Here is a 72,089-nt window from a genome sequence, read left to right as displayed (position 1 = left end):
AGCTATAAAGGAACAATAACTTGCATTTTTTACCCCATAATTCTGATTTGGTGAGCCAAGACAACTATCTTCCAAACAAAGAAATAAGATAGGAAATGGAAGGAATAAGAATATAATTAGAATACAAAGAAGGCACTCACCATAAATAAAAAAAGCCCTGTGAGTATGCTGCATTCGTAAATTAAAAAGTTCAGTATAGACCATTAGAAAGCTGTATAGAAAAGTAACCAACATCTAGTCATCTACAACTACTCTCAGATATAGGTTACTTGTGTAAAAGCATATAACCACAATCTAAAAGTTAAATGAATAGATTAAAAAACAAATCACATAATGAAACATCATAACTAAAATCAATCTGACTTTGAAACAGACCACATAGGATTCCAACTTTCAGGATGAATTGCAGGAGCAGGAGCAGCAAAACACAAAAATATTAAATCAAAATCAGTATCTCATAATATTAACTGACTTGTGCTATACCAGATAAAAGAACTTACAATCACTGAACCAGCAATAATAAAACAACAATAATATATGAATTAATTCAGAAGAAAAGCATGCCGCATAGGTCTTTAGTAGTAGAAACTTCAATATAAATTAAAAACTATATAGCAAGGAACACCAGGCAAAAAGGGTAAACTACCCATAATCCAGAAAGGGTGTTAAGATTTTTACAGTTGTGAAAATGAGACAGTACCAAGCTCACATAACTGAGGAGCTCTAAAAAGTAGCCTTTGTAACTGTTCCAGTGTTATACTTTTATTAAGCTTCAAAGTCTTCAATGATTTGCACCTAGTAACAAGCTTCTCAAGTGCATCAAAATTTACATCATTGTGAAGGATGGAAAAGTTCAGTACTTCCAGCGATGTGAAGCTTTTCGGGAAGCAAGTCAACCAATTATCATTTTTAAATTTATAAAATTAAGAGCAGAAACACAACAGCAACTAAATTTACAATACATTGAATAATAAATTAAAATACAACAATAATAATTAAAAAATCAGAAGTGAAAACACAACAACAAATACATGGAACATTGAACAATACATTGAACAATGAACAGTGAACAACAACCTGAAGCAATTTCAGTAATTTAACAACAAATAAAATAAACAATGAACAACAACCAGCAACAAATATACACTGAAACGAACATTGAACAACAACGAACAACAATCAGCAATAATGAAACAGAAATTAGTCAAATTACATACCTAACTTGGAGGCTCCATATATGACTTGAATTAGTGGCTCGGTGGCTCGGTGTTGCGCTGTGTTGTGGATGGCCAGAAACGCAGCTGTACTGCTATGGGTGGCCAGAAACGGTGCTTCGGGTGGTGGCGTCTCAACGGCGGCGACGTGGTGCTGTGCTGCCGTGTCGAGTCGGTCGGTGGTGGCTTCATGTTGGCCTGATGTGCGACGGCATGGCTTCGTGTTGGCCTAATGTGCGACGGGCTGAAGGCTTCGCGGTGGTGCGTGGCTGGGTGGCTGGGTGCGCAGGTCGGCAGGTGTGGCTGGGTGCGCAGGTCGGTAGGTGTGGAGATTTGGAGAAGAGGGAGCGATGAATACTGACTAGGTTAGGGATTGGGGATTTGGGGGTTAGGGTAGACGCTCACACTCGCGCAGTTTCGTTTGGGGGGTGGGGGCCTGGGTCGCGCAGTTTCGTTTGGGGGGTAGGGGTGGGGTTAGTAATGTTTAGGGTTTTTTCCCTAACCGGTTCGGTTCGATTCGGTTAGGGTTTTCAGATTCAAAACCGAAAACCGAACCGAATCGCACAAAAAACATAAAATCAGTTTTTTTTGGTTTTTTTCGGTTATCGGTTAATTCAGTTTTCAGTTTTTTTGGTTCGATTCGTCGGTTTAGTTCGGTCCGGATCGGTTTTGAACACCCCTAGTTAGTCAACTACTGCATTGTGTCTTCGATATTGAAAACCTTTTTTTCTATTTGTTAATGTATGACCAGTTTTCTTTCTGCCTTTCTCAGTCTTATGACATTTTAATGACAACCTAAGCTTTTTTTATTATATACTTAAAATATGCTAATCGTCGGTGATTCATCTACGCATGTACTATATTTAGGAGGTGTGTCAATATGCATCTAGGGTTTTGTCAAGTAAATCAGATCATATCTCTCTCTTACATAGTAAAATTCAAAATAGTTTTTGTCCTAATTGACACTTCATTCCTTATACGACTTATATGGTTTCTTGCGATGAAGACATAAGCCTGCTATTGTCATGTCGATGAACCATGAATATTAATCACGGTTATCTATGTTTTGACCTAAACTAAGAACGTGTACCACCAATTTTATAAGGACTTAAATTTTCAGATACTTTTAATATGTTAATCTTCATTGGTTCACTTATTTCTACTATATATATACAAGAAGAGTGTGATAGTGATAAATATGTCAACCGACTCAGTCTTTATCTATCTAGCATAAAAAAGTCAATATAGTTTTATTCAATTGGTCACTTCATTGGTTCATTGATTTACATATTTCTACTATATATATATATATATATATATATATATATATATATATATATATATATATATATATAGAGCGTGATAGTGAATAAATATGTCAATCAACTCGGTCTTTATATATCTTTTGAATGTTCAAAGGCCAATATAGTTTTAATTCAATTGGTCACTTCATTCCATCTCCAGCTTATATGATTTCTTGTGAGGATATCAGTTTGCAAATAATATTTCCAAAACAGAGATTAAAACAATTTTGATGTTACAGTTATACCAACAAACATTTTTCTGCTACTTCTCTCGGGCATATAAAGTTAAAGTGTTTATCTATAATTTTCTCTGTGCAAACTTATTTATGATTTTCTCTATGCAAAGAACATATCTCTAAAAGGTGCTTAGACCTTTTTAATACCTAATACAAAAGAATTGTGCAAAATAGAAGCAAATAATTCAGAATTATCTATATCTATACAAATAATAAACATAATAAGTTGTAATTTGATTGTGCAATAAAATCTTTAGCTATATATGCATAAAGCATAAACTATAGGAGCATACATGTCCTAATAATTCTCAATATTTTAGAGATAGAAGATAGATACCACAATTAAACTTTGTAAACTTATAAATAAACATTTAGCTATATATGAATAAACTCATTAGCTATAAATAAACTATTTATCATGAAATATGGCATCCATTTAGACATATAGCATCGGGTGGTAACTATAGCAACATACATGTTCTAATTTTTAAACCTCACTAATAAATTAATGTATTTCATAGCCTATTGATGAGCGGATAATTTATACGCTTTTTGGCATTGTTTTCATATAGTTTTTAGTAAGTTTAAGCTACTTTTAGGGATGTTTTCATTAGTTTTTATGTTAAATTCACATTTCTGGACTTTACTATGAGTTTGTGTGTTTTTCTGTGATTTCAGGTAAATTCTGACTGAAATTGAGGGATTTGAGCAAAACTCTGAAAAAGGCTGACAAAAGGACTGCTGATGCTGTTGGATTCTGACCTCCCTGCACTCGAAATGGATTTTCTGGAGCTACAGAACTCTAAATGGCTGGCTCTCAACGGCGTTGGAAAGTAGACATCCAGGGCTTTCCAGCAATATATAATAGTCCATACTTTATTCGAAGAATGACGACGTAACTTGGCGTTAAACGCCAAGTTCATGCTGCTGTCTGGAGTTAAACGCCAGAAAAACGTCATGATCCGGAGTTGAACGCCCAAAACACGTCATAACTCAAAGTTCAACTCCAAGAGAAGCCTCAGCTCGTGGATTGATCAAGCTCAGCCCAAACATACACCAAGTGGGCCCCGGAAGTGGATTTATGCATCAATTACTTACTCATGTAAACCCTAATAGCTAGTCTAGTATATATAGGACATTTATCTATTGTATTAGACATCTTTTGACCACTTTAAGTCTTTAATCATTCGGTCACTTGATCATGGAGAGGGCTGGCCATTCGGCCATGCCTGAACCTCTTTTACTTATGTATTTTCAACGGTGGAGTTTCTACACACCATAGATTAAGGGTGTGGAGCTCTGCTGTACCTCAAGTATTAATAAAGTTCTATTTTCTTTCATTCAAATCTCTCTTAGTTTTATTCCAAGATATTCATTCGTACCCAAGAACATGATGAATGTGATGATTAAATAACCATCATTCTCATTCTCACTTATGAACGCGCGTGATTGACAACCACTTCCGTTCTACATGCAACAGAGCTTGAATGTGTATCTCTTAGATTCCCCAACAGAATCTTCGTGGTATAAGCTAGATAGATGGCGGCATTTATGAGGATCCGAAAAGTCTCACCTTGTCTGTGGTATTCCGAGTAGGATCCTGGGAATCCGGAAAGTCTAACCTTGTCTGTGGTATTCCGAGTAGGATTCCGGTAATGAATGACTGTGACGTGCTTCAAACTTGCAAGTGCTGGGCGTTAGTGACAGACGCAAAAGAATCAAGGAATTCTATTCCAGTAGGAGCGGGAACCAACCAGTGATTAGCCGTACTGTGACAGAGTGCGTGAGCATTAGTTTTCACTGCGAGGATGGGATGTAGCCATCAACCATGGGTGATGCCTCCAGACGATTAGCCGTGCGATTGACAACCGCATAGGATCATTTTCCCGAGAGGATTGAAAGTAGCCACCGCTGATGGTGAACCCCTATACACAGCTTGCCATGGAAAGGAGTAAGAAAGATTGAGTAGAAGCAGGAGAATAGCAGGCGTCCTTGAGCCATGCAGCACCTTCATATACTTAACTGAAATTCCTACCAATGAATCTGCATAAGTATTCTATCCCTTTTATTATTCCTTTTTATTTATTATTTATTCCAATAATCACAATTACCCTTTAATCTGTCTAACTGAGATCTACAAGGTGACCATAGCTTGCTTCATACCAACAATCTCTGTGGATTCGACCCTTACTCACGTAAGGTTTATTACTTGGACGACCCAGTACACTTGCTGGTTAGTTGAACGGAATTGTGAATGAACAAGAGACACAATAGTTTTTGTGTACATACCAAAGAGCCAATTAGAACATTGATCACAAATGATACAAGCATGATCACAATTTCGTCCACCAAGTTTTTGGCGCCGTTGCCGGGGATTGTTCGAGTATGGACAACTGACGGTTCATCTTGTTGCTCAGATTAGGTAATTTTCTTTTCAAAAATCTTTTTCAAAATTTTTTTCTTTTATTTTTCGTTTTTCTAAAACTTTGTTTTCGAAAAAAAATAATAAAAATCCAAAAAAATTAGAAAATCATAAAAATTAAAAAATATTTTGTGTTTGTTGTTTGAGTCTTGAGTCAATTTTTAAGTTTGGTGTCAATTGCATGCTTTAAAAAATTTTTCTTGCATTTTTCGAAAATCCCATGCATTCATAGTGTTCTTCATGATCTTCAAGTTGTTCTTGATAAGTCTTCTTGTTTGATCTTGATGTTTTCTTGTTTTGTGTCTTTTCTTGTTTTTCATGTGCATTTTTGCATTCATATTTTCCATGCATTAAAGATTTCTAAGTTTGGTGTCTTGCATGTTTCCTTTGCATCAAAAATTTTTCAAAATTATGTTCTTGATGTTCATCATGATCTTCAAAGTGTTCTTGGTGTTCATCTTGACATTCATAGCATTCTTGCATGCATTCATTGTTTTGATCCAAAAATTTCATGCATAAAGTATTTTTGTTGTTTTTCTCTCTCATCCTTAAAAATTCAAAAATCAAAAATATATCTTTTCCTTATTTCCCTCCAAATTTTCGAAATTATGGGTTGACTTGGTCAAAAATTTTCAAAATTAGTTGTTTCTTACAAGTCAAGTCAAAATTTCAATTTTAAAAATCTTATCTTTTCAAAATCTTTTTCAAAAATCATATCTTTTCCATTTTTTTCTTATTTTTCGAAAACTTCAAAAATATTTTTTCAAAATATTTTCAAAAATCTTTTTCTTATCTTTATATGTAATTTTCGAAAATTCACTAATAATTAATGTGATTGGTTCAAAAATTTGAAGTTTGTTACTTTCTTGTTAAGAAAGGTTCAATCTTTAAGTTCTAGAATCTTATCTTGTAGTTTCTTGTTAGTGAAGTAAATAATTTCAAAATTTTTGAATTAAATCTTTTTTATCTTTTATTTTGTCTTTTTCAAAAATTTTATCTTTTTCAAAATTTGATTTCAAAATATCTTATCTAACTTACTATCTTCTTATCTTTTTCAAATTTGATTTCAAATCTTTTTCAATCAACTAACTAACTTCTTGTTTGTTTCTTATCTTTTTTCAAAACCACCTAACTACTTTTCCCTCTCTAATTTTCGAAAATATCTCATCCCTTTTTCAAAAATTCTTTTTAATTAAATTAATTGTTTCATGTTTAATTTTAATTACATTTTATCTCTAATTTTCGAAAATTACTAACCTCTTTTTCAAAAATTAATTTCGAAAATTCCCTTCTCTTATCTTCTTCTATTTAATTATTTGATTACTAACACTTCTCTTCACCTCTCTTCATCCAAAAATCCGAACCTCCTTCTTCATTCTTCTACCCCCTTCTTTTTCTACTAACATAAAGGAATCTCTATACTGTGACATAGAGGATTCCTCTCTCTTTCCTTGTTTTCTTCTCTTTCATATGAGCAGGAACAAGGATAAAGGCACTCTTGTTGAAATTGATCCAGAACCTGAAAGGACTCTGAAGAGAAAATTAAGAGAAGCTAAATTACAACAATCCAGAAGAAACCTTCTAGAAATTTTCGAACAAGAGAAAGAGATGGCAGACGGAAATAATAATAATAATGCAAGGAGAATGCTTGGTGACTTCACAAAACCAACGTCCAAGTTTGATGGAAGAAGCATCTCCATTCCTGCCATTGGAGCCAATAACTTTGAGCTTAAGCCTCAACTAGTTGCTTTAATGCAACAAAACTGCAAGTTTTATGGACTTCCATCTGAAGATCTTTATCAGTTTTTAACTGAGTTCTTGCAGATCTGTGAGACTGTAAAGACGAATGGAGTTGATCCTGAAGTCTACAGACTCATGCTTTTCCCTTTTGCTGTAAGAGACAGAGCTAGAGTATGGTTGGATTCACAACCCAAGGATAGCCTGGACTCATGGGATAAGCTTGTCACTGCATTCTTGGATAAATTCTTTCCTCCTCAAAAGCTGAGCAAGCTGAGAGTGGATGTTCAAACCTTCAAACAAAAAGATGGTGAATCCCTCTATGAAGCTTGGGAAAGATATAAGCAGCTGACCAAAAGATGTCCATCTGACATGTTTTCAGAATGGACCATATTAGATATATTCTATTATGGTCTCTCTGAATTTTCGAAAATGTCATTGGACCATTCTGCAGGTGGATCTATTCACCTGAAGAAAACGCCTGAAGAGGCTCAAGAACTCATTGACATGGTTGCAAATAACCAGTTCATGTACACTTCTGAGAGGAATTCCGTGAATAATGGGGTACCTCAGAAGAAAGGAGTTCTTGAAATTGATGCTCTGAATGCCATATTGGCTCAGAACAAAGTGTTGACTCAACAGGTCAACATGATCTCTCAAAATCTGAATGGATTGCAACATGCATCCAACAGTACTAGAGAGGCAGCTTCTGAAGAAGCTTATGATCCTGAGAACCCTGCCATGGCAGAGGTTAATTACTTAGGTGAACCTTATGGAAACACCTATAACTCATCATGGAGAAATCACCCAAATTTCTCCTGGAAGGATCAACAAAAACCTCAACAAGGTTTTAACAATGGTGGACGTACTAGGCTGGGCAATAGCAAGCAATATCCATCATCTTCTCAGCAACAGACAGAGAATTCTGAACAAAATACTTCTAATTCAGCCAATATAGTCTCTGATCTGTCAAAAGCCACTTTCAGTTTCATGAATGAAACAAGATCCTCCATTAGAAATCTGGAGGCACAAGTAGGCCAGCTGAGTAAGAAAGTCATTGAAACTCCTCCCAGTATTCTCCCAAGCAATACAGAAGAGAATCCAAAAGGAGAGTGCAAGGCCATTGACATAGTCAATATGGCCGAATGCACAAGGGAGGAGGAGGACGAAAATCCTAGTGAGAAAGACCTCCTGGAACGTTCCTCAAGCAAGAAGGAGTTTCCTATTAAGGATCCAAAGGAATCTGAGGCTCATCTAGAGACCATAGAGATTCCATTAAACCTCCTTCTGCCATTCATGAGCTCTGAGGACTATTCTTCCTCTGAAGAGGATGAAGATGTGACTGGAGAGCAAGTTGCTCAATATTTAGGAGCTATCATGAAGCTGAATACCAAGCTGTTTGGTAATGAGACTTGGGAAAGTGAACCTCCCTTGCTCATTAGTGAACTAGATACTTGGATTCAGAGAACTCTACCTCAAAAGAAACAAGATCCTGGCAAGTTTCTAATACCTTGTACCATAGGCACCATGAGCTTTGAAAAAACTCTATGTGATCTGGGGTCAGGGATAAATCTTATGCCACTCTCTGTAATGGAGAAGCTGGGGATCATTGAGGTACAACCTGCCTTGTTCTCATTACAATTGGCAGACAAGTCCATGAGACAAGCTTATGGAATAGTAGAGGACGTGTTAGTGAAGGTTGAAGGCCTTTACATCCCTGCTGATTTCATAATCCTAGACACTAGGAAGGAAGATGATGAATGCATCATCCTAGGAAGACCTTTCCTAGACACAGCAGGAGCTGTGATAGATGTCAACAGAGGTGAGTTAGTCCTTCAATTGAATGGGGACTACCTTGTGTTTAAGGCACATGGCCATCCCTCTGTGACAAAAGAGAGTAAGCATGAAGAGCTTCTCTCAGTTCAGAGTCAAAAAGAGCCCACACAGTCAAACTCTAAGTTTGGTGTTGTGAGGCCACAACCAAACTTTAAGTTTGGTGTTCAAACCCCATATCCAAACTCTAAGTTTGGTGTTGGGACCACACTTAAATTGACCTGATCACCTTGTGGCTCCATGAGAGCCACTGTCAAGCTATTGACATTAAAGAAGCGCTTGTTGGGAGGCAACCCAATTTTATTTATCTAATTTTATTTTATTTTGTTTCTTTGTTATTTTTGTGTTTAATTAGGTACATGATCATGAGGAGTCACGAAAAAATCAAAAAAATTAAAAACAGTGTCAAAAACAGAAGAAAAAAAATTTTCCACCCTGGAGGTAGCGCAGACTGGCGTTCAACGCCAGTAAGATGCATCTGTCTGGCGTTCAATGCCAGAACAGAGCACCATTCTGGCGTTGAACGCCCAAAACAAGCAACAACCTGGCGTTAAACGCCAGGATGGTGCACGAAGAGGACAAGCTAGCGCTGAACGCCAGGAACAAGCATGAAACTGGCGTTCAACGCCAGAAACATGCATAACATGGGCGTTGAACGCCCAGAACATGCACCAATGGGCGTTTGAACGCCAGAATGATGCATAAAGGCATGTTACATGCCTATATGGTGAAGGAATGGTATTTGTTTTCACCTCAGGATCTGTGGACCCCACAAGATCCTCACCTCAGGATCTGTGGACCCCACAGGATCCCCACCTACCATATTCCCACCTTACCTTTTAATCCTAATCACACTCTCCTAATCCAAATCTCATTTCACTCTTCCTCATATCACACTTCCCAAAAACCTTCACCAATCACCTCAAATCCTCTTCCCAATTACCCCATTCACCATTCACATCAACCTCCTCTTCCCCATACACACCACCTACCCTCATAAAATTCAAATTCAATTACCCACCCATTCCCACCCAAAATGGCCGAACTCCCACCCTCCCTCTCCCTATAAATAACCTTCCATTCTTCTTCATTTTTCACACAACACAAACCCCTTCTTAACCCATATAGCCGAACCCACTTCTCTCCCTCTCTACCATATTCTCTTCTTCTTCTTCTACTCTTCTTTTCTTTCTTGCTCGAGGACGAGCAAATTTTAAGTTTGGTGTGGTAAAAGCATAAGCTTTTTTTGTTTTTCCATTAACAATGGCACCTAAGGCCGGAGTTTCCTCAAGAAAAGGGAAAGGGAAAGCAAAAGCTTCCACCTCCGAGTCATGGGAGATGGAAAGATTCATCTCCAAGAGCCATCAAGACCACTTCTATGATGTTGTGGCAGAGAAGAAGGTGATCCCTGAGGTCCCTTTCAAGCTCAAAAAGAATGAGTTTCCGGAAATCCGACATGAGATCCAAAGAAGAGGGTGGGAAGTCATAACCAACCCCATGCAACAAGTCGGAATATTGATGGTTCAAGAATTCTATGCCAATGCATGGATCACTAGGAACCATGACCAAGGTATGAACCCAAGCCCAAAGAATTATCTCACAATGGTTAGGGGGAAATACTTGGATTTTAGCCCGGAAAATGTGAGGTTGGCGTTTCATTTACCTATGATGCAAGGTGATGAACACCCCTACACTAGAAGGGTCAACTTTGATCAAAGGTTGGACCAAGTCCTTAGGGACATTTGTGTGGAAGGCGCCCAATGGAGAATAGACTCCAAAGGCAAGCCAGTCCAACTAAGAAGACTGGACCTCAAGCCTGTAGCTAGAGGATGGTTGGAATTCATCCAAAGATCCATCATCCCTACAAGCAACCGATCTGAAGTTACTGTGGATCGGGCCATCATGGTTCATAGCATCATGATTGGAGAGGAATTGGAAGTTCATGAAGTCATCTCCAATGAACTCTACAAAATAGCTGACAAGCCTTCACACATGGCACGGCTAGCCTTCCCCCACCTTATATGCCATCTATGTTACTCAGCTGGAGTTATCATAGAAGGAGATGTCTCCATTGAAGAAGACAAGCCCATCACCAAGAAAAGGATGGAGCAATCAAGAGAAGTTCCTCACGGCCCTCAAGGAGAACATGAGGAAGTTCATCATCAACAAATGCCTCAAGGAATGCACTTTCCTCCCAACAATTATTGGGAGCAACTCAACACCTCTTTGGAAGATTTGAGCCATAATGTGGAACAATTAAGGGTGGAACATCATGAGCACTCCATCATTCTCCAAGAAATAAGAGAAGATCAAAGAGCAATGAGGGAGGAGCAACAAAGGCAAGGAAGGGACATAGAAGAGTTGAAAAACATCACTGGTCCTTCAAGAAGAAGACGCCACTAAAAGGTGGATTCATTCCTTGTTCTTTATTCCTTTCTGTTTTCGGTTTTTTATTATTGTGTTTATCTATGTTTTGTGTCTTTTATTTCATGATCATTAGTGTGTAACCATGCCTTAAAGCTATGAATAAATTCCATTAATCCTTCACCTCTCTTAAAAGAAAAATGTTTTAATTCAAAAGAACAAGAAGTACATAGTTTTCGAAATTATTATTGAATTTAGTTTAATTATATTGATGTGGTGACAATACTTTTTGTTTTCTGAATGAATGCTTGAACAGTGCATATGTCTTTTGATCTTGTTGTTTATGAGTGTTAAAATTGTTGGTTCTTGAAAGAATGATGAACAAAGAGAAATGTTATTGATGATCTGAAAAACATCATGAATTTGATTCTTGAAGCAAGAAAAAGCAGCAAAAAAAAAAAAGGGCGAAAATTTTAAAAAGCAAGGATCCAAGGCTTTGAGCATTAATGGATAGGAGGGCCCAAGGAAATCAAATCCAGGCCTAAGCGGCTAAATCAAGCTGTCCCTAACCATGTGCTTGTGTCATGAAGGTCCAAGTGAAAAGCTTGAGACTGAATGGTTAAAGTCGTGATCCAAAGCAAAAGAGTGTGCTTAAGAGCTCTGGACACCACTAACTGGGGACTCTAGCAAAGCTGAGTCACAATCTGAAAAGGTTCACCCAGTTATGTGTCTGTGGCATTTATGTATCCGGTGGTAATACTGGAAAACAAAGTGCTTAGGGCCACAGCCAAGACTCATAAGTAGCTGTGTTCAAGAATCAACATGCTTAAATTAGGAAATTCAATAACACAATCCAAAATTCTAAGTTCCTAGAGATGCCAATCACTCTGAACTTCAAAGGAAAAAGTGAGATGCCAAAACTGTTCAGAAGCAAAAAGCTACAAGTCCCGCTCATGTAATTAAATTAATATTCATTGATATTTTGGACTTTATAGTATATTCTCTTCTTTCTATCCTATTTGATTTTCAGTTGCTTGGGGACAAGCAACAATTTAAGTTTGGTGTTGTGATGAGCGGATAATTTATACACTTTTTGGCATTGTTTTCATATAGTTTTTAGTAAGTTTAAGCTACTTTTAGGGATGTTTTCATTAGTTTTTATGTTAAATTCACATTTCTGGACTTTACTATGAGTTTGTGTGTTTTTCTGTGATTTCAGATAAATTCTGACTGAAATTGAGGGATTTGAGCAAAACTCTGAAAAAGGCTGACAAAAGGACTGCTGATGCTGTTGGATTCTGACCTCCCTGCACTCGAAATGGATTTTCTGGAGCTACAGAACTCTAAATGGCGCGCTCTCAATGGCGTTGGAAAGTAGACATCCAGGGCTTTCCAGCAATATATAATAGTCCATACTTTATTCGAAGAATGACGACGTAACTTGGCGTTAAACGCCAAGTTCATGCTGCTGTCTGGAGTTAAACGCCAGAAAAACGTCATGATCCGGAGTTGAACGCCCAAAACACGTCATAACTCAAAGTTCAACTCCAAGAGAAGCCTCAGCTCGTGGATTGATCAAGCTCAGCCCAAACATACACCAAGTGGGCCCCGGAAGTGGATTTATGCATCAATTACTTACTCATGTAAACCCTAATAGCTAGTCTAGTATATATAGGACATTTATCTATTGTATTAGACATCTTTTGACCACTTTAAGTCTTTAATCATTCGGTCACTTGATCATGGAGAGGGCTGGCCATTCGGCCATGCCTGAACCTCTTTTACTTATGTATTTTCAACGGTGGAGTTTCTACACACCATAGATTAAGGGTGTGGAGCTCTGCTGTACCTCAAGTATTACTGAAGTTCTATTTTCTTTCATTCAAATCTCTCTTAGTTTTATTCCAAGATATTCATTCGTATCCAAGAACATGATGAATGTGATGATTAAATAACCATCATTCTCATTCTCACTTATGAACGCGCGTGATTGACAACCACTTCCGTTCTACATGCAACAGAGCTTGAATGTGTATCTCTTAGATTCCCCAACAGAATCTTCGTGGTATAAGCTAGATAGATGGCGGCATTTATGAGGATCCGGAAAGTCTCACCTTGTCTGTGGTATTCCGAGTAGGATCCTGGGAATCCGGAAAGTCTAACCTTGTCTGTGGTATTCCGAGTAGGATTCCGGTAATGAATGACTGTGACGTGCTTCAAACTTGCAAGTGCTGGGCGTTAGTGACAGACGCAAAAGAATCAAGGGATTCTATTCCAGTAGGAGCGGAAACCAACCAGTGATTAGCCGTACTGTGACAGAGTGCGTGAGCATTAGTTTTCACTGCAAGGATGGGATGTAGCCATCAACCATGGGTGATGCCTCCAGACGATTAGCCGTGCGATTGACAACCGCATAGGATCATTTTCCCGAGAGGATTGAAAGTAGCCACCGCTGATGGTGAACCCCTATACACAGCTTGCCATGGAAAGGAGTAAGAAGGATTGAGTAGAAGCAGGAGAATAGCAGGCGTCCTTGAGCCATGCAGCACCTTCATATACTTAACTGAAATTCCTACCAATGAATCTGCATAAGTATTCTATCCCTTTTATTATTCCTTTTTATTTATTATTTATTCCAATAATCACAATTACCCTTTAATCTGTCTAACTGAGATCTACAAGGTGACCATAGCTTGCTTCATACCAACAATCTCTGTGGATTCGACCCTTACTCACGTAAGGTTTATTACTTGGACGACCCAGTACACTTGCTGGTTAGTTGAACGGAATTGTGAATGAACAAGAGACACAATAGTTTTTGTGTACATACCAAAGAGCCAATTAGAACATTGATCACAAATGATACAAGCATGATCACAATTTCGTCCACCACCTATTCAATTATATAGTTAATATTATTTAAATCTATTATTTTTATGATATGAATTACAAATTACTACTAAATCTGACTTTTTTTCTCTTTTGGATATAATATACGATGAGTTATCATATCTGTATAATATTTATAAAATAATCAATCTATTTTTAAATACTAAAGATATTTGTATGATATAATTCAATAATGTAGGTATACTACGGTAAAAGAAACAGTAGTTTATTGGAGGCTTTAATTTGGGGTCATATTTGTTAAGTTAGGAAATATAATTCGAGCTACAATATTTGATTTGATAAATTATTGATATAGTTTAAACTAAGGTATAAGCTACAATTCAGACTACTTTAGGCATCCATAAGCCAAGAAATACTAACCTAATTTCGTGGGCATATTCAAATTACTTTTCACCAAAATTACTCAAAGCTTATGCAAAACTTTTGGTGCATTTTCAAACATAAAATCCTCAAATCCGCACATTATCCCATTCATAAAAACTATTTTAGTTTATAGAGTTTGACCGAGGACATTAGTTAATGTATCAAAATCAGGATCGCAATTAATACAAATGACTCATGCAACATAATAGCCACCATCTATTGAGGTTAACAACATTAAGGTACTTAACATGATAATGATCTAGTCACATTTCTAATTATCAGTCTCTTGTTGAATTTCTAAATGATTTATTCATCTAAACATAACTTGTATTAAAATCCCCATATTCAACATACTAATACTACTATCAATTATCCTCTTCAATAATTTGGATCTTAGATCTTTTGCCCGACTTCCTGCTGAAATGGTTAGTTGATAGCTGCCATTTTTCCTCAATTTCATTCATAGATGGTGAGCCACCCTTTCCTCCATTGTTAGTTGGACTTTTTTGCTGGAGTCTTGCACTTTAGTGATGATATACACTCCTGAGGAGTGTCTTGAAGTTATAAAATCATAATTGTCATTCTCTAAGCGGTAGTTAGTAATGAAACATAACCAAAATTTCTCCAAATAAATTATTACAACGTACCAAAGAAGGTTGCATATCAGAATCAGTATTAAGGTTGACAACATTGCCCGACATATCAATAGAGTTGCTGCAACCATTTTTCTATAAAACAAAATAGAAATACCATTTTTCTATTTAGATTTTATAGTAAAGAAAATAGGTAAAATACTCTACCAGATCATGATATATATACTTTGAACAGGACTACATACAGTGTTATTAATGGTAGGAGTAGTGGACACTTCTTTAGGAGTGTTCTTTTCAATTATATCTTCATCATCGCATACCCTCATGACTTTATACACTGGATCATACTGACTAATATTACCGGACTTAACATTTAACTTGAAGAGCACTCTCTTATACATCATATTGTCAAAAGTTGGTGGATAGTCATCTTTTGTAGAGACCTACATTTTGGTGGATAATGGGAATAATATCCACGTTAAGGTTTTACCAACTTTACTTTATACAATAAATACTTCTAATATCCCCTAATATTGAACTCACCTTCTTCTCCATAACTTGTTCAGCGTGCTTGTCATACAACATCATTGTTTCCTTGTCCCACAGAAGCAACCTGATGCTTCCAGTGCCATCAAAAACCATTACCTCCACCTTGAATCTTGAAATGAATGCATACAGAACACACATATTCAGGATACATGCATAAACCCTTCATTAATTTAATATAAGAATGATAACAACAAAACTATATAAGAATGCATGAGTTTTATCAAATGGACTTATACAATATACCTTAGTGCAGCACATCTGTGTGTGTGTGACTGCACTTTCCACATTCATATCTATTGCCAACACGAGTATTAACTTTTTTTTGGACACTTCCTGCACGACTTGTAAAACTAATCATTATTGCTTAAATTGGTTGAAATAATAGTTCCAACCATCCAAGTGAGACCTTCTTGTATGATCATATATTTCCAAATAAATTTGAACTCTAAAAGAGTCTTTTGGTAATTATTGAATTTATTTTTAAGTCGATGACTAAATTTCTAATTACTTCTTTTTGATTCAGGATGTCCTCTATTATTTTCACTGAAGCATTACCTTGTGTTAGCTCTTCAACGCCTGACCCTGGACCATGTGGTGAAACCTGACTTATCCTCACAGAAGATGATGTTGCACCTCTGAGCAACCTTCCAGGGTAAAATAGTGTGATTAGTTAAAAGTTAAAACAGACATTATCAACTACAATACATTCCATTATTGTTGAGATTTCCAATTATTAAATGAAAATACAATCTTACTATTTTTTTCAAATTTCCAATTATTATTCTATGTTTCGAGTGTATTACAGCAAAATAACTTAATTGTTTCTAAACCCAACTATCTCTTTCAATCCAAGGTCGACGTGCAATTGGAAAACATTGAAATGACTCTACACAGATGACTTTCCGTTCCACCTTGTTGCTTTTATTAATTGTAACACGACTATAAGTGGTTCGACTCTATCCTCCTCAAGATGTGGTAGGATTTGATCAACCATGTGGTTAAACATTGCGCACTCGATTCGGTTGTTGCTGTGTTAGCAAACCATAATAGAAACTTATTAGTTGAAAGGAACACTGGAGTTTTTGTAAAACTACACAAAATATGATAGAACACGCACTCTAAATCCTCTAGGACAACAACCAATCGTTTTATCTCTTTCTTTTGCTTGTAATCAAATTCCTAGGATCTTCTTTTCCGGCAACTTCAGCTATCAGGTCTGCATATTTATAAAATGATGTTGAATGTTACCACTCTTTAGTTTTGGTTCAACTTTTTTTTGTAAAAGCATAAAGGATAGGGCTACCAGGTAAATGCAATAAACTTACCAAAAAGCTTGGTGCCATCCAATCTCTGCGCGTTGATAATATCCGGTATGGTTCTAAAACGAAAAGCTTCCAATGGAAAGGTAGGATTTTGAAATGGATTCACAATTTTCCTTTGAGAAAATATCAAAGTCCATCTACCGGGTATTACCCGCGATGCATTTTTTATCATAGAAAATAAAGTTGTACATGTTGTACAACTGAAACTGAACAATTTTTCCGCTCCACTTTTTATCCAAGGGTTTGGGTATTGACGCATGCATCCTGATACCCTTTGTATAATCCAACATGATAGTAATAAAAGATAAACCTCATTGACAAAAATAAATTATCAATAACCCATAAGGAGATTTAAAATAAGTAAATGTATTTACCTGACTATCTTGAATAATCAAGTCAATGCTAGCAAGCTCTTTCTCGTTAAACCTGCTAGGCTCTTCCCAAACCCTTATGGTATATACCTTGAAGTTCCAGGCAAGCTTCCTTGAATTCACATCATGCAAGTTGTCGAAGCTCTCAGACATGTCTAGTGTGTGTGTGTTTCTTTTTTTTTGGCTTTGCAACCCAACTCTTTTTTTAGGATGTCAAATGAAAATAATTAGGTTTGGTATATTTTACCTTTATATATTAAAAATTAAGATAACCGAATCATGTGTACTTTCATTTTTTTCAAATTTAAAATTATCTGGTTGTTTTGTAAAGAAACACATGTCTATCAAAGAACATCCCCACTTGTCAACCAATGAATCATAAACTGTTTTCCTATTATAAAGAGGAAGATGCTCCACATCCATGCAAAAAATACATCCAAATTATCCAAGCATTTTTTGCTAGATGCGCCTCCCCTACCCTCCCCCCCACTTGTTTGTGATACACGCGCTACATGTTAACGTAAACCTTCTCTCCTGCAACCTAAACCTTCTGCTCAACATAAACTTTCTGCTACTCTCCTAGTTCTTCTCTGCTCACATTTTTCTTTTTCGATTTGTATTGCATTCAATGTAATAAACTTTGTCGTTCTTCTCTGCTCACATCCATCTTCTTCATTTTCTTCTTCGATTTGCTCACATTTCATTTATATTCTTCTTGTTCTTTTTCATTTTCTTCTTCGATCTGCACATAGCATTTATCTTCTGAATCGAAATAATGAATGATTCAACTTCAAATAAGTTGAATGAGAGCGATTTGGATTATTCTTCTGAAATAAATCAAGCAGACGGGGTTTGGATTATTTTTTTAATCGAATTGAATGGAATGCAATTGCTAAATTGAATTGAATTGAATTGAATTGAATGAATGCAGGTGTTCTCAATTGAATTGAATTAAATTGAATTGAAAATCAAGTGTTTTGAATTTGATTTTATATAATTGATAATGTTCCGTTCATTTAGTACTATACAATTGTTTCACCATAATAACGTGTTTAATTCATTATGCAGAAAGCTGTTTGAATTTGAATTTATATAATGGATAATATTTCGTTTATTTAGTACTATACAATTATTTCACCATAATAATATGTTCGGTTCATTATGCAGAAAGCCGTTTGAATTTGAATTTACATAATGGATAATGTTTCATTCATTTAGTACTATACAATTGTTTCACCATAATAACGTATTCGGTTCATTATGTAGAAAGCTGTTTGAATTTGAATTTATATAATAGATAATGTTCCATTTTTTAGTACTATACAATGGTTTAACCATAATAACATGTTCGGTTCATTCTGCAGACCAGGTGTGTTGTGGATGAACAATTTGTCCCAAAAGTTGGAATGATTTTCAAGACACTAGAAGAAGCCAGAAAGTTCTATAAAAATTATTCCAAACTTGCCAGTTTTTCTACCAAAATAAGAAATACGACTCGAAAGGGAGACGGGATTAAGAATCAACTAATCGTATGCAGCAGAGATGGGAGGTGAAAATCCAAGAATCTCGAACTCTGAAGACAAATCCCTCAGCTGGCATAAATTGTCCAGCCAGGATCTACGTACACATATTGAAGGATGTCGGTCTTTGGAGAATTTCCAAAGTTGTTCTGAATCATTCACACCCCTGATGTTCAAACCGGGCAGAGATGTTCAAACAACACAGGGAGCTAAGCATGTTCGTGCATCGCACCATCGAAACCAACGAGGAAGCCGGAATTAGACCGAGCAAAACTTACCAATCATTTATAACAGCAGCCGGCAGTTACCGGGAACTAAGTTTTATAGAAAAAGATGTGAGAAATTACATCACAAGGGAAGTACGAAATGTTTCTAAACAAGATGATGCCAAAGAATTCAGAAAGTACCTATTAAGAATGAAAGAGAAGAACCGAAATTTCTTTTTTGAGCTCAACCTTGAAGGCGATCACTCCATCAAAAATGCATTCTGGGCCGACACAAGAAGCAGGGCTGCATGCGAGTATTTCGGAGACGTGGCTTCATTCGACACCACCTACAACACAAAAAGGTATTCGATTCACCCAAATTAAGTCTTTAAGTTCACTAAATCCACACATTTTGATTCATCACTTTTTGAGAGTGTCCATTTATGCAGGTATAATATGGTTTTTGGTTCTTTTGTGGGCATGAATCAGCACGGTCAGTCGACACTTCTCGGATGCGCCCTGATGAAAAACGAGGACATCCAATCATTCAAATGGCTATTCGAGTTGTGGCTCCGTTCCATGGGAGTGAAGACACCAAAAGGGATTCTCACAGAACAATGCGCATCAATGCAAAAGGCCATCGAGATGTGCATGCCAACAACAATTCACCGGTGGTGCATCTGGCATATCATGAAGAAGATCCCAAGCAAACTAAATGGCTTCAAGCAACACGAAGAAATCAAATAAGAGATGAGCCACGTCGTTTGGAACTCTTTCACAAAAGACGCATTTGACAGAAACTGGAACGATTTCGTCATAAAGTACGGCCTCGGATGCAACAAGTGGCTCTCAAGTAATTGAGATTTTAATTTGAATTATTTTCATGCCATTACTTTTTTATTAAAACATGCACAGATTTCGGTCTATCCCAGCTCATATTTTTGGTTCATTCTGCAGAGCTATACGAAGATTAGCATATATAGATTCTAGTTTACCTGGATCACCACTTCTGGGTCGGGATGAGAAACGCACAAAGGAGCGAGAGCATGCACGCATTTTTCAACAAGTTCATCACACATAACATCTCCTTGAGTCAATTTGTGAAATAATACGACAATTGTCTAGCAAGCAGAGAGCAAAGAGTGAGAGAATTCGACGCTGTAGATTTTTACACCGTGATATCGTGCGCAACAAAATCAGCAATAGAGGCTCAGTTTCAGCATGTGTATACCCACGAGAAGTTCAGGGAAGTTCAAGGACAATTCAGAGGAAAGGTGAACTGCATCACAAGATCAGTGAATTCCACCCTAACTCCACATTCAACAAGTTTTTCGTCACCTACGATGCAGTATCGCGAGAGGTAAAGTGCCAGTGCCTGCTGTTCGAGTCAAGGGGCATACTGTGCCACCATTCCCTGAGCTTCTTAAGCTTCGAGCCAGTAGATAATATGGCACCGAAATATATACTGGAATGCTGGAGCAAGAACATAAAGAGGAGGTACACACACATCAAAAGCATCCAAGAAGAGCCTCTACTGGAGTCGAGAAGCAAGAGATTCGACAATTTAGTATTTCGATCGCACAATATCTGTGAATTTGCATCAGAGTCCGAGAGCTGACCGGAATTCTGCATTAGGCCTTTGACAATGTCATGGCTGATATGCAAGAATATCAAGCAAGAAGCAAAGAAAAAAGTTTGTTATCCCACGAAGAAGCGACGTTGAGCGACGTGAACGACCTTCGAAGCCTACCACGTGTCAGAACAAGAGGCCGGCCCAAGAACAGACTGGGATCAAATATGGAAAAAAAGATATCAAATGCCATGAAAAAAAAAAAGAAAAAGTCTACTCCAAGCGAGGTAAAATTGATTTGCTTTCGATTAGAGAAAAATTCATTTGCACATTTTGCTAATATACGATTTATTTTCTCTTTTGCAGTTGAACCTTTTAGACAGCGAATCAACGATTCAGTCAAGTTCAAGCCTTTACAATGCATCGGATATGAATTATTCTGGAGAGGATTATAGGAGTTTTAGTTTTTATTAACATAAACTTCCATTCATGTATGAGCAAATTTCGGTTCACTAAAGTTATATGAGGGTTAATTTCTGACTAATGTTAGTCTTTATTGAATAGTTACTTTTATGTGTTTGAAATTCTTTATTGAATAGTCACTTTTTTGTTTATTGAATAGTCAATTTATTTTGTTATGTCAAAGAGTTCAGGTGTTTCTGAAATTGAATACTAATATATACACTTTTTCGGTTCATCCAGTGTATTAATTTCGGTTCATTTGTGTTTTTCGGGCTCTTAATATTTGATAAATACCATGATTCCATTCACTGTGAACTTGTAACAAAACAGCAGCTAGACAGTTCCAACAGTTATATACATTAACATCTCAGACCGACAGAACAAGGACTAATCCATCTTGAATCAGATATATACGTTAACATTGGATATTATATATATATATATATATATATATATATATATATATATATATATATATATATATATTAACATTAGATATATACATTAACATTTACATTAATATTCACATATATACATTGAAAGAACCAGTGTTTGCTTTTTTAAACAAGTTAAACAAAATAGTGTTAATTACAAACAGTCAAACAAAGTATATCCTATTTACTATATATATCCCCAGATGTGAATTTACAATAAGGACTGGAGAGGGCAGCAGATGACTTCGGGAGTCTTATTGCTTCAGATGCCCGAATCACTTGGTCTCTGATTTTGTTCAGTTTGTGCAGCAGAATATTTGGACCATATTCGAGTCTGAAGGCATCAATCTCTTCCTAAATTTCAATTGAAAGGACTTAGTTACATAAGAAATAAACCCAACTGAAATAAGAAATGAAAGAATTTCATTAATTTAGAAACTACTTACTTGTGTCCAAGCTTTATATTGATACCTCTTCTCTTTTTTGATCTTTCTATGATCAATTGTTTCAAGCCATTTCATGACGTATATTGCACAATCATAGCTAAGCAAGAATTAAGTAAAATATGATTAGTAGTATACAAAATAAAACACATTAAAAATAGCACTATAGAAGAGAAAGATTTTTACCTTGTACGTTGACCATTCAGCCTGATATACCCTACTTCTTCTCCCTCACTGTCCTCCATTAAGGGTTCCGCCCCAGTGTAAACCCTCATCTGGGATATTATTAGTCTCTGAAAGGCATACAAAAAGTGAGTGAAAATTAGCAACTACAATGAACCAAACTCTGGTCGTGTTCTGAATAAAACATGATAAGCATTAAATCAGTAAGAAAATATTTTGTGCATGCAAAAGAACCCAAGTGAACACATAAGGATGAAGTGAATGTAAATCAGCAACAACAATGAACCAAACTCTGTTCATGTTCTGAATAAAACATGATAAACATTCAATCAACAACGGGAACATTTGTGCATGCAAAAGAACTCAAATGAACACTTAAGGATGAACTGAATGTAAATCACCAATTCTAATGAACCGAATTCTATTCATGTTTGTATAATTTACAAGAAAATATGTATGATTTAAATAACTTACAACAAATTTGTTCAGTTTAATTCTCAAGTCAAGTATTTCATCTTTCTTCTTGTTCACATGGTCAAAGACATAGAATGCATTTTTCTGGACATCGGTAATCCACAACCACCAGTGTCCTCCATTGCAAATCAGCACAAACAGTTGAAGTTTGAAAAAATGATAGAATATTTCAGTCCAAACAATAGCAAACAAGAGAATTATGAAAGAATTTTTAGAAATCACAACTTACAAATGGATGCGATGCGAGTTTTCTTTTGTCAAGAAAACGGTGGTAGTGGGCATACTGATCGACATCCATCCGGTAGGCCATGTTGGTCTTTGGATCAACTGAACCGAACACCATTCATGTTCTGAATAAAATGTGATAAACATTCAATCATCAAGAAAAATATTTCTACATGCAAAATGACCCAACTAAACACACTAACAATCAAGTGAATGAAAATGACTAACTCCACTGAACCGAACTCCCTTGATGTACTGATTAAAACGTGATAAACGTTCAAACAACTAGAAAAGCATTTCTGCATGCAAAAGAATCTAACTGAACACACTAACAATCAAGTGAATCAAAATTAGCAACTCCACTGAACTGAATGTAAATAAGAACACATTTTCATTCCTATGCCCTAGTTACGCAAAAAAAAGAATCAAAATAAGTCGATCTACTAAACGAAGCAACTCAATTCAGTAAACCTAAAATGCAACTAGGAGAAACGCGAGATTGTGAGATTTTAAATGAACAACAGTTTTTCTCATACCTTTCGTAGTCTCTGTTCTTGCTTTCGTTTGTTTTTTCTTCTTCCTTTCGAAATCTTCTCGTGATTCTTGAGTAGAACCAGTTTCGGCAGAGAAAACGATCGAGCTTTGAGTGATTTTGAGAGAGATTCGAAGTTCTCCAGTAGTGGTTTCAAAGTTGAAGAAGGAACGATATTTCATATTCAAGGCGCGAACGAATGTTAACGTTTCGAGGGGTTTGGGACGCGTGGAATTTATGTTTCATTCAATGAGATTGGACTTTTTTGGTATTGGACCGCTTAAATGGACTTAGATAAAAAATTATATGGATATGTAATCCAACTGAATTAATAAATTAATTAATAGATATCATATGCGATTTTTTTTGTGGTCATATGGGATTATGAATTGCTTCTTGTTAATTTTTTTTTTGTCATTATCATATGAGGTTGGAACCACAAACCTCTAGACAGGAAGGAGGGACATATGCCATCTAAGTTTTGGCTCATTGGCTCTAGGCCTAGCTAGTTCTTTGGTCTGAATTTGATGTACTCTTCTTTTTTTTTTGTTGGACGAGGCCCGGGTCAAACTAAAACCCACCCGGACTAAGACCCCACCCCAGAAAACAGCACTAAAATTCTCATACTATACACTTTAACGAATTAATATCCCTTTTCTTTGTGCATGCAGCAACCTATTGGCTAGCGACAAACCCTTAAATGGAGCTCAGTACCGCGTCGGATTAGTCCTTGACCTGCCGGATTGGGAAATACCGTGGAAAACAAAAAAAATATTCCCTTCCCTCCCATGTAACCTCCCTTTTCAAAAAAAAAAAAAAAAAAAAAGAAACCCCGTAAAATTCACAACACAAGGGCGATATATAAGAGAAGAACAAGGAAAAGAAAAGTCTTCGTAGCAGCCAGAGCAATCCGCGCAATTTGGATCAATCTCAAGCATAGTAGAACTCACTGTTCAAATTTGGATCTAGAAGCCTCATTCTTTCTATTTGTCTTTGGTCTGAGTTTGATTTACCATCGTTTTTTTTTTTTGTATTGAAACGGGGCTAAAAGCCTGGAGAACAAAACAAACAAGAAACCATCGTTAAATTCAGTGTTCAAATTTGGATCTTGAAGCATGGCCCAATTAGAAAACCAAAAAAGGAAAATAAAAACACCAACAACAATGGTATATTACCATTACCCTAAAGTACAATGATTATGTAAGTAACAGTTGGGGAAAGAAGTGGACAAGGGTAAAAGGAATGGGTGGCAACTCCCCATACCATAACACATTGCTCAGAAGACGTAAGCAAGTGCCACTCACAGGTTGCAGCTTCTCTCATGTCATGTTCTTCAGATATCAGTTGTTAACAATTCAAATTTTTTACATCCACGGTTGACATGAATTATGAAAACTATACAAGGAAATAGGTAATTTCATTTTCATTTTGGTAATATTATTTTTATTTTTAATAAGTTTATGCAAAAATACTATATAAAAGATATCATGCGTGAAATGATATTATTAAAATGAAAGTAATAAAATTCTCAGTTGGTTTTAATATACAAAAGAAAAATATTAGGAAAAGAATATTTTTTATTAATTTTTAACTAATAATTTAAATTAATATTTTATTTTTATATTATTAAGATTTAAGATTTAACCAATAATATATTCTTTGAATATTATGTATAAAATTACAAAAATACTATATATATATACAAAAAAATAATTACTAAATCAATCATTATAGAAAAACAAAATCACATAACAATAATTTGTTCTTAAAGTAATGAAAGAAAATTTTTCTTAATCCGACTTGTAATCGGAATTTGATTGTATCTGAATATGCGTCCATAAAAGACAAGTACCTAGTCGGACCCAAATCCACTAAAATATTCATGATGAGAATAGGGTATAGATTCTTAGGACAAATTTTGTTAAGGGCAGTATAGTTGACGCACATTCTCCATTTTTCGTTTTACTTCTTCACAAGTACTACATTGGCCAGCCACAAAGAATATTTTACTTTCCTTATGAACCCGACTTCTGACAAAGCTTGGACTTATTCTTTAACAACTTGTGCTCTTTCAGGGCCAAGCTTTCATCGTTTCTGTTGTACAGTCGTGAGCCCGGATAAACGGCGAACTTGTAACTCATGAAGTCGGGATGTATTTTGGACATAACGGAGGCCATCCATGCGAAGAGATTGGAATTTTCTTGTAGAAGCTTGACAATATCTACTTTTAATTCTTTGTCCAAGTTAGCTCTTATATTTGTTGTTTTTCTAGCTTGGTCTCTGATTTGAACCTTTTCAGTCTTTCTATTGGGTTGTGGCCTCAGCTCCTCTCATGTTCGGACACCACTAAGTTTGATAGTATTGTCTTCTTTTCTTTTGTACATCCGCTTAGGTTCAAACTCTTATTGTATCATCTTCTTGCCAATTTTTTTATCTTCTCTAACAGTGGCTATTCTTTCAGACGTTGAGAATTTCATACAGAGATGAGGGATAGAAACGACCGCAGCAAGCCAGTTTAATGTTGTCCGACCTATCAGAGCATTGTAGGCTAAGGCTACGTCGGCCATAATGTAATCTGTACTTATAGTTCTCGACTTTATACTTTTACCAAAAGTGGTGTGCAACAGAATGAAGCCAAGAGGTTGGATTGGTGTATCTCTGATGTGGGCCAAACGTCGGTCTAGAATTTTCTCAAAAAGAATCTCATCGCAAGTATAATTCTAAACCAACAAATGATCCGCAGCAGAGTTTAGTTTGTTGCCATAAATTCAAATTAATAAAAACCGGAAGTTCTAAATCACGTGTCGTCTCTCAAAAGAATCGTAGTGAGGTGCGCGTATTTTTTACTATGAGAAAAAAAGAATGCAAAAGACAAGAAATTAAATTGCAAGAAAATAAAGAGCAAACAAGGAAATTCAAGTGCTAAAAAGTATTTTGGCAAGGATTGAGAGATAAGGTTTCTTATCCAAGTTGTTGACCACAAATGTGGTAATTAAGAATAGTTAATCTTATTTCATCATCCCCAAACATCAAGAAAAAATAAAATAGGCATAATTAATCTTAATCTACAAGTCCTAATCAACTCACTAATTAGATTTAGTGAAAGACAAGCGTCAGTGAAAATAAAACCAACTAACAACCATAAATTACCAATCAATATTGGACATCAATGACTCAAGGTCACTTAAGTCCTCAATCCAAGTCAAAAATGTAAAATTCTACTCTAAACCTAAGAAAGACATTTTAACAAACACTTGAAATGCATAAAAAGAAAAGCATGATAAATTGAATGAATAATAAAATCTATAACTACTAAAATAAGAAAGTAATAATAACAATTCAAACAAGCAACAATGAACATGAAAACATTAAATTGCATTAAAGAAAAATTAGAATTCACACAAGTTTTCATGAATTAAAATTAACAAAAATAAAAAAACCAACAAGTAAAACTAAACAAATTAAGATACTAAGACAAGAAATTATAAAGAAAACTATATTAAAATAAGAATTAAAACCTAAATCTAAGAAGATATTAAACTAAAAATCTTAAAATACTAGAGAGAAGTTGGAGCTTCTCTCTCTAGGAATTAACCTAAAACACGGTTCTAAACTCCTACTATGACTACTTCTTTGATCCCGTTTGCATTCTTGCTTCAAATGCTTCAGAAATAGTTGGATTGGGCCTGAAATCGCAATCCACGAGTTCACTTAAGTGAATCACGTGTTGCTACTTGTGCGTACGCACAACCATGCATACGCACAAATGGGAGGAGATGTGTACACAGAACCATGAAAATCTTCAATCTTCATTTTTTCATGAATTCTCCGCTTTTGCATGTTTTTTCTCCATTTCTTCAAGTCATTCTTGCCTTCTAAACCTTAAATCACTCAAACAAACACATCAAGGCATCGAATGTGATAATATTGAATTAAATTTAGCAATTTTAAAGGCCTAAAAGACATATTTTTAACAATTAAGCATAATTAGGAGAAATTCACAAAAAAAAAACATGCAATTTTGAATAAATAAATGCAAGATAAGTTGATAAATTCCACTATTTTCAACCCAAAATTCATCATAAATAGTGGTGAAATCTCTAATTCATTGTACTCTTTCTGTTTTTTCTGATGCTGGAATTTCGAGAAATTGTGGCTGGGATATTTGAGTATTGTTTTGTTAGTTTGTAGAGTTTTGTGCTCGAATTGTTAAGATTGATTGATCCTATTAATTCATTGCGCTATAATTGAATTTGCTGAATTATGATCGTTGAATTAATGGATGACTGCTAAATTTGCTGATCTTTGCTGCTAGAATTAGTTGATTTGTTTTGTATTATTCATTCTTGATATGACTGTCAATTTGGTTGAGGTATTGTGATGAAAGTGCTCGGCGCTATACTGAAATTGCTGTGAAACTGTGTTAAGCTCAATTGATTAATTGTCTAACTACATGAATTACTGTTTACTGCTATTATGTTGAGAAATTCTGCTGCTTTTGTTTCATTGAGCTGCATTTTGAAAATTGGTGTTGCAAAATTCTTATTGACGATATTTTGTGTTGATGTGACCTTACATATCAAATAGTTTTCAAATTGCCTCAAAAGCTTTTTAATGAAAAAATTTTGGTCAATTTCTTGCTTCAATACTTGTTTTCCTAAAATTTTACCTAAATACATTGAAGTGACTGCTTTAAGTTTCTAACACGATCAAAACTTGTGCATTCTGCTTGATTGTGGCATTTTTGCCTAATTTCGAAAGATTGACAACTCTTAATCTATATAACTCTTTTGAATTCACTTTCTTTATGCTTATTTGGTTTGGATTATATTAGGCATGAACTTTCTAATTTGTATATCAATCTTGTGATTTTAGAGGTCGAAAATATATTGGTGTTTGAACTTGCTATGATTGCTTTGTTGAACATTATTTTTGCTTGTTTCTTACATCAATTGCTTATTCTTATGCCTTGATGACATGTTGACTCTTATTTTCTTGACTTGTGCGCTACACATAGTTTTAAATCATTCATTTTGGCATAATGCATGATTTGTGAAGTTGGATTCAGAGCTTGCCTATTTTTATATTTCTGAAAAATTTTCAAGTTCTAAGGGTCATTTTTGCTATGTTACATGACAACTAGCTCTTTTTCAACTAACCTCTTTTCTTGTTCTAAGTACATAGCAACCATGTTTTCATATTTTTTGGTTAAATAGGTAACGCAACTAACTTTGATTGATGTTATTGATTAGAGTGTGATTTCTAGTTGGCTTATTAACTTATAGTTATCAGAACCAAACCGAATCGGCCAGTTTAATTAAAAAATCGGTAAACTGATGGTCTGACTAGTTCAATTGGTGATTTGGACTGGACTTGCAATTGACTCGGTAAATGGTGGTCAAATTCGTTGAAAACCGACCGATTCATGCTTGAAACTGCTGTTGACCAACGTGGGTCCACGATGCACCCACGTGCCGCCAAACCATCGAAGTCGTGTGCCGCCGAACCATCGAAGGAGCTCTGCATGTCTACTTCAATAGGTTGGAACAGGGGACATTGTGAATGCAACGCCCCTTCCCTTGCCACTTTGCCAACATGTTTCTTATTACTATATATGACAAAAGAAAATTATATAGTAAACCTTGAACAAATTTTATTTTCACTTTTATCCTTTTAAACATGAATACCAAATTTGATATATTGATTGTGTTATGTTTTTTTCTCTCTTATTCATTTAAATTAAGAAAGTATTTTGTATTAGTAACATCTTTTTTGCGTCATAAATTATATCTAAAAATTGATTCTTGATTGTTATTAATATATTTGTAAAAATATATATTTTAAAATTTAAGTTTTAATATAATTTTAATTTTATAATTTTATATTTTTATTTAATTATAACCGAGTCAATTGGGTAAATCAGCAACTCACCAATTGACTTACGACCGAATTAATTACCGATTCGATTATGATAATTATGCATTAATTTTTTCATTTTTATTGCAATAAATCAATAATTGTTTTATCAACTTTAATTTTTAAATTCGTTAAAATAGCTAAACGATGATGCTGTTTTCTATTTTCATAATTTAAAAAAGATTAAACACAAAACGACAAATGCTATTTTTCTCTTTTAAAATTTTTAAAAAAATATTTTTTTTATGCAAACGTCAATGTATTTTTTTAAATAATTTTTTTTACATAAAATGACACCAACATTTTGTATCATTTGAAAAATAAAAAAATTTTCATAATAAGATAAAGGATACGGTAAGACATTAAATTGGTCCTTATACTTGGGCGTAATTTTATTTTAATATTTAAGGTTTAAAGTATCTTATTTGAATTGAAAAAAATTTATTTAGTTTCAATGTAGTTCCATCGTGAGGTCAAAATTAAATAATTAACGGAATGTCTTACAAGAATAAAGTCAATAATATAGAGAATAAATACAAGCAGAGGCATAAAATTAACCATAAATATATCAATACATTTATTTATTATTTTTTTTATAATTTAAATGAAATATTTTCTATATAATTAAGGAGAATGATAAATAAATATATTGATATATTCATGGTTGATTTTATGTCTTTAGAGTTTGTACTTGTTCTTTAGATTATCGACTTTATTCTTGTACTACTATCATGTAGGACATTTCGTTAATTATTTAACTTTAACCTCACGGTAGGATTATATCAAAGCTAAATAAAACTTTTTTAAATTCAAATAAAATACTTTAAATTTTAAAGATTAAAACAAAATTACGTCCAAATATAAAAAACTAATTTAATACTTGATGCTAAGAGAAAACTCACATTAAAAAATTTGAGTAATATTAAAAAATTTAGCCCAATGTAGAGTTGGGTACTGCCAAAATACGTCCCATTATCCTTACCAAAAATTAAAAAAAAATACGTCCCATTATTGTAATATCTAATTACTATTAGCTGAAGTCTTTAATTTTTTTAATAAATACATAATATATGTATTAAAAATTTATGGTGTATTTAGTTTAAATTTTATTTTTTATTTTATTTTTTAATTTTTGTAAAAAAAAAAGAAAACAGTAAAAATAATAAAATTCTTCTTTCTATTTTTACTTTTTAATTTTACTTTTTTTAAAATATAAAAATTAAAAACAAAAAAATGAAAATACAAATAAAAAGTACTCTAAATATTTAATATATATATATTAACATTAACACCGAATTCAAAAAATAAATATTTTAAAATATTATAAAATACGACAAATGTGATTACTATTCTAAATCATATGAAGTAAAACAAAATAAATAAAAGTTGGATGTAGTCGAGAAGAAAAGGAAGTTTGAAATAACCTGAAACCAACTATTTCACCCAAAAAAATGATAAAATAAGAGAGAAATAACTAATTAGTTAGAAAAATAAAAAAGAATAAATAAAGAGAGTGGGAAATGAATGAATGTAGGGAAGAGGCATAGATGGTGGCTCCCTTATCATTCGCGTGCCATCTTTCTCGCACATCAAGCGCTGAAACCAACGTACGCTCTCTGCCACTGCCCACTGCCCACTGCCCACTGCCCACTGCCCGCTGTGCCTGTGGGGTCACTCCTTTTCATGTCTTGTCTATTCTCTCTCTCTTTCTCTCTCTCTCTCTGCTCTGTTTCAGTTTCAGTGCTCTGTCTTCTCCCAAATACCACCGCATATTTTCTCTCTCTCTCTCTCTCTCTAACAATATATCTTCTCCATGATGTCATTGCCCTTCCCACCATAACATGCAATGCATGACTTGACATGTCTTATTATAGTGCTTCTTCTTGTATTTTTTTTAAAAAATATAAAAAAATCTAAATAAATTTTTAATAATTTTTATATTAAATAAAAAATTTAATTTTAATATATTAATATTTTATACAATCATTTAATCATATTTTTTAAATGATTATTCACACAATTAATATAAAAATAATTATTATTAATATTGACAATTTTAAATAATGTTAAGTTACGAAATTGAATATACACAAAGTATATTAAGATTAAATTCTTAAATAAATTTATTTTTCAACAAAAAATAAATCAATCTTATATTTTGTTTAAATTTTCTAAAAAATAATTTTTTTTAAGAAATAATAAATGAGTCTTTAATTTTTTAAATAATTAAATTGTCTAATATTTAAAATAAAGTTCCACTCTTAGAAAAACATTGTGTCCTGCAAAGTAAATTTTTATCCTACATCTACTATAGGGCTCCCTATAATAAGAGCTGAATTGGGAGTGTTTTGTTTTCTTTGGTACATGAGTCAGGAGTGTTTTAATTCAATTAAGTCCTGAATCAAAGAGATATAGGACTAAAGTGACTTCTGTTGCTCGTCTTAAATAGATGCAAGTCAAGCAGTGGTAGGATTAATAGGGGGATCTAGACATTAACTTAAATAATTTTACTCTCATTTTAACACACATTTCCTGTGTCTTTAGTGTCTTTTCCTCTCTTCTTTCCCTTTTTATTCATAATTTGCCTGCTTCCATTATATTTTGAATTTCAAGCTAAATGATGAAAGTGAAAATGTAAAAAAGAAAAGAAAAACCGTGAAGTTTCGGGTAAAAACTTTTGGTCTTGTCATACTCATTCATTGGCGAGATATATATTTGATGAAGGAGATCAGATAACAGTTGATTGCTTCTTAAAGTTTTATTTGTTAAATTTGATATTTGAATTTTTATGTTGATCAATTTAATTTTTTAATTCTTTCGGTTAATTAGTTGGGTGCTGAATTTAGAATCATAAATTCAGTTAGTCCTTAAAAGTTCATTCTTGATACTTGTTAATGTCGATTCTTAAAAATGAGTGACTTATTAGATGATATGTGTAATTAATAATAGCAAATTATTTTGTGACATGTGATATATAATATCAAATTGCGTTAGCATGCCACGCAATATTTAACAATATACATCAACATTTCATTAACAACATGTAAAAACAAAAACTCTTTAAACTTTAAAGAACAAATTGAGTAGCTCAAAAAATCAAGACCAAATAAATTAATATTAAAATTAGACATGTAAATTTAATAACTGAATTGATTTTTATTATCTCTTGTCTAGAGAATGTATAGTATGTTATATGGGATACACTTATAATACAAATGTAATTGTTGAAGATAAATTTTGTTGGCAATTATAGTGTTCTGGGTTTTTTTTTTTAAATTGAGGGGTGAATTATCATCTCGTGCATTATTGTATAATAGGTCTCGTGAAATAATTATATAATATATTTAACTAATCAAACGCATAACTAAAGTTTAAATAAAAATAAATTTTGAAACACAAATTAAATATATTCTAGAACTATATACAAGTATTTCTTAAGTTTTATAATTCCAAAAAAAATAATGTAATAAATTAATTATTTAGAATTTAATTTAAATATAATACTCTATACTTAGATAAAATAAATATTTATTTATAAGTTAAATATGCATACAATTATACTTATTACGCGATAATATACGAAAAAGTATCATTTATCTTTTAATTTTTGGAAAGAACACGAGTAATTTCCTATTTGGTTTGTATACTTGAGTTTAATTTTATTCGGTGACCTTTATTATAATTGTTATTATTATTTTACATTTTATTCATGAAAGTAATATTTGAAGCACTTTAATTGAAAAATTAAAAAATAAGTTTTTTTCCTATTGAATTTGAGTATTAAATTTGGAATTTCTAGTGTCCATTAGTAAAAATGTTATGCTCGGTTTGATTTGTAATTTTTATTTTTAATATTTTTTATTTATATTATTTTATTAATAAAAAAGATAAAATAGTACATTTTTTTATTTTTAGTTCTTATTTTTTACTTTTTTCAATCATAAAATTATAAAAATTAAAAATATTAAAAATAAATATAAAAATTAACAATGAAAACTAAACAAATCCTTATTTTGATAACTTATCAAAATTGTAACGTTTGAAAAAATTAAAAATAAAAGATTAGAAAGAATATATGTAATTCTATATTTTTATTATTCTAATTAAACTTAGAAATTTTTTTAAATAAATAATTTAATTATATTATTCATCGAAATATGTAATTTGTAGTATATTTATCAATTTATATTATTATAATTTATCTCGTTTATAGTGTAAACGAGATAATTATAAATATGTCTCATTTAAGTTAATTTTTGCTTTATACATATTTTATTTGTAAACAAAATATTTAGAGTTTGAAAAAATATACATATGTCTTTTATTGTATATAAAAATATATTTAAATAAAAAAATTTAAAAATTTAAGTGGATGATAAATAAAGAAGATTGGTTTCTTACCTACGATGAAGAAGAGGAGACTTAATTGACACAAGTAGTGAGAATGTAAAATATGAAAAATTGGAAAACATATAAAACTGCATAATTTTGTAACTGCTCTTATATTTAAATTTTTTTTAAATTAATGATATAATTACAATATTTATTAATTTTATTCGATCTAAATAATAACAAAATATATTAATTTTTATTTTTTAAATTGATTCAAATTAAATTAATAATATTTTTATTATTTTAAAAATTATATTTTTATACTTATAAACACATATATCATTTACTATATAAATGAATTAATTATGAGTATCATATTTACACATATTTTGTTTTTTACATATTTTATTTACAGTGTAAACAAAATATATTAATAATTAATTTATTTATACTGTAAATGAAATACGTAATAAAATACAAAAATATAAATTGTGTTTAAATTACTTATATTGATAAATAAATTATTTAAAATATTTATTTAAACAAAATCCCATTAAACTTATCTTATATTTTTTAATCTCAACCAAATAGCAATAAAGCATACATACATAATTACATATTGTGACTAGTGTAAGAAAAAAAGAAAAAGAAAAAGGAAAGAAGAGTACGTCAACCCCTATTCACAATCACCAGTTCACCACTCACCAGAGAGAAGGTAACCCCCTAAGCTACACTTCAGACTTCACTACACTGTCTCTTATCTTTTTTTTTTTCCCTCCTCATTTCCACTCTCTTATTTATATATTTTTATGTATTTGTTTTCCTTTGAGTGAGTTAAGTGAGCAGAAATTTTGTTGTTTAATGTGTTACATAGGTGCTGCTGAGTAGTTAGGGAGCAGGTGTTTGCTCATTCTCTTCACTCTTTGAGTATCTCTCAAGAGCTAAGCTTCTTTGTTTTTCTTTTATCAGAACCATGTGTTCTTGAAGCTTTCTGGTGGAGGTGAGGTTTTTCAGCAATGTTCTTTTTTATTATTTATTATTATTTTATCAAAATGGTTATGTATTTTGATAGTGATAATGTGTCCTGTGGCCTAGTGTTGTTCAATGTCATGTTTTTCTTCATATTTTATTTTAGTTTTGGGAATTTGGGTTTTATACTTCAATTTGATTTCTAGATTTTGAATCTGGTTATGTTTATATATGCTTGTTCCTCATATTAATATGAAACTACAATGTTTGGTGTGAATGGATTTTCTTTTTGCTTTGGATTTGGACTTCTCACCATTGATAATGTGGTTAATTTCGTGGGTTTTTTTTTAATGCTAAATATTTCTGGAAGAATGTATGGAACTACTAATTCAGAATTTCCTGTTTCAATGAGACTCTCAATGTTTTTAAGTTTTTGTGATGCAAGGAATTTATAGGTACTCACAACTGTTTGTTAGTCCAGTGCCAGAGATTGATCCGTACAGAAAACCCTGTTTAGTGAGATAAGATTGGATTGTTTTTCCAATTGAAACAAGTAATGAAACTTGAGTAGCAAAATAAAATGACATGCAACTTGATTATTTTCACTGTTTGTTCTCAAAATCTTTGCACTAAGACTAGCCGTTCTTGTTATTGATGTGAAGTCAACTTGTTTGATCCTTGAATAATCATGTTCTTTTCCATGTTCTGTCTTCTTCACCACTCAGTTTCATGATGTATGTCCCTTTTGTATTTTTTTTAAGGCTTAAAAATATTTTATTCATTTATGTTATCAAGGTAGTATTAATTAATTAATTTTGTATAATTATCTTAATTCACCTTAACTAAATATTTATGTTATCCTGGTAGTATTCATTCACGCGCGAAGTGTAACAAAAGTTCTCTGCCATATGCATGCTAGCTCCTTCATTCCATATCGATAGTCGTTTTGACTTTTAATTTATTGTACATTCATAAGTTGATGTATTTAGGTAGAGATTATATCGATTTACAAAGATATAAGTACTGTTATTAGTTCAACTTGGATTGCTGTAGCATTAGATTCAATCGAAATCCATCCTTGTCTGTATATTTTTATCACTTGTGAAATTGAAGTGTTGAGTTTCTTCATAACTTTTTTCTAGAGACAACATGAGCTCAAGCTTCAAGCAATGGGCTGTGGGATTTGCAGTTGGAAATGAAGGAGCGGCAACGTTGGAGAGCTGAAGAAGATGCTTTGTTACGAGCTTATGTCAAACAGTATGGTCCAAGGGAATGGAATCTTGTGTCGCAGCGCATGAACACGCCTCTTAACCGGGATGCGAAGTCATGCTTAGAAAGGTGGAAGAATTACCTTAAGCCAGGCATTAAGAAAGGATCTCTCACCGAAGAAGAGCAGCGTCTTGTGATCCGCCTCCAAGCGAAATACGGAAACAAATGGAAGAAAATTGCGGCCGAAGTCCCCGGTCGGACTGCTAAGAGATTAGGCAAGTGGTGGGAAGTGTTCAAAGAGAAACAGCTAAGACAGAAAAAGGAGATTAACAGAATTACCGAACCAATTAACGATAGCAAGTACGAGCACATACTAGAGAGTTTCGCCGAGAAGCTAGTTAAGGACAGCCCTTCGCCTTCGTTTGTTATGGCTTCTTCCAACGGGCCATTTCTTCATGCCGATGCACCGGCCCCTGCATCCCCTGTGCTTCCTTCTTGGCTTTCCAATTCTCATAGTCATAGTGCTACAACCGGCCCTCCGAATTCACCATCCGTGACACTAAGTCTTTCCTCACCAACCGTGGCAGCACCACCATTTCCGTGGATGCAACCGGAGAGAGCACCGGATAATGCTTCTTTTGCTTTAGGCAATGTGCCTCTTTGTGGACCTTTTCCGCCTTCTGGTGATAACATGCTGATATCTGAGTTGGTGGAGTGCTGCAAAGAGCTGGAAGAAACACATCATGCTTTGGCCGCGCATAAGAAAGAGGCAGCCTGGAGGTTAAGAAGGGTGGAGTTGCAGTTGGAGTCGGAGAAGGCAAGTCGAAGGAGGGAGAAGATGGAAGAAATCGAAGCGAAGATTAAAGCCCTCGAGGAAGAGCAGAAGGCTGCTTTGAGTAGAATTGAAGCTGAGTACAGGGAACAGTTAGCCGGATTAAGGAGGGATGCCGAGACCAAGGAGCAGAAGTTGGCCGAACAATGGGCGGCGAAGCACTTGCGGCTTACTCGGTTTCTGGAACAAGCAGGATGCAAACTGGGGCTCCCTGAGCAACATGGAAGATGAAGACACACATCACCACCTTAGTAAGTCAGATATGCTTGCTCTTATGACTTGAATAATATGCCTTTTGAGCTTATTATTGTTTTTTCCTTTTCATGCTTTAATTTTGTTACATATGTCTATCAATATCCTATGTATTCATAAAACTCTAGTAATTTTCTGTTAGAACTCGATGTATTTGCACTTTGTTGCACATCATGAATATGAACTTAACTAATATCAGTTAGGTTGGGACAGGAAATATCATATTCTTGGAAACGGGACCGGAATGTCGATGGTTCTCTTCCTGACTATGTTTTTGAATAACTTGGATGGACAATAATGAGATTTTGAATTGAATTTATTAGTAGACCTCTTAAACCTGCGTATAGAATGTGATTTATAAATTGTCACAAAAACCGAAATAAAAGCATCAAAAGGGTTTATTTCTTAAATATCCCTAACTACATTTAAATCTTTGTTTGGACTAACGTATAAAGTACTAAATTAGGAAAGAAAATTATGTAAATATATGTTCTTGGTAGGATTGTTTTTTCCAAGATTACGGAATCATCAAACTACTTTTGAAGATTTGTATTCCTTTTCAAATTCTATATTCTACTCCTTGTGCTTGTTTGGTCGGCCTACATTCTAAAGTATTTTTTTTTTGGGTCAATCAGTCTAAAGTTTAAAGCTGTAACCACTTGAACATCGTCCTTGGGGCCTGAAATTGGAGAGCAAAAATTGGTGGTGTTTTGACTTTTGATTAGCATACGATAAGATCAAAGGCGAATTTAGTCATCCAAATGACCATGAACTTTTGGCAACAAATAAATTTTCAACCCAAAAAGAAAAAGAAAAGAAAAGAAAAAGATGCCTTAATTGATAATTTTGTGAAAAAACAATTTTAATTCATGAATATTCAGAACGCCGATAGAACTACTTATAAACAAAATGAAGCTAATGTTATTCTTATGAAAAATGAGTTCTATGAAAAGCATAGCAAAACTTTAAATTTTTGTTGATTTTTTTACAAAAATTAACTAAAAAATTTTAAATTATCACTATCTTTCATCTTCTACTTTTGACATTGCTATTGTCTCTATTTTCTCAAATACTAAACTTTTATAATCCTCTATCACCACCACTTTAACCACTTTTTAACACTAACAATAACCACACCAATGGTTCCACCACCATTGCTGCCGTGCCAAGATCACCTGCAATACCCCAATAGAGTTACATTCAGTTCAAAAGCAAAACCCCAATAAAAACACATCACAAAAAGAAGTAATAATGTCAGCATCAACAGGGGGAACCCCATGGGACTTGATGAGATTGGAAACAGTGCTCCAACCCACACATCTGATCCGAATTTCGCCTTTTCTCCTTGCAGCTTTAAATATCTTATTTTGTAAGTATAATACCCACAATTAATTGATTCCAAGATCATTCATTCACATAAATGACACTACTATATTTCATTTCTCAATCTCATTAACACTCAAAACAATAAAAGAGAGAATTTTTAACACTACAAAGTATACTCATCATTTTGATGAAACACATACAATACATTAGGCATATATGTCTATATATCGGGAGAGAGAATTGTAAGTGGTGAGAGAATGACTATCATTGATTAATCACAACTCACATATGATATATATACATACACGGCTTATGTGAAGGAAAACATTAACAGAAAATCAGAAAAATGAACTAATTACCCCAGCTTATATTAGCAATAACTAATCTCTAACCAACTACTCAACTAACTACTTAATTTACATATTAGTCATAATATCCCCTCTCAAGTTAGCATGTATAGATTCAACGTGTCAAACTTAGAAATGAGATTCCTAAACTGAGTTAAAGAGATGGATTTGGTGAAGATATAAGCAAGTTGGTGTTGAATTCTAACATGTATAAACTTGATAAGCCCATCCACCACTTTTTCTCGAATAAAATGACAATTGATCACGATATACTTGATTCGTTCATGAAAAGTGGGGTTAAAGGCAATGTGGATGGTTGATAGCAAGTCACAAAACAACATGGAGGATGGAATTGTGATTTGGAAGTCTGACAGGAATCCCTTGAGTTAGTTCAGTTGAAGCAATTGCCATGGCCCTGTACTCAGCTTCTGCAGATGACCTAGAGACTGTGTGCTGCTTCTTTGATCTCCAAGACACTAGTGAGTCTCCAATGAACATGCAGTAACTAATAACACGTCTTCGCATGTCAGGGCATCCTGCCCAAATTGAATCCGCATATGCCATTAGCCTTAGTTCTAATCCGGATGAGAATAGCAGCCCTTGTCTAGCTGTCCCTTTCAAATACCTGAGGAGGTGATATAGTGCATTTTGGTAGTGGTTGGACGACAAAGAAATTGACTCAGAGTTGAAACTGTGTAGGTAATATCAGGACGAGAGATTGTGAGATACATCAATCTACCGATCAACCTTCTATAGCTTGTAGGATCATCAAGAGGGTCCCATCCGAGGCACTCAGCCTTAGATTGGCTGATAAACCACAATTTTACAGTTTATTTTGGATTGAAATGAGTGAATTTTATTAATTTTTTTCGCACTTATTCACCAAATTGCATGCTTTTATGATTTCTTTCTAAATTATGCTTAAAAATTAAAAACATGCTTTTTAGACCTTAAAAATATCAATTTTTAATCTACTTCTATTACCATTCGATGACGTGATTCATTCGTTAAGTGATTTCAGGTTCAATAGGGCAAGGATGGCTTAGAAGTGGAATGGAGGCATGAAAAAGTGGAAGAATCATGAAAAATTGAAGATTTGAGGATTTAGCGTCATGCGTACGCATCTCCTGCGGACAACTCAACTTGCGCGTATGCATGACCTATACGTATGCATAACATGAAATGCACGTGCCAAAAATTTCTGGACCACTTTTTGGGTACAAATCGACTCAATTCTCAAGGAAAGAGGGCCAATACTGAATTGGAGGGAGGGGGGACACTCAAACATGGACACATTCACATAATTTTAGGGAGTTCTTGTTCTTAGTTTTCTAGAAAGAAAAACTCTTCCTTTTCTCTAAGTTTTAGTGTTTTTTTTTTCTCACAATTTGTTCTAATTTCTGGATTGGGTCTTGTTTAATTTCAGTTTTGTGATCTCAATTGTAGTTTCTCTAGTTTTAATTTCACTTAGGAACTTTGCTAGTTATTTTCTATTAGTTTGTTAGTTTATGGATCTTGTTCATTTTGAATTCTCATTAATGCATTGATGTTTTCATGATTTAGATGTGTTATTTGAGTTACTAGTATTGATAATTAGTAGTGAGTAGATTTAATTTTGCTTCATTTTCTCAATTACATTATGTTCTTTTTTATTACTCACCAAGTGTTTGATAGAATGTTTACTTTGATTATGGAGTAGATTTTCGTTATTGGCTTGGGGTTGAGTAATTAGGGATCTTTGAATTGTTAATGTCCAATATTCATTGGTAATTTAGAATCGTTAGTTGGTTTGATTTTCACTAACGCTAGTGTTTCACTAAATCAAATTAGTGAGTTGACTAGAATTTGTGGATTAAAACCAATTATGCCTCCTTGATGTTTCTTCGATATTAAAGGATGACAAAGTAGTTATACTCTTGCTAATTACCATATTTGTGGTTAACAACAAGAATATGAGCCTAATTTTTCACCCCTAATCAAGGCCTTTTAATTGATTGATTATCATCTCTTGTGTTGATTTTATCTTCTTAGTCCTTTTAGCTTAATTTCGTTGTTTCTTAGTTTAATTACTTTTTTATTGCTATCATTTTAGTTGCATGCTTATTAGGTAGTTGTTCAATTTCTTAGTGCTTTTTACTTGTTGCAATTTATTTGTTGATTCTTCTTTAATTTTTAGTTATTTTACTTTTTCTGCAGTCGCATTCAAAACCCTCTAATTTTCTAACCAATGATGTGCTTCTGATTGTAAGTCCTAGGAAAAACGATCCGAAATTCTACTCTCAGCATTTGATTGGACTTTTGTGACAGTCCTTCTAAACTCTGATTGAGAGTTAATTGTTGGTTTAGATTATGCTTGCAACGAAATTCTTTTGAAAATTCTAGACTGACATTAATCCTCTATCAAGTTTTTGGCGCTGTTGCTGGAGACTTGCATATGTGTGCCATATTATTGGTTAGTAGTTAAGATCTATAGTTAGTAGTAATTGGTAGTTACTTTTCTCTAGTTATCTCTCTTATCACAATAATTGCATGAATTATATGTTTCTTGTGTTGAATGACGCATTCATTACTAGATCCAAGTTTAGTCTTATTTGATCTTGAGATTGAACGAACGTTATTGCATCTTAGGCAAGCTCGGCGTCAGTTGGCCTTTGGGGATAGTGAAGCGGCTTCCAACGATTCACCAACTTTTTCTGAGGTTGATTTTGAGTCATCATTCAACGAAGGAACTCTTTGTTCCTCTGTTGACTCTTTAGACGTTGCCTCTACTGATATAGGTATTTAGACTATAGCTGCTTTAAGGAGGATTACTCTCAAGGAGGCGAGTGCACCTGGCATTACCCTTCAACCGCTCCAAGTCCGCTATCCTGACTTGGATGCCAACTTTGAGCTGAAAACTAGTTTGATAAATCTGCTTCCTAAATTTCATGGCTTACCTGCTGAAGATCCGATCAAGCATCTGAAGGACTTCCAAGTGGTGTGTTAATCACTCGAAGACATAGGTCAGATAAGATTTCTATCTTGGTCTTCACCTTTTTCTTCTCCATTGAGTGAAGAGCGAAGAGCGAAGAAATGGTTTTACACTCAACTTGATGAGGTGGTTACAAATTGGGACTTACATCGGAGAGAATTTTTGGATAAGTTTTTCCCTCCTGAGGTGACCGACCAGTTGAGGAAGGAAATTTCCTGCATCATACAAAGTGAGTCGAAGACGCTCCATGAGTATTGGGAGCGATTCAAGAAGCTACTTGATTCTTATCTTCATCCCGGATAGATGATTTGGTTCCGATAATCTATTTTTGTCAAGGTCTCAAGCCTCAAGACAAGATCCTCCTAGATGCCTCTAGTAATGGTTCCCTTGTGAAGTACAAGACGGCAGAGGAGGCTTGACAACTGATTTTCAACTTAGCCGAATCCACTCAACATGTGAGAGTGAGAAATCCCCCATTAAGAGCTATTTTGGAAGTATCTCCAAGTGAATTTGTCCTTACCAAGACTTTGGGAGATATGACCACCATCCTTAAATAAATTTACCAAAATCAACAACAACCTCCCTCAAGAATTTAAGGACCACCACAACAATACCAATTGGAAGCTCCCCCAAGAGTGTGTGGTGTAAGTGCTTGTAGTTTTCACTATACAGATGAGTGCCCCCAACTTCAAGAGGACAATGTGTTAGTGGTGGCCAATCCATTCTATAACTGCTCAAACTACTACTCGGAGAATCAAGGCCTTTATCAACAAGGGAACAACTATAACCAAGGGTGGAGAGACAATTCAAACCAAGGGTGGAGAGCTAATTCAACTCAAGAGTGGCGAGACAACTCAAACCAAAGATGGAACAATAACCTTCAACATACCGCAATCAACCACAAAACCAACAATATCAACAAAATTCACCATTTCAACAAGAACACCAAGGTTCAATATCCTTCAACCATACCACAATCAACGACAAAACCAACAATATCAACCAAATCCACCATTTCAACAACAACACCAAGGTTAAAGCTATCAACCTCCACATTAAAGACGACCCCAAGTACCTCAAATCACTTATCCCTCTTATTCTTCAAACCAACCACCCATGGATGATACTCTTCGCCTTTTCCTTCAAGAACAAAAGGAGGCAAGAAGAGACTAACAAAAGGCAAATAAGTGACAAGAAGCTTTCATGACAACCTTGCTCGACACTATGTCCCAGATGTCCATGGAAACATCCAACAATAACCAAGACCCATTTCAACATTCAAGTTCAAGCGGAATCCCATCTCAACCACTCCCAAATTCCAAGGATAGCCTTAATGCCATCACCTTGAGATCCAGTACCATACTAGAGGAGACAATTTTCAAGAATTCAAGTGCATTGGAGGATATTCATGAGAAAGAAATTATTGAGATAAAGAAGGTGGATGAAGAGGAGGCATAAGAGATTATTAATGAGAAAGAAGAGCAAGCAAAAGCTAAGGATCACAAGAAGAAAGATGTTGTGGAAGAGCCTATTACTATTTTGTTTCCAACCATAGTGAAGAAGGCTAAGAAGCACTTGAAATTAGATCCCAATATGGTGAATATTTTCAAGAAAGTTGAGGTAACAATTCCTCTCTTTGATGCAATCTGACAAGTATCAAAGTATGCAAAATTTTTGAAGGATTTGTGCATTAATACAGATAAGATTAATGACCTAGAGACTATTGCATTGGAAAGTTCTATTTCTTCAATGATGGGAACTATACCTGAAAATTGTTGTAATCTAGGACCTTGTCTAGTTTTTTGCTCTATTGGTGATATACGATTTGTTGACTGCATGTGTGATCTAGGGGCATGTGTTAGCATTATGCTGCACTCAGTTTATGACAGGTTAAATCTCCCACCGTTGAAGTAGTCAGCTGCTCATTTTGTATTGGCTGATAAGTGTATAATTTTTGTTATGAGAATTGTTAAGGACGTGTTGGTAAACATCAAGAATTTGATCTTTTCGGTTAATTTTTATATTCTTGAAATGCCTTCGAATGATTCGGGAAGACCATCATTTATTTTATTGGGAAGATCATTTTTGAAAACTTCATGGTTTAAGCTTGATGTTTTTTCTGGTACATATTCCTTTGAGATTGATGGAAGGACGGTGAGTTTTAATTTGGATGAAGTCATGAAGCACTCACCAGAGAATCACTCTATCATTCGATGTGACATCATAGATGAGGTTGTGGCCGAAGTTTATAATGAAGTGTGTGAAAAATTGAGGCTTGATGAAAGTCCAAGTGTGAGGGAAGGTAATGACTATGATGAAGATGCTCCACCACCTCTATTATTCCAAGAGGATAAGTTATCACGTCAAGATTCTAGTGAGGAGTTGAAACCTCTTCCTCCTCACTTGAAGTATGCATTCTTAGAGGAAGGTAACAAACTCCCGATGATTATTGCAAGGGAGCTTTCTTCCCAAGATGAGGAAAAGTTGCTGGAGGTACTTCAGAAGTACAAGAAAGTGATAGGATAGAGCTTGAATGATATTATGGGAATAAGTCTGCAAACATGCCTACATTGCATTTTCTTGAAAGATGGTGTCAAGCCAGTCCGACAACCTCAGAGGCGTTTGAATCTGACAATCCTTGACATGGTCAACAAGGAGGTGACTAGACTCTTGAAGGCAGGCATTATCTATCCAATTTCTGACAGTGAATGGGTAAGTCCTGTTCAGGTAGTGTCTAAAAAATCTAGAGTGACTATGGTAAAGACGGATAGTGGAGAGCTTGTGGCAACCAGAGTCCAGAATGCATGGAGGGTCTGCATAGATTACTGGCGATTGAATCAAGCTACAAGAAAGGATCATTATCCTTTTCCATTTATTGATCAGATGCTAGATCGCTTGTCAGATAAATCACATTATTGTTTTTTGGATGGATACACTGGTTACTTTTAGATCCATATTGCCACCACATTCACATGTCCCTTTGTAACTTATGCTTATAAGAGAATGCCATTTGGCTTGTGTAATGTACCAGCAACGTTCCAAAGGTGTATGACAATTCCTTTGATATGTGCTTAGAGAAGTTAGCAAGGGAGGTGTGTCAATACTAACCTTATGTTGAATTTTGAAAAGTGTCACTTTATGGTGAAGCAAGGCATAGTTTTGGGGCACATTGTCTCTAGTGACAGAATTTTCGTAGACCCAGCTAAGATAGAGGTTATTTCTAGCTTTCCTTATCCCTCGTCGGTGAGGGAGATCCGTTCTTTTCTTGGCCATGCAGGTTTCTATAGGAGGTTCATAAAGGACTTCAATAAAATTTCTTTGCCACTTTCAAGGTTAGTCCAAAAAGATGTGATCTTTGACTTTGATGATGCTTGCAAGGAAGCTTTTGATATGCTTAAGGGTGCACTAACCTCAGCCCAAATTGTAAGAGGGCCAGATTGGAGCAACCCGTTTGAGATTTTGGACGATTCTTCCAACCATGCTGTAGGTGCCGCACTTGCACAGCGCAATGGTAAGGTCCCTTATGTTATTGCTTATGCCTCTAAAACCTTGAACACTGCCCAATCCAACTATACTACCAATGAAAAGGAGCTGTTAGCCATTGTGTTTGCACTGGATAAGTTTCGGACTTACTTGGTTGGTTCTAAAGTGATGGTATATTCGGATCATGCAGCTCTCAAATTTCTTTTGTCAAAAAAGGAATCCAAGCCTAGATTAATTCGTTGGATTTTTCTTTTCCTAGAATTTAATCTAGATATCAGAGATAGAAGTGGGACAATGAATTTAGTGGTGGATCACTTAAGCCGCCTTGAGCATTTGAAATTTGATTCCACTCCTATTAATGATTCTTTTCTATTGGATACTTTGCAGTTTATCTCTCAGAGTACCCCTTGGTTTGCATCAATTGCAAACTACTTGATAGCCTACACATTCCCTCCAATTTTTTCTAGACATCAAAAAGATAAATTGAAAAGCGAGTTCAAATACTACATTTGAGATAATCCTTATCTGTGGAGGTGTGGAGCTGATCAAGTGATCAGAATGTGTGTGCCTGAAACAGAATTTCAGTCTATACTAGAATCATGCCACTCATCTGAAAGTGGTGGCCACTTTGGTCCTCAGAGAATAGCTAGAAAAGTATTAGACTATGAATTCTGGTGGCCAACTCTGTTTAGAGATGCTAGCCTATTTTGTAATTCATGTCATCAATGCCAGAGATTTGGAAAGGCATCCAAGAGGGATGAGATGTCCCAACAACCGATGTTATTTTGTGAAATTTTTGACGTGTGGGACATCAACTTTATGGGTCCATTTCCAAAATCGAATGAATCTTTGTATATCTTATTAGCGTTGATTACATTTCTAAGTGGGTGGAAGCAACTCCAACCCGAACAGATGATGCTAACATTGTTGTCTCTTTTGTAAGAAACCATCTTGCTTGTTGCTTTGGATTGCCGCTAGCAATCGTGAGCGATCAAGGCACACATTTTTGCAACAGGAAGTAGGAGACACTAATGTAGAAATATGAGTTTATCCACAAAGTAGCAAGTGCTTACTACCCAAAAACAAATGGCCAAGCTGAAGTCTCAAACTGGGAAATCAAGCGAATATTGGAGAAGATAGTGAAACTCCACATAAAGAATTGGAGTGCTAGATTAGGAAATGCACTATGGGCCTATCAGATCATGTATCCAATAGGAATGAGTCCTTTTCGGTTGGTCTATGGCAAAGTCTAGCATCTCCCGGTTGAAATTGAGCATAAAGCATCCTGGGCGGTGAAGGAATGCAACATGGATTTACAAGAGGTAGGAGTGGAGGAAAAACTACAACTGGAAGAGTTGGAACGTCTGAGATTGGAAGCCTATAATAATGCCCACATCTACAAGGAGAAATCTAAAGCGGTGCATGATTGGAATATCAAGCGAAAAAAATTCAGAGTTGGTGATTTAGTGTTGATGTATAATTCAAGGTTGAGACTATTACCAGGGAAGCTTAGGTCAAGATGGGATGGTCCCTACATTGTGGAGAAGGCTGAGTCTTATGGCGTAGTTCATCTGCGTCATCCTACAAGTGTAACCATCTGTAAGGTGAACGGCCATAGGCTCAAACTATATCATCATACCAATCCTAAGAGAAACATAGAAGTGGAGGTGTTCCTTTTGGAGGATCCACCTGGTGTTTGAAATTGAGCTACATGCCCGTCCAACCTAAGGACGTTAAAGAAAAGTGTTCGGTGGGAGACACCTCACCATAGTACAATCTTCTGATTTTCTTCCTTGTGTTTATTTCATTTTATTCATTTTTGTGTCTTCTAAAAGGTTAGTTATATCGAATGAAAATAGTTTAGTTCTAAGGAGTTTTGTTGAAGTGTTTTTGATTTTGGAGTCTTAGCATACTTGCGTACGCGACCTTGTTTTTATGCCAAACTCGTGTACACGGTCACTGTCTGCATACGCAGAATCTTCTCACAGGGACTTCAGCTTGTGTCGCGTAACCATGCTTGCATACATAACTTCCAACTTTTGCCAAAGTCGCGTACATATCCTTGTCTCACGTACGCGACCTGAGGAGGCAGTCAGTATAGCTTGTGTCGCGTGTCTGAGCATGCATATGCAATCTCAAAGAATTGACAAACTCACGTACGCATCCATGTCTTGCATACGCGAGAGGAGGGGGCAGTGGATACTGAGCGTGTGCGCATGATCTGGCTTGCGGAAGCAAAATCTATCATTTTTTTGACAAACTCGCATACGAATTTTGTGTACGCGAGTGCTCTTGACAAAATGCATTCCCCGCGCGTGCGTCCATGGCTCGCATACACGCGTGGCCTAAAAAAAATTAAATAAAGAAAGGGGGGAAGGGTTCGAACCAAAACCCTTAACTCCTATTCAACACCGTTTCTCCTTTCTTTCTCATTTTCTTCCTTTCTTCCTTCTTCTTCCCTTCTTCTCATCTTCCCTCTTTACTAACCTTCACCCCCATTACCGCCGGTCACCCAAGACCGCCAGCGACTTTCTTCTTCCTCTTCTTCTTCTTCTTCTTCTTCTTCTTCTTCTTCTCTTTTATCCTCTGTCTACATCCCCTCTTGGTGATTTCACTGCCACCTTATCCTTTACCGCTCTTCACGCTGCCGGGGCCACCATTGTTGGCCGCCATTCCTTCCTTCACCATCCGTGGCTCCACTTTACTGTTTCCCTCGCCCTTTTTGCTCTGTCTCAGATTTCTTCATTTTTCATTATTTTATATAATTTTTGTTCAGTTGCTTTAATTCAATTAGTTTATTTTTCTTAGTTAGCCTTAGTTAGTTTATTTTCTGGTTAGTTAAATTCTAGGTTGTTAAGTTAGAATTAGTTTAGGTTCTGATTCTGATTGACTGAGAGTTGTTTGCTAAACTTTGTTGCTGTTTTGAATGGCAAATACTTAATAACTTTGGTGCTAATTGATGTTGTTTTGTTGCCATTTTTCTTAGAGTGATACTGAATTGATTTTCCATTGCATGATTTTGTCACATCCCTTTTTTCATGCCAATTGTGTTCGTTATAATGCTGAACTTTTTAATTGCTTTTATTCTGTTTTGCTTGATGCTTGATTTAAGAAACCTTAGCTTGTTTAGTGTTATCTTCTTAATCTGCTTCTCAATTGGCGATTGCATGCATTGGCTTTGTTTCAGTCATTATTGTGAACTACCTGCACCACTTTCTAATTCTTTTGAATTGCATGATTGGCCACAATGTGATTTTATTTCTTTGATTAGGTTTATGAAATTTCTTGATGAGTGATGATATACCTTGATATTCATGGGCTATGTTGCTGTCATATGCTTATTATTTTGCTACAGCTTTTCCCTTATGAATTCATGATGAAATGTACACTACATTGCTGATTCATTGTTGGTTTTCATTTGTTCCCTTATCTTGCTGCATGAGTTACTGTTTACTCCCATTTTATTACGACTTTGTACTTGTTGAGCTGTGTGGTGCTATTACATCTGAGTTTCTGTTCACTGCTTTATGCTATTTAACTTGTGTTATCCTACTGTCTTTGCCTTATTGCTTACTGAATTGTTGAATATTTTTCAAGATGTCATCAAGTAAAAGAAGGAAACCATCCGCTAAGGGCAAGCAACCTGTGACACAGAACGTAGTGGTGTTAGCCCACCCAAACATGGAGATTTTGATGAGGATCCAATCAAGTATGCAAGAAAATACTATGAAATTCAAGGTTGGCACTTCAAGATGAAAAAGAAACCTCATTTTAAGCGGACACCATAGCTAGACAAGCTCATACATGATCTCCGAAGGATGGTGGTTGAGCATATTGAAACTTGTGGATGCAGTTTTCTTGAGCGTCCAATGGGGGATGTCAATGAGACTTGGGTCATGGAGTTCTACGCGAACTTTTACTCTGTGACTCTGAAGTTTATCTTGCTGCGGGGTAAACAAATCCCAATCACAGAAGCCAACATCGCAGGGATTCTATAGATTCCCCAGAAGATAAAGCAGCGATATACTTATGATCAAGCACTTCATGACTGGGGCTTGAATACCTTGGATGGGGACAAGATTCTTCGGAAGATTGTAGTTCCAGGCAGCTAGTGGGTTCTCAACACCGATCAGAAGAGAGAACCAATCGGCATCCTAGTCAAGCAGCTTACCCGTGAAGCTCGGATTTGGCAACAAATTTTGGGTAACTATGCCATTCCGAGCTCTCATGGGACTACTATTACTATTGAGTTGGCTATCTTGGTGTGGGCTGTCCTCAAGGGCAAATCTGTCGCTCTCCTTAAGATCATCCGGCAGTCCACGTGGAAGGTGCCTATCGCTCTTCCGCGAAAGGTGGCCTTCCCATTTCTGATCACTGAGATGGCCACAAAGGCTGGACTTGAGTGGAAGGATGATGACTATGCACCCGACATTCCCGGGAAGGACAAGTTCATTCCTTATGAAAATTGGCTCAAGGATGAGTAGCAGATGAGTCAAAAGTGCAAGCGTAGTGCCTCAGCAGGAGCTGATCAGCCATCAGCACAATCGGTATCACGGCCTTCATTGTCACAAGACATCAGGGTTAGGATCTTGGATCAGCTCAAGCAGATGGAGAGGTGCATCAACCGGCGCTATGACAACATATAACTCCAAATCTAAGATTGAGACCCAACACTGGAGGAGCTAGACACCCCAAAGGAGCTTTCAGAGGAGGATGATGAAACTCGGACCAATGACGTCGAGGTATCTCCGTCGCCCTAGCATGAGATAGACCTTCTAGCTTCCCCTTCACAGTGATACTATCTCTTGGCACTGAGGACTATGCTTGACCTTAAGTGTGGGGAGATTAATAAACCATAATTTTATGGTTTATTTTGGATTGAAATGAGTGGAATTTGTCAATTTTTTTTGCACTTATTCACCAATTTGCATGCTTTTATGATTTCTTCCTAAATTATACTTGAGAGTTAAAAACATACTTTTTAGATCTTAAAAATACCAACTTTAATCCACTAATATTACCATTCGATGCCGTGATGTGTTTGTTAAGTGATTTTAGGTTCAATAGGGCAATGATGGCTTGGAAGGTGGAATGGAGGCATGCAAAAGTGGAAGAATCATGAAAAATTGAAGATTTGAGGATTTGGCGCTTGTGTGTACGCATGACCTATGCGTACGCATCTCTTGCGGACAACTCAACTTACGCGTATGTAAGACCCATACGTACGCATGACATGAAGTGCGTGCATCACTTAAAAATGCACATGCTAGCGATTTCTGAACCACTTTTTGGACCCAAATCAACTCAATTCTCAAGGAAAGAGGGCCAATACTGAATAGGGGGATGGACAGACTCAAGCATGGACACATTCACATAGTTTTAGAGAGTTCTTGTTCTTAGTTTTGTAGAGAGAAAAACTCTCCCTTCTCTCAAGGTTTTACTGCTTTTTTTATTACAATTTGTTCTAATTTTTGAACTGGGTCTTGTTTCATCTCAATTGTAGTTTTTCTAGTTTTCATTTCACTTAGGAACTTTGCTAGTTATTTTCTAGTAGTTTGTTAGTTTGTGGATCTTGTTAATTTTGAATTTTCATTAATGCATTGATGTTTTCATGGTTTAGATGTGTTATTTGAGCTACTAGTATTGATAATTGGTAGTGGGTAGATTTAATTTTGCTTGATTTTCTCAATTACATGATGTTCCTTTTTATTGATCACCAAGTATTTGATACAATGTTTACTTTAATTGTGGAGTAGATTTTTATTCTTAACTTGGGGGTTGAGTAATTAGGTATCCTTGAGTTGTTAATGTCCAATATTCATTGGTAATTTAGAGTCGTTAGTTGGTTTGATTTCCACTAATGCTAGTCTTTCACTAAATCAAATTAGTGAGTTGGTTAGGATTTGTAGATTGAAACCAATTATGCCTCCTTGACTTTTCTTTGATGTTAGAGGATGACAAAGTAAGGAGCCTAATTTCTCACCCCTAACCAACGCCTTTTGATTGATTGATTATCATCTCTTGTTTTGACTTTATCTTCTTAGCCCTTTTAGCTTAATTTCATTGTTTCTTAGTTTAATTATTTTTTTATTTCTATCATCTTACTTGCATGCTTGTTAGGTTGTTGTTCACTTGCTTAGTGCTTTTACTTGTTGCAATTTATTTGTTGAATGTTCTTTAATTTTTAGTAATTTTACTTTTCCTTCAGTCGCATTCAAAACTCCCCTAATTTTCTAACCAAAGATGTGTTTCTGATTGTAAGTCTTAGTGAGAACAACTCAGAATTCTACTCCCGGCATTGAATTTGACTTTTGTGACATTCCTTCTAAACTCTGATTGAGAGTTAATTGTCGGTTTAGATTATACTTGCAACAAAATTCTTTTAAAAAATTTTGACTGACATTAATCCTCTATCATTGGGCTCCATAGATAAAGAGCTATTCTTTGCCTCGAGAAAATTTGTGTCCTCCAAGATGCTTAGAGTATATTTCTGTTGACTAAGTACAATCTCTTCTGGTGACTTGACCAGCTCCAAGCCAAGGAAATATTTAAGATCACCCAAAATCTTCAACTTGAACAGAGACTGTAGCAACTTCTGCACCTTGTGAAGCATGTCCTTGGAAGGACTAGCTAAAATGATGTCATCCATATATACAAGCAAGTAAATAGTGTTGTTGCCAGTGCCATAGGTGAACATGGAATAATCTTTCCTTGATTGTTTGAAGTTGTTGCTGAGTAGAGCAGTGGAGAATTTACAAAGCCATTGTCTTGAGGCCTGCTTTAGTCCATAAATTGAATTGCTCAACTTACAAACTAAGTTTGGACTACCCATGTGGAAGATCCATGTAAACTTCCTTAAATAAGTCCCCAAAGGAATTGATAGAGTGGGAGAAAAGGGTGGCTGATGAGGAAAGATAGTTGTTGCTAGAGTTTGATTGATGTTGGCCTCGTGGATTTTATGGGAATGACAACTTAAGGAAGATTATCGATAAAAGAGGAAGGATTGCTTGACATCTTGCTAAATGGAAATTCATCTTCGACGAATGAGAAATCTCTAGAGATAAAAACCCTATTGTTGCTCAAGTCATAAAGCTTGTAACCTTTGAAGCCAGATGGGTAGCCAATAAACATAGCTTGAACTACTCTTGGAGTGAACTTGTTCCTTTGGGATGCTAAAGTGGATGCATGAGCAAGGCATCTAAAGACTCTTAATGACTGATAGTCTGGCTACTTATGGAAGAGGCTTTCATAAAGAGTGCGGTGTTGTAGAGCTGGACTGGGCAATATATTCACCAAGAAGGTCATCGTCGAGATGCATTCACACCAAAGTTTAATTGGCACCTTTGACTAAAAGAAGAAGGCTCTAGCAACATTGAGCAAATGTTGGAGTTTCCAATTCAACCACTGAGTTTTTCTCAAGCCTCTCAATACAAGGAAATTGATGGAGAATTCCCTTTAAAAGCAAAAAATCAGCGAGAAGCAATTTTTTGGCATTATCGGATCTGACCTGTTTTACCTTAGCATCGAATTGTCTATCAATCATGTCAATGAAATTGATAAGAACATTAGTAGCATCTAATTTTTGCTTTAAAAAGGTAAGTCCAAGTAAATATTGAATGATTATCAACAACGGTAAGAAAGTATCGCATGTTATTATATGTGGTAACGCGATAGGGTCCCCAAATGTCATAATGAATCAGATCAAAGGCAGCATTATAAAAGTGATTATTTGATTGAAAAGACAAATGCCTAAGCTTGGCTAATGGACAAACAAGACACTTAGAATGGTTGAATTTGAAAGGTTTGTGTGATAAAGCATGATGAGTTTATTCAAAACCTTTTCTGAGGTATGTCTTAGTTTATCATGCCATACATCAGTATTAACAAGAGACATAAAGTGACAAGTAGTAGTATTAGGTGTGGGTTGTGACTCTAGCACAAAAAGATCATCAATTTCATGTCCTTTGTCAATCACCTTTTTGGAGAACTTGTCCTGCATTGTGAAAGTTAGATCAGAGAAAAAAATAGTGCAATTAGACAATTTAATAAGTGAACTAAAAAAAATGAAATTGAATTTGAAGAAAGGAATGAAGATAACATTGTATAGGATCAACGAGAGATTGATGACTACATTGCCAATTGCTATGGCACGGATATGGGTGTGGTATTTGTATAGCTACATAACAGTTTTTGAATGGTTTAAGGTCTAAAAGAGGGGCATAAGAGTTGGTAATATGTATAATGGCTCCTGAATCTATGATCCATGTGCTAGAAACTACCGTTTGATTCAAGTAACAAGAAAAAAAGATTTCACCTGTGCATATCTCAAGTTCAGTTGCTTGCAATGCTTGTTGTGTGTGAAATAAAGCCATAAGCTGTTTGTACTGAGTAGCAGTGAGGGAGAAGCCAGCACTTGACTGCGCATCTTAAGCATCTTGGCCCAAATTGAACTGAGCCATATGATGCACCTGATTCTTGTTGCCATTGCTCTTGTTCTGGAGGTAGCCAAGTGGATATCCATGTAACTGATAGCACTTGTCTTCAATGTGGCCTAATAATCCACAATGTGCACACAAAGGGTGATTTTTCTTGCCCTTCGACTTGAGACTAGATAGAGACATGGACTTTTGGGACTGTTTGACTGTAAATGCCATGTGCTAATTTGGTTGAGGAGTGGCGAGGGTGTGCTAACCAAAGAATGGCAAAAAAAAAAAAAAAACCAAAGAATGGTAAATCAAACAGCCAAGCTAACCAATGCTCGGATTGAAAATAACAATGATCACAACGAACAAACAGATGATGACGAAAAAAATTCTAATCCAATGCATGTCTCTGAAACTCAACAACCAGAGGAAGATCAACAAAACAATGAAGATGACGAATTAGACAATGCAGCTGGACCGTTCATGGTAGATATCATGAATTCCAAACTGCCTAGGAACTTCGCGTTACCAATAACACTGACTCCCTATGATGATATGTGTGATCTTAAAAAAAATGTCAAAAAATTCTGCTCTATGATGATAGTAAACGGTGCTTCTGATCCTATCTTATGTCGTTGTTTTCCTACTTTTTTAGATGGTCCTACACTTGATTGATTTTTTTGCCTGCAAAATCTATTTCATGCTTTCAGGAGCTCGCCAAGCTATTTGAAGATCAGTTCACTGCATCTTTCATATATTTACACGATTCTGATTATCTGAACACTGTCAAGCATGGACAACATGAAAGCCTAAGGGACTATGTTACTCGCTTCACCAAAGTAGCAATGGGCATCCTAAACGTCCACCCAGAAGTGTACATACATGCTATAAAGAGTGGACTCTGAGCAGAAAAATTCCAAGAGGTCATCACAGTGGCCAAACCCAGAACCTTGGCCAAGTTTTGCGAGAAAGCCAATAGTGAAATGGAGATTAAAGAGCTACGCCAAGCTTGACGATCTGACAAAATTAGGCATGACAACAGGTACCCACGCGGGCGGGGTGGTGCGCGAAATTGTGAACAATACTTTTCACAACTCTCATAATCCCTGGTCATGAACTCCAAAAACTTGGTGGTTCAATCCCATGGCATTACACAACTTCGCACAACTAACCAGCAAGTGCACTGGGTCGTCCAAGTAATACCTTACGTGAGTAAGGGTCGATCCCACGGAGATTGTTAGCATTGAAGCAAGCTATGGTCATCTTGTAAATCTTAGTCAGGCAAACTCAAATGTATATGATGATGAACGAAAATAACATAGAAGATAAGGATAGTGATACTTATGTATATCATTGGTGTAAGAGCTTCAGACAAGTGTATGAAGATGCCTTCCCTTCCGTCTCTCTGTTTTCCTACTGCATTCATCCAATCCTTTCTTACTCCTTTCCATGGCAAGCTCGTGTAGGGTTTCACTGTTGTCAGCAGCTACCTCCCATCCTCTCAGTGAAAGCGATTGCATATGTCCTGTCACGGCATAGCGGAATTCAGCTGTCGGTTCTCGGTCAGGCCGGAATAATATCCATTGATACTTTTGCGTCTGTCACTAACGCCCTAGCCCGCTAGGAGTTTGAAGCACGTCACAGTCATTCAGTCATTGAATCCTACTCAGAATACCACAGACAAGGTTAGACCTTCCGGATTCTCTTGAATGCTGCCATCAGGTCCTGCCTATACCACGAAGACTCTGATTAAAGAATCCAAGAGATATTCACTAAGCCTCAGATGCTTGTAGAACAAGAGTGGTTGTCAGTCACTTTGTTCATGGGTGAGAATGGTGATGGGCGTCAATCATCACCTTCATCATGTTGAAGAACAAGTGATATCTTGGTAAAAGAACAAGCGGAATTGAATGGAAGAACAATAGTAATTGCATTAATACTCGAGGTACAGCAGAGCTCCACACCTTAATCTATGGTGTGTAGAAACTCCACCGTTGAAAATACATAAGAACAAGGTCTAGGCATGGCCGTGAGGCCAGCCCCCAAATGATCTAAGAACTAGATGTCCAAAGATGATCAAAGGATCTAAAATTAATCCAAAGATTCTAATACAATAGTAAAAGGTCCTACTTATAGAAAACTATTACATAGATGACATAAAAATCCACTTCCGGGCCCACTTGGTGTGTGCTTGGGCTGAGCAATGAAGCTTTTTCGTGTAGAGACTCTCCTTGGAGTTAAACGCCAGCTTTAGTGCCAGTTTGGGCGTTTAACTCCCAATTAGGTGCCAGTTCCGGCGTTTAACGCTGGAATTTCTTGAGGTGACTTTGAACGCCGGTTTGGGCCATCAAATCTTGGGCAAAGTATGGACTATTATATATTGCTGGAAAGCCCAGGATGTCTACTTTCCAACGCCGTTGAGAGCGCGCCAATTGGGCTTTTGTAGCTCCAGAAAATCCACTTCGAGTGCAGGGAGGTCAGAATCCAACAGCATCTGCAGTCCTTTTGAGTCTCTGGATCAGATTTTTGCTCAGGTCCCTCAATTTCAGCCAGAAAATACCTGAAATCACAGAAAAACACACAAACTCATAGTAAAGTCCAGAAAAGTGAATTTTAATTAAAAACTAATAAAAATATACTAAAAACTAACTAGATCATACTAAAAATATACTAAAAACAATGCCAAAAAGTATACAAATCATCCGCTCATCACGGGGACATGTCCCCCGCCTCCATATTCACTCCTTGTCCTCTCGTTGTCCCTGCAACGGGTAACGGGAACCCCATATCCGTCGGGGACCGGAGACTCTACGAATATCCGCAGATTTTTAAAAAATAAAAAAAATGGGAAAAATTGGAAAAAAATTAAAAAATATCAAACATCATGTTCCTTATCTCCAAAGACATTAACAACAACAAAGACATTAACAACGTGTTCATTGTCTCCAAACTCTAAAGACATTAAAAACATTAACAACAACAAAGATATTAACAACATGTTCATAGTCTCCAAAGACATTAACAGCAACAAATATTTAATATCAAACATATCCATAAAACAACCAAAATATCAAACATATCCAAAAATTACAAAGCATAATTCATCACATTGTAGAATCCTCAAGCCTTTTTTTCATGATGTAATGGTAGTGATGGTAGATTTCGATTTGTTTGAATATCCTACATCAAAAAGAAGAATACAATTAAAAGTTAAAATCGTAAAATAAATCAAGAATAAATCAATAATATGAAAAAAAATAGAATCGCATTAACCTAAACCCAAAATTGAATAAAAAATATAAATCATGAATCAGAATCACATTAACCCTAGATTGAATCACAAATATAAATTATAATTAAATTAGAAATCAAAATCAAAATCACATTAACCTAACTCCAGATTAATCCAAGGTTGAATCAGAAATAAAAATCATGAATTAGATAATCAGAATCACATTAATCCTAGATTGAATCACAAATATAAATTATAATTAAATTAGAAATCAGAATCAGAAATTCAAATCATATCAACCTAACTCCAGATATTATAACAAATTAATCAAAATAAATAATGAAAATCTGTGAATTCACACTTTATAGAGATGACTTACCCGACGGAGAAGAGGGACAGACCAGCGAAGGCGTGGATGAACGACGAATATGCAACAAACAACGACGAGGAAAAGACGCTGCTTTGCCGTGACGAGGAGAAGACGACTACCGACAACAATGCGATGATGAGAAGACGATAACCGGCGACAATGCGACGAGGAGAAGAATATGAGGTGAACGTGATGGTAAGCTTGAGAGGTGCGGTGAGCGACTGAGCCACTGAGGGGGGGAGGGAGAGGTGGCGTTGAAGGACTGAGGGGGTGGGAGGTGGCAGTCGGCGGTGTTTGAAAGAGGTGATGCTGAGGGTTTGACCGTTGAGGAGAGTAGAGTAGAGGAAATGAGAGTCTCTGAAGGCTGAAGCAATGAGGCACTGAAGGTTTTGAATTTTTGACGCCTAGGGTTCCCTTTTTCAATTTCATATATATACATATATATATATATATATATATATATATATATATATATATATATATATATATATATATATGTATGTATGTATGTGGATGTATTTAAGTCTTTTCATATAAACGGGATTAAACGGGTTTTCACAGGACAGGACAGGGAACTCTATATTTGTTATAGAGTTCGCCTAACCCCCGGCGAATTTCACTTCAATTTTTTTCAAAATCTACAAAACTCAAATTTTTAAGCCATTGTTATTGTATCCAACGGTACATAGGAGTACACAAAAATACAAAGAGAACAAACATGGCTTCTTCAACATTGGTAGCAGCAATGGCCACCATTATCATCGTCTCCAGAAATACACATATACATGGGAATAAGTCATATTTAACAAGGATTTTTTTTTCATTATAAATAAAAAAACTATTATTTCTCCAGTAAAACTATGATGTACTCTTGTCTATTTCTATGTACTCTAGAGACGATGATAATAATTGCCATTGTCTATTGTGAAATTTAAGAATTTGAGTTAGCCATTTTTTAGAATTTAAAGTGGAGTTTGTCGGAAGATTAACCGAACTCTATAAAAATTATAGAGTTAGCCGGGGATGCGACAAACTTGCTTTAAAAAAAAAATTGTATTTGAAAAATAATTAAAATTAAAAAATAGAATTTTAGAAAATTATAATTTTTTTTCTTTTATTTAAAAAAAATTCTCTTTTGTTTGAATAGGATCTTCGACGATAGGTTGATATTTTGGCGGAAGCTAATTTCTTTTATTTCGTCTACCAGTTACAATATATTGAGAATGAATCCACCATAATTTTTTAGAATTGATGGCGTCATAAAATTCAGCAATGGCAGAACAAATGATTGTTCCTAACTTCCTATCATCAATATGATTAGTGCATGCATCATATTATTTCTAGCCATATATATGTTTCTATCTCTTCTTTGTAATAATCATAAATTTATCTATCGAGCACGCACTAAAGATTTATAAAGGTTTCAAATCTTCATCAATGTTAGCTAGAATTTTATTCGCCAAGTTTATGTCCCTTTCATTTAGTAAGAGAGACAAAAAACAAAAACTTCTCACGATAAAGAAGTGTTATTAAACCTAAAAATACTGTATTATTTTGATTAAATTTGATTGTCTCTTTTTGGATTCTATGAATTTTGAATAATAATAATAGGACAATTTACTCAAATAAATTATTTTGAGCAAGATATTATCTAATTGTCAGTACAAGAATTTACCGGAATAGCAATTAAACTCTTATCGACTAATTTTGGTGGTCGCAAAAATTTTAGTAACCAAATCGGAAAATAGCAACTGATTTTCAACCAAGGTTATCAAATCACTATCAAACGATGTCGATCGCTAACAAAATCGGTTGCTACATATTCCTTTTTAAATTTATAAAATATTCACTAAATAATAATAATACTTGAATAAGATAAAAACGTATAACAAATTAAATATATTATAGATAAAATTTTGAATATAATAATAAAAATAATATTATTTTATATTGTGCGGTTTAAATTGAATTGAATCGATTTTGAGAAGTAGATTCGAAATTTGACCCAACCTATGCGGTTTAACAAAAATATAATCCAGTAAAATCTAAATTAATACTATCTTAATCGATTTTTGATTTGAATTAGATCAAATAAGCACTTTAATTTTGATCGATTTAAATTTTAACATACCCTAATGACGGACTTAGACAAAAAAAAAAAACAAATATATAAGCCTTTTTGTTAAAACATGGAAACCAAATTTAACATCTAACCCAATTAAAAAAATTAATATCAAAACTAAGATAATATTTTAAAAGTTTTATTTTCATATATTATTAAAGATAATTCTAATAAGAACCGTAATTTGCTTAAATTTCTCTTATAATCGTATCTTATACAATATAAATAAATAAAATATCATATCCAGTACCGTAGCGTATATATACTTTCATCACAAAAAATCATTGATAAAAAATGAGAGAAGATACATAAAAAGCTTTTTTTATACTATAAAAAGTATAAAGGGTAAATTTATAAAAAAAGGCGATGTAAACATTATCTTTGATAAATAACATAAATAGGAGAAGTGGAGATGAAATTATCACATTTAAATTCTTTTTAGTTAATATAAATAGATTGAATATGATTCAAAATAACTTGAACGATTATCCAAAAAAAAACTTAGATAATTACCGTTATTCATAAAAGTTCAATCTAGAAAATATTCCGATGATTTTTCTGTGGAAATATATATATATATATATATATATCTTTTTTTTTTATTCAAGCAAAAAATGCCTTAGGTGGGTACCTAACATAACATGCGGTAGCGCATATATTAAAGTCTTTCGGATTAATCTGATAAATCCGATAAAGCAGCTCGCAATTTCGAAGACACTTTTTCAACTTTGCCTCCCTCTTTTTTTTCAACTGGGCAGGTAGATCTTCTCGCGGAGGTTGATTTCTTTTTCTTCCTTTACTAGTTGCAATATAATGAGAATGAATCAATGATTTTTTAAGAATGACATAATCATGAAATTCAACAATGGCAGAATAAATAATTATTCCGGTCATCAATAATATTATTAATGCATGTATCGTATTGTTTCTACCCATATGTTTGCACCTCTTCTTTGTAATAATATAAATTTGCCTATCGCGCGCATGCACTAAGGATTTATATGTGCTTAAAATTTTAATTGATGTTAATTAATTGATATTTATTTGCTTAGTTTGTGTCCCTTCCCTTTAGTAAGAGGTACACACACAACAAAAACTTCTCACTACAACGAAGTATTATTAAACCTAAAAATAGTTTTTATTTTGATTAAACTGGATTGCCTCTCTCTGGATTTTAGAAAATAATAATAATAATAATAAAATTTCTTTTTTTTTTCATGACCATTTATTAAAAAAATAAAGCATATCCAATGATTTTAAAATAATGATTTTTAGCCAACTTTCAATTGTGTGATACACTAACCATATCTTTTTAACTTGAATTTTAAAAATTAAATTACAACTTTTTTTAATTTAAGAGTGAGAATCAAACCCAGAATCACTAAATAAAGATAGAAAAATTATACTATTTAAGTTATAATTCGTTGGCATAATTATAATAAAATTATTTTTACAAATTATAAAATTTTTTAAATAAGTCCCAATTTACAATTTTTAACCTTTTGTTAAACTATTCAATTTATTAATCAGTTATAGAAAAATTAAAAGATAAAAACAAACATAAACCAAATCACACAATTTTGTCCTTCAAGTATAACAATAGTATGTTGTTGTGCTGTATGCATGTTCATTAATTGTTACTGATTCGTTTCTTATAATTCGCCACAAACTCCTTATAAATCAGCAAATCAAGAAAAAACCAAGCCTGATCCAAAATCGCGTGCATAATTTATTTACTAAAGATAACACATTTTCAGAGAGAGTCTTCAGACAACTACCTAAAAAATAGGTTAACTAGAAAACTATACTATAGTACGTTCAAACTCAAAGTCTATAAAGAAAAAAACCCTAAACATAATTAGGTATGCTCACTACAAGAAAAATGGTGAACACCATCGAATTTACTGTCGGATTTAGTGTCGAGTTTAGTGTCGGACATTAGTGCAGATTTATCGGCAATTTGGATATAAACTCCCTCCCTCCCTGCGTGGACTCCTTAAAATATAACAAGAACCAACCTTTTCCTAAAATTAAAGCACAACCACAATCAGTACTAATATTGTCTAATTACACTAAATATTTAAATCAATACTAATAACACAAAATATTAAGGACTAAGGTTTACAATACTTAAACTTCACATAAGAATAGCCATCATCCATCACTAATAACACAAAATATTAATTGTGTATGATGACCGGACAACCGGTCCGAATTCGGGTGACCCGAACTATGGCGCAGGCCCGACCCGAAATAATGACCGGATCTATTTTTGAGACTCTTACCCGATCCTAGACCCGGTGAAATCACACCAAATTAGCCCCTAAAAGGTTCGGGGCCGGATCGGGTCTTCGGGCTGGGCCGGACCATGATCACCCCTAGAATCTATGATCCATGAGCTAGAAACTACTGTTTGATTCAAGTAACACGAAGAAAAGATTTCACATGTGCATATCTCAAGTTCAATTGGTTGCAATGCTTGTGTCTGAAGTAAAGCCATGAGCTGTTTGTACTGATAGGATCTTCAACTTTGTAAAGTATTGAGAAGCTGTTAAAGAACTTTGCTGCAGTGTCATGAGAGATTATCTTCTTGAAGTGGTTGTGAGACGAGCACTAGCCTAGGATGATCAAGCACATAAACATAAAGAATCGGTGAAAAATTCAGGGTATTAAACCAATCTCCATCAACTCAACATATCAACAACACCAAAAATATTAGATAAGTAGTTGAGAGTTAGTAGTTAGTAGATGAATATTTATGAGTTTAGTTGATAATATCCTTGTAAATAGTGTGACTCTTGTATCATGTAAATATAAAGATATTACCAACTAATCTCATAAATATTCATATACTAACTACTAGTTCTCAACTACTTATTTAATATTTTTGTGTTGTCGATATGTTGGACTGATAGAGATTAGTTTAATACAGGGGTTGTATCTGAGTAGGAGTAGTGCCTGGAGATTGAACTTCGTCTGAAACAGCAGACATGATTATCCAGGAGAAAATTGAAGAGATAAGAGGATGAAGATTCAAAGAATGAACCAAGAAAGGTATCAAAGAAAAAAAATCGAGAAAAAAAGAAAAAACAAAGGATTGAAGACAGAGGATCGAAAAAAAGGACTGAATCAGGAAGCAAGAGTGAATTTTCCTAGAAAATTGGGTTTTCTCTAGAAAATCTTGTTCATGAGAGAATGATGGGAGCGAGAGCGTGAAAAGTAATGCCTTCTGATACCATATTGAGAGAAAGAATTGTATATGGTGAGAAAATAACTATTATTGATTAATCACAACTCACATATGATATATATACATACACGCTGGCTTATGTGAAGGAAAACAATAGCAAAAAATCAGAAAAATGAACTAATTACTCCTGCTTATACCAACAATAACTAACCTCTAACCAACTACTCAACTGACTACATACTTAATTTACATATTAGTTATAGGCAATGTTTCATACTAAAATAGTATTTTTTTTCTAACAACTAATATTGAGTTGTATATATTGGCAGTGATGTGATGAAGCTTATAGGACTTGTTTAACTTTCACGTTGATAAGGCAGTGATTTTCGATGAAGACTACTTGCATTTGTTTCAATTCAACTTGCAATTTGTAAGCTCCCCAATCTTCAAGTTTTGTTCTTACCTGTTTCTCTAGTTGACACCAATGTTAACTTTGAAATTTGTAGATTATGATGGGATGATATAAGTTGATTTAATTTATTAATTATTGCTAGCATATTTGTATCGTTACTTTGCTTCTACTTCTGCTTCTGAGTTTCTACTGGTCCACATCTTCGCTACTTGGTTCCGTGCTTCTATTGATCTGTTGTGACAAATGGCGACATGACGGCAACCAACCGAGCAGCCAAGGGTGAACTATCAATTAGGTATTTAGGTCCCTATCTATTTCTCATCATCACAACACGATTCCTCAAAATAAAAATGATTTATCTTGGTTCCTCTCATCTATTTTTGTGATAGGATGTTTTTTCATCAACCCTAAACGGAAAATACTGACGTATCAGGTTCAGAAATGGACAGTGACCTAATTATCCCTAAATTTAAATTGATTAGTGATTTATTCTTTAAACAATATCTTTTTCAAATTATTTTTTATTTATTATATTAATATTATTTTTTTCAATAAATTATTGAATATATGATATAATAAATACAAACTAATTAATAAATTATTATTCAAATTTAAAAATATCATTTATTATGAAACTAAATAAATAATTTTTAATATATAAATAATAAATATTAAGATATGATTAATATATTAGTAATAATAACCCTATGATATAATATTAGTATTATGATCTACATAAATTTTACAATAAAATAAAAACTAATAAACATATTATTTAATATATAGTAAATTTTTTTGAATAATAACAAATTTATTTTTTTTCTCTCTTTAAACTAAATTAATAATTCTATTTGATATCTTTACACTAAAATACACTATGAGTAGACTACTAATACTAGATGAAATAAGACATAATATATATATATATATATATATATATATATATATATATATATATATATATATATATAAAGACTATTTATAAACTCAATAAACTTAAAGCATCAATAATATTATTAATATATTAATAATACATATTCTCATAAAATACAGATCGATGAAGATTTATCAATATAAGAATAATGTGGATTAACTAAAATTGTATGTATATTAAAATTTAATTAAATTTACATATATTTTACTCAAAATATTATTAATAGATTAATAATATAATTGAGTTTAGTAAAATATTATTAATAAAAATTGAGTTTAATAATATCTTAATAACTAGCCACAGCAATAACTATCACAATAATAATAAAAATAATTTCTTAATAATAACAGTTAATAATATATTTAAAAAAGACAAAGTATTAAATTGGTCCCCTATGTTTAGGTGTAATTTTATTTTGGTCCTTAAAATTTAAAGTGGTCTATTTGAATCCAATTTGGGTTAATTAGAGTTTGGTAATTTTAATCAAATCAGGGTATAAAGTATTAATTTGAAATTTAATTTATTTCCTTGAAAATATTTTAAAAATATTATTTAATTATCAATTTGCTAATTAAGTTTTAATCAAGTATTTTAATTTAAAATATACAATAATATAATTAATTTTTTTTATTAATAAAACTCAAAGTATTAAATTCTAAAATCTCAATTATTTAAATCAAATCATATAAAATTCTTATTATTTTACAACTACTAAACTTTATAATTTAAATATAGAAAATTATCCAATAACTATAAAATTAAATAAAATTTTTAATTTAATTGTCGAAACTTGATTTAATTACTTTTAATAAAATAATTTTTGAAAATAAAGTATTTAATGAATAATTAATTTGAAATTAGTTCTTAATAAGACTTTTCATAAGTTCTAGGTCTTACACGGTAGCCACTCAAGAAGCACCACAAGATTGATGCAACGTGAAACCTACAGATACTGTAATATCTTCATAGATCCTTGAAGCCATTGAGGCAAGGCCACTGGGGAGAAAGGGGAGAGACGACGCCGACAGAAGAGACGAAACTGCCGGTGAAGACAGAGAGAAAGCTCGAACAGAGGATACGACGGCGACAGAACTTCCACACGACGGCGACAAACCTTCCTACGACGGCGAGGTGGCTTCCAAGGATGGAGACGGAGCTTCCACATGCGACACAGCTTCCTACGACGGCGACTAAGCTTCCATATGCGATGCCTGTCTAAGCAGAGAAGAGTTCGGAGATGACAATGAAAGAGGACGGTGGCTGCGGGGCTACGTTTCTTCTTTGAGTTCTTTTAATGTCCAATTTTCAGAGAGAAGGAGAGGAGTGAGACTTGATGACCAGAATTCAATCTCCATATAAAATTATGAATCCGTTCTTTTGGCAAGTGCACCAAAATTATCGTCAAGTAATAACCCACAGTGGAGTGGGATCGTATCCACAGAGATTGGTAGATTTGAGCAATTTTAATTAATAAGTAAATTAGTCAAGCTGAGTAACATAGAGTATAATTGCAGAATTGTAAATAAGCAGGAATATAAATGACTCAAAAATAAAGAGAAGCAGTAAAGTGCAGAAACATAAATGACTTAATTGTAAATGGGAATGGGGATTAACAGAATGTAAAGAAAGCTATAAAGAATGGGTAAGATAAGAATAGGGGGGAATTCATTGAGATCAGGAGATGTTGTTCTCCTGGATTAAATCCAGCTCATCTCATCTTCAATCATGCAACTCATTGACCTCTTGGCAATCATGATTGATTGAGCCCCAATCCCTTGGTGACTCAATCTCTCAAATCTTGATAATCAGTCAATTCCTTGGTCTAATTGCTTATGAAGAGAGATATGCTTGGTCCTTGATTATACCACACATCATCATAGATCCAAGTAGTGGGTGGATTATATGTCACCATATCCAATCACCAAAACCCAGATTCTACTCAAGTGTGAGAAGGGATTTCAAGCATGGTTTCATGTTTCCTCTTTCAAGGTTCCCATGAAACCCATTTTGCATTCAACCTCTTTCCCAAGATGATTGAACACTAATCGTTAAAACGAAATTTCTTCTAGCAAATCAAAGAGAAGATGAAGAGAAGAAGAAATTTACTATCATTAATCTATCAAGTACAACAGAGCTCCCTCTCTCAATGAGAGGGAAGTTAGCTACTCATAGTTAAAGAGAAAAGTACAAGAGATGGAAGATGATGATAAGTAAATCTAACTATGCTTTTAACAAAAGCTACTACTCAACAACAACTTTCTCAGTACTTCCAGGGGTTATTTATACTACTCCTATTATTAGAATTAGGAAAATACAAAAAAGGAAAAGAAAATTACAATTGGAGGAAAAAGAAAACTCAATAAACGTGACCTCCAGTGGCTGGCGTGTGACTGGCACTTCAGTGGTGTGCCACGCCCAGCTCCAAATTTGGCTTGGCGCGCCACGCCTAACTCTTCAAGTGGCACGCTCCTAACATTGGCATCCCTGGTGCCACGCCTTCGAGCTCAAGTGGCACATCCAGGGTTCTTTAAGCACTTGTGTTGCCTGGCGTGCCACGCCTTTGAGCTCAAGTGGCACACCCAGGCCTTTTTTAAACCTTAGTTAGCCTGGCGTGCCACGCCTTCAAGCTCAAGTGACACGCCCAGGCCTTCTCCTTCTTCTTCTTGCTTCTGGAAAGTTGAACTAGCGTTGCACGCCCAGGGTCTGGCGTGCCACACCCAAAACTCAAGTGGCACGCCCAGGTCTTCTTCTTGTTGAATGGTGATGCTGGCATCCCACGCCTGAGACTCAAGTGGCATGCCCAGGTGAGAAATGATAGCTGGCGTCCCACGCCTTTGACACCAAGTGGCACGCCCATGTGGTTGGCCTCCCATCTCCCTTTCTGGAAAATATAACTGGCGTGCCACGCCCATTGTGCAGGCTTCTTCACCTCTCTGGAAAATATAACTGGCGTGTCACGCCTAGGGTCTGGCGTGCCACGTCCATATGGTTGGCCTCCTATCTCCCTCTCTGAAAAATATAACTGGCGTGCCACGCCCAGGGTCTGGCGTGCCACACCCATTATCCCTCTTCGTTCCAGTAGCTGGCGTGCCACGCCCAGCATTCAAGTGGCACGCCCAGGTGAATAAATGAGAGCTGGCGTGCCACACCTTCGACCTCAAGTGGCACGCCCAGCTTTGCTTGGCCTTTTCTGGTGTTGGCGTGCCACGCCTGAGTCTTCAAGTGGCACGCCCAAGTGCTTGGGCCTTTGACCTTTTCTTCTGGAAACTCGTACCGGCGTGCCACGCCCTTGATGCTCAAGTGGCACGCCCATTTTAATGTGACTCCCTTAGCTTGGCGTACCACGCCTGGGTCCTCAAGTGGCACGCCCAAGTGATGATGAGAGCTTGGCGTGCCACGCTTTCGATACCAAGTGGCACACCCAAGTGAATTCCTTTTCTGGTTGATGAGTTGGTGTGCTAATGTGGTATTTTACAACCCACACTACTAACCGGCAAGTGCATCGGGTCGTACCAAGTAATACCTTACGTGAGTAAGGGTTGATCCCACGAGGATTGATGGATCAAGCAACAATAGCGTTTGATAGGATTAGTTAGGCAAGCAGAAAATGGTTTTGAGATGTTCAAAAGGTTTAAATTCGAACTCAGAATATATAAAAAGGATAGAAAAATAAATAAATTGGGAATAAAATATGGAGAAAACTGTTAAGGCTTCAGAGTTATCTATTTTTTTGGATTAACTTTTCTTATTAACTATTTTAATTATGTAGGATTTAATTTATGGCAAACTATATGTGATTAGACCCTAATTCCTTAGACCTTTCTAGTCTCCTCTAAAATTCATTAACTGTCAATTCCTTGGTCAATTAATTCCAATTAGAAGCTACATGATCAAATTCCAGTTTATATGCCACAAAAAATCTAATTACCCAAAGAATAAGAGGATTATATGTCACGTATCCTGTTAAATCCAAATAATTAAAATTTAGGAGAATATGTTTTCAAGCTGTTGTTCAAGTAAAGAGCTTTTCCAAGTTTTCTAGGAACTCAAATAGAAAGAGGGTCATACTTCCGTTCCATCCAAATTCATAAAATAAAGAGCGAAAACAATTCTTAAATATAAATCCAAAACATAAACTAAAATAGAAAAACCAATAAAATCAATCCATACAAATAGACAGAGCTCCTAACCTTAACAATGAAGGATTAGTTGCTCATAGTTCAAAGAAGAAAACTAGGATTGTAAATTTGTATAGAATTCCCTAATGGAATCCCCCTAATGGAATCTTTGAATAGAAGAGAAGTCTCCCCTATTTATAACTAATCCTAATTAATTTAAAATCTAATTATCTAAAAAATAATAATATCTTTTCCTAACAGATAAGATTTGAATTTAAATTCGAATTAATTTACAGATCTTCAGTTGATGGGTGGGGACCACTTGCTTTGTCCATTCTGCAGCTTCTAATATGTGTTTTGTGCACTGAAAAGTGGGTCAAAACAGCCCAGAAATCACCCCCAGCATTTTCTGTATTATTGCAGATCGCGTATGTGACGCGTCCGCGTCGTCCACGCGCTCGCGTCATTTGTGCAGATTCCAGTCCACGCGTTCGTGTCAGGCACGCGATCGCGTCATTATGATTTTTCCATTCCGCGCGGTCGCGTGAGCCATGCGTCTGCGTCGGTCTTCGCTGGTCATCTCTTTGGTTTCTTCTTTTTCTCTGCAGAAACTTCATCAAATTCCTCCGAATGCTACCTAAAATAAATAAAATTGCACAAAACTCAAAATAGCATCCATAGTGGCTAAAATATAATTAATTCTTAATTAAACTCAACAAATTAGGTGTAAATTCACTAGAAAAAGATAGACAAGATGCTCACGCATCATGTGCCACGCCCTTCTTGTGGCCTTCATCATTGCTCTCTGGAATTCGCTACTGGCGTGCCACGCCCTGATGCTGGCGTGCCACGCCCATTCTTTTTTGTGGCGTTTGTTCCAAGTGACATTCCCTCTTCACACGCCCAGCTTTTACTTGCTCTTTTCTTCCCTTTTTATTGCTCCTTTCACCTAAAATTCAACACAAACCCATTTAAAAGCAATGTACCATACTACTTATCATTTAGCTCAAGAAATTGCATTGTAACAATGAATATGTGCTCTTTTTATTGTCCTTTTGCATAGGTAAAAAGAGTAAATGTGTAAAACCCGGTCTAACCGAAATTGATTAAATAATAATTTAAGTAGGAGCAAATATGGTTGGAAGATTTTGCAATTGGAATTTGGTGATTTAAATATGATATTTGGATTCAGTGAATTTTTCCGAGTCGGAAAACATAGTTTTCTGCGTAAAAGCGCGCAGTGGAATTTTGACCGGAAGTACCGGCTGAGATTTGTCTGGTACTACAGCTGAGAAAATTGATTATGGGTAAATAATATTAAGAAATGAGGAATTATGATTAGGGGAGGTAGAAATATTTGAAGTGCGATTTAAAGCGCTAATCTTAAAGGTTTTGGTCCAAAATTGGGCCAACGGACAACAATAAGTGAACTGGGCCTAAGTGGGCCCAAGACCCAACATATATAAACATTAGTTATGAGCATTTCAGCTCATTTTACCCTAAAGAGAAGGGTTGGGGCGCTGAAATAGTGAAGAGAGGAGAGAAGAGAGAAAACCTAACTCTCTTTGATCTTCAAATCACCATAACTTGAGCTACGGAGCTCCGATTGACGAGCCGTTTGCGGCCACGCGTCGCTCTTTTCATCCTCTACAATTCTATCTAAGTTTTGTGGTGAGTATTCCATTCATCTCTGCCCAGTTTTCGAAATTCCCCACTGTTACACGTTTTTGGGAAGTTAGTGTTGAAATCTTGTGATTTTGGGTGTTTAGGGATACTCCAACATGGATTCTAAGTGAGTTCTATCCCTACTTCATATGGGCTGAGGTAAGAAGTGCTCAAACCCTTGTGATTTGTCATTTTATGAGCCCTAGGTTGATGTATGTATGTGATATTGGTTATGTTAGTGTATTTGATGATCTTGGTGCACAATTGGGAGATTGGTGTTGCTTGAGGAGCTTTGGTGAGGCTTAGGGCTAAGGTTGGTGGAGACTTCCAAAGAAGAGGCTCAATTGATTTGGCTACAAGAGGTATGGTTTAAGTTTCATTTAAGTACTGTGTGGTGTGATGAGAATTCCTAGGCTAGATGCCCCTAGGATTAAGTTTGGATTGTGTAATTGGTTGATGCTAATATGCATAGTTGGTATGTAATGTGAATTGATGATTGGGTTGAGAATGGTGTGGCCTTGTATGCTTGGTGTATTGAAAATTTGATGTTTTGGGTAATGAGTATTGATTTGTGATTTATGCATTTAAATTGTGAAATTGGGCCGGAGGCCGGAAAGAGGTAAGGAAGGTAAGTTGATGTGTGCATTGTATGATGACACAAGTGATTGGATGAATTTCATATAATGAATATATGAATGATTGGGTTGGTTATTGAATAATGAGGTTTGAGGAGTTGAAGTGTGGAAATTGGTAAATTTTGGGTGAAATAGTATAGATGAGGTATGTTTGATTTTGGTTGAGATATATTATGTGGTTGTATATGTGAGTATGATTATTGATGCCTTGATGGTATGATAATGCATGAGAGATATGTATGTTGTGATATATGCTTGAGAAATGATTAAGGTTGATTTGGGGGTGAAACCACGTGGTAGTGAGTATGATATTGGTTATGTATAATGATGGTTGATTGGAAATAGTATTGTTGGAAATTGGGATGAGGAAGGATGTATGACATGTTGATATGTTTGTAATTTAGCCATTTGTTTGAAATAGGTAAAGATGGTTATATGGCGGTTTGTGAATTGTGGTAAGGTGTCAATGTATGAGTTGAGGAGGCTTGATGTTGATTTTGGTATATTTTGATTGGTATCAAAAAGGGTTGAGATTGGCATGTTTTGGTTGGTTTTGAAAAGAGTTGAAAATGGCTTGTTTTGAAAATGGCACTTTGTGGTTTTATATGAAAACATGGTTTTTGGGCATACTTTGACGGGACATAACTTGGACTACGGATCTTTGTTTTGTGCCAAATCTGTTTAGAAATGAAATTGGATCCGGGATGTCCATGCCGTTCGAAGAACGGGTGAAAAACGATTTAAAATGAGGAAGTTATGTCCGTCGGAAGATTGGGGGTTGAAGCTGTGAAATCTGCAGTTTTTAACTTAGAAAATTTTTAGCAGAATAACCCCTTGCGCGTGGGCGCACTTGGCGCGTACGCGCCGATCTTCCAGAAAACGCCATCCACGCGTGCGCGTGATGTGCGCGGGCGCGCCGATAGTGCTGCACCCAATGCCCAGCCATTTTCCAGAGAGTTGTGCCAGAACTGTGCCAGCTTTGTGCCTGGGGCACGAGAGTATCCACGCGTACGCGTGGTTGACGCGTGCGCATCGATTTGGCAAATCTTTAATCCACGCGTTGGCGTGCATGACGCTTGCGCGTTGATGAGTTTTTAAGGACATCCACGCGTGCGCGTGGAATACGCGTACGCGTGGCATTGTTTTCATGCCAAAGTTGATATTTGAGTTTTAAAAGCCAAATCTCATACTTCTAAGCCTCCGATCTCACCACTTATATCTTAAATCTTTATGATATGCCTAGCTATTAGAAAAGGGCTAGTGAATGAGGTAACTTGCGAGTGAAGCAAGGGAAAAATGAATAATCAATGAGGATCATTGAGGATTATGTGAGATGTGGAGGATGGTGGTGGAAGTGCTTGTTATGCCATTGGCCGAAGGGCCGTAATTGTTTATGAATTGGCTGGTTCTGGATTGAACCGTGAGCCGGAATAGCTGTGTATGCTATGAATATTGGCTGGTTATGGATTTAACCGTGAGCCGGATGGCTGATATGGATGTTGATCCATGGATGAGAATTCATGCATGTTTATGCTGAATTATTGATAATTGTGAATTGCACTTCCACTATCTGAGATACGAGTTTACCTGGGTAGTAGCAAGGGTTGTGGTTCGTCCCGCTTGCTCCGGGTCAATGCTTGTGTTTTCTCTCTGGTTGTAAGGGTGACAGGGCACCGATACCCTCTAATGGCGACAGGGCGCAGATACCCTCTAATGGCGACAGGGCGCAGATACCCTCTAATGGTGACAGGGCACATATTCCCTCTAATGATATTAATACGCAACAGAGAGACTGTGCCCGGGTTAGCTGCCGGACACGTCGGGTTGGCTTGATAACCGACAGATGATATCATCAGCCATAGGGCAGGCATACATCATTTGCATATGTTTGAATTGTTTAGGTTTGCCTATTTGTTTTGGATTTCTATATCATATATGCTATGTTACCTGATTACATGCTACTTGTTCTACTTGTACCTTATTTGTGTATTACTTGACTGAATTGCTTGTGTTTGTACAACTGAGAGATCCCTCATGATGGTGTTGGTGGATGTTGGGGGCTGTTCTTGATGAGATGAATTGAT

At 35.2% G+C, this 72,089-nt stretch overlaps 1 protein-coding gene across 2 annotated transcripts; it reads left to right on the top strand.

Moving 5' to 3' along the window:
- The first annotated feature begins 34,179 nt into the window (after window positions 1-34,179).
- Window positions 34,180-37,009, top strand: LOC130962065 (transcription factor AS1-like). Of its 2 annotated transcripts, XM_057888151.1 has the most exons (3): window positions 34,180-34,230; window positions 34,390-34,515; window positions 35,627-37,009. In XM_057888151.1, the coding sequence occupies exon 3, from the start codon at window positions 35,680-35,682 to the stop codon at window positions 36,754-36,756; it is 1,077 nt and encodes a 358-aa protein (XP_057744134.1). In that variant the 5' UTR covers window positions 34,180-34,230; window positions 34,390-34,515; window positions 35,627-35,679; the 3' UTR covers window positions 36,757-37,009. The 2 variants fall into 2 exon arrangements, with proteins under 2 accessions (XP_057744134.1, XP_057744135.1); XM_057888152.1 differs by lacking the exon at window positions 34,180-34,230 and having other exon boundaries at window positions 34,317-34,515.
- Window positions 37,010-72,089: the final 35,080 nt, after the last annotated feature.

Source organism: Arachis stenosperma, chromosome 2, assembly GCF_014773155.1.
Source record: "Arachis stenosperma cultivar V10309 chromosome 2, arast.V10309.gnm1.PFL2, whole genome shotgun sequence".
In the NCBI taxonomy this organism is placed as follows: Eukaryota; Viridiplantae; Streptophyta; class Magnoliopsida; order Fabales; family Fabaceae; genus Arachis; species Arachis stenosperma.
This window is presented reverse-complemented; position numbering and strand designations above follow the sequence as displayed.

What these genes read in the sequence shown, in the direction of transcription:
- LOC130962065 (XM_057888151.1), top strand. Translation starts at nt 35,680, where the DNA reads ATGAAGGAGCGGCAACGTTGGAGAGCTGAAGAAGATGCTTTGTTACGA.